The sequence below is a fragment of the Microcebus murinus genome, chromosome 9 (assembly GCF_040939455.1).
Source record: "Microcebus murinus isolate Inina chromosome 9, M.murinus_Inina_mat1.0, whole genome shotgun sequence".
In the NCBI taxonomy this organism is placed as follows: domain Eukaryota; kingdom Metazoa; phylum Chordata; class Mammalia; order Primates; family Cheirogaleidae; genus Microcebus; species Microcebus murinus.
The window spans coordinates 25,933,087-26,004,169 of NC_134112.1; the positions used below are offsets into that span (position 1 = coordinate 25,933,087).

A 71,083-nucleotide genomic window follows, 5' to 3' on the forward strand; every position below is an offset into this window, starting at 1 on the left:
ACTTTAGCCTCATGAGACTGACTTTGCACTTCTGACCTCCAGAACTGGTAGGAAAATAAATTTGTGTTAAGTCATTAAATTTGTGGTAGTTTGTTACAGCATCAACAGGAAATTAATGTAACACCTGAGAGATAACAAAAGTAATATACGGACAACACTGCTTCCAGAAATACCCTTACTAAATTTAATATAGGACAATCAACTGCTGACTGATATAAAGTTCTGTATCATCTGTGAACCCACTGTTGAGCAGTGGTAGGTCCATAACGGGATACTTAATAAAGAGCACAGGTTATCATTTCCCTTTTGCTGTATGGATTACAGAAATCAGTAGAAATGTTTCTATCAATAGAATCTGCCCTACCAGAATACCTAATTTTACTTAATTGAGGTAAATTTCTCCTAGGGATCAAATGAAACTAATTTTTATCTCCCCACTAGAAATATTCCTGTGGCAATACATACTCTAAGTTTAAAATTCATAGGCTAAAAGGATCTAGGCTATTTACTCTAATGCCTTACTGGTATCATCCAATTTATAAATAAGAAGATAATTCAATAAAGTGCATATGTGGGGGCATTCCTAGGCCTACCATAAAGGCAATCGGATAAAGAAAAAAGTCTAATCGCATAAAGGAATATAAAACTATTTATTGACCACTGTTCACCAGTATTTACAATAAAGTAAACAATATACAGTTGGATAACATTCTGATTACTACAAGGCTGTTTTCCTGGCTTCTGCAGAACCAGTAACCCAAATACTGAAAAGATTGAGCCTACATGTAAGAAATGAGTTGGGGTAAGGAAAAAACATGCAGTCAATAGATTACAAAAAGTTTGTTTACCCATTACGTCAGCACATCTGAAACTGCCAACATTTCTAACCATCTGATTAAGTTTCCATGAGCCAAGCCTCAGATATTCCATTAATCATGAACTTTTATTCAATGCAGCATAGGGATTTCAAGTTCTTGTAAAACAATTGCTCACTAGGGGAATCTTTAATGTGCATTTAACTAAAGTCTTGTTTACAGTATTAGAACACACCAGAATTTATCTAGTTTCCTCATCTGGGTGGGGAGATTGTTGGTAGCGATAAAGCTTTTCCTTTTAGGAATTCTGCAAACACAATGTTGCATTTATATGAATAAACATGCAGCTATGTCTTCAGATATGGCTGCCTTTAAATTATCCAATTAATTACGAACCGACTATTCAGTTTGAAATGTTATGGCTTCAGGAAAATTTTCAATTCTTAGGTTGCTCAAAATGATAGCATCGCAGACACATGGGCTTACCCGTGATTTTTGTTTTGGTGAATGTTTAAAAACAATCATTTACATATGCATTTTACGTATACACACACAAAAACAAATTAAAAAAACCCAGAATGGTCCTTAGGCATGAGTTAAACACAAGCTCTGATTGAATAATGGGTATGGAAATTTCCCCTAGCATTTAGAAAAGCTGTTCCCTAGCGCAGAGGAAGTAATATACCATGGTATCATATGTTCTTTTCTGATAAAGGAAGCAACTACAGAAAGCTTTTATTTGTTCAAAGTAACCAGTGCTATTGATGCAACCCCCCCCCAACAACTCTCTCAATACTACTTTCAAAACAAATGTATCAAACTTGATTTATTAGATGTAGTTATTTCTTCACACTAGTAAATCAAAAACCAAGACCCAGATTTTATATATATATATAAATATATATAAAAAGCAATGCAAACAATTATTGAGCTTCATCTTCTGGACAAGAATGCCAAGTTAGTCTCTCTTCATAAAAAGCAATTACAATTTGAGGACACTTCATATTTGCCTCTTTTGCCAGCACCAAATCTGCCTCATCTGAATCTTTCCTGTTGTGAGGGGAAAAAAATCCAGTTAAAAATCTAAATTGCTATGTCAACGGACGACAAGCATTCATTTAAGAATAATCCAATCATAAGGTATTTAAATGTTTTTGGGGGTTTTATGTTAGTTGTAGCTATGTTTCAATAAACTTAATTTTCCAAAGCAGGCCATAATTTGTGAACACTTGTGTCATAAACTAAAGTAACCAGAATCATCCTTTCAGCAGATAACTACTTTCTACTTAATGATGGAAACTACTTATAAAACCTTTCCTAGATAAATTTATAAATATGTCTAATCTTTAAAATATAACACCTGCATACTTACCATTTCATAAGAAACATTAATTCTCCACTGCTATCTGTGGCACCAATTATTCTTTCAGGATCAAGACCTCTGGCAAAGCCTCTTGGTTTGTCAGCCTATTTAGGAGAGCTTGAGTGATTATTTACATACATGTTTCCATACAGCAAACTAAGAATATTAACTTCAAATTTAGTTTCATGATATAGAGCTTTTAAACAAACAGCTTCCAAAAGTGAAACAAATGAGTAGAGCCAAGAGCCCATATTTGGTATTAAAATACATAGTAATTTCTATTAACTTTAAAAGCAGAAAAAACAAATCTGGGTATCTGATACCCAATGTAGAATACTTAAAAACATTCTGAATCAAAAGTCAAGAAAACAGACAAATACTTTATCTAAAAGACATTAAGGGTGGACTGAGTGGGCATACAAGAAAAAATAAATTCCTTTATTTCTGGTATTGGTAACTAATAATTATAAACTCTTGAAAGTTAGTATTTCAAATATATTCTGGGAATTAGTCTAAATTATCTACCTATTTTAAAAGCATAAACAAAATACAAATAGTAAAAATTGTAAAACTCAGACTAACTAGTATTGCAATGGTATGAATTACAACAAACCTTATAAAGTACTTAGTATAAACCAGTGGTTCTCAAAGTGAAGTGTAAGAACACCTGGGCGTCCCTGAGACCTTTTTGGGAGGGGGTTCTGCAAGGTTCCCTCTTTTTATGTATTCATGACTTGGATGGTCTTCATATACCTCCACCAAAACCACATACTACAACAATCAAATGTGTAAAGTAGAGCTGTCTTTTGTTAAGCCGGACCTTGAAGATGTCTGTAAAGATATAAAATGCCACTCATCTCAACTTTCCTCTTGCCTCAGCCTCCCAAGTAGCTAAGACTACAGGCACATGCCACCACACTTGGCTAATTTTTAAATTTTTTGTGGAGATGAAGGTCTTGCTATCAATATAGACCAGACTGGTCTCAAACTCCGGGCCTCAAGCAATCCTCCCACCTTCACGTCCCAAAGTGTTAGGATTACAGGTATGAGCTACTGTACTTGGCCTAAAATTTGTTTATAAATATAAAGGAATAGAATAATGGCTCTATCCCCCTTTATAGACAGTGTGGTTTTGAGTAAGTTAACCTCTTTGCAGTTCGGGTTCATTTACAATAAAACAAAAATAATTTATAGTCTCTATCTCATAGATATTTCATAGTATATAAAATATAAATTACTTAGAATACTGGTTGGCACATGGTTAGGATTCAATCAATACATGTGCTAGGTATTGTCATTAAAGTTGTGCTTCTGTTGGGCATGTCATTTCATTTCAGAACCAAATTAGCAGCCAACTCTTGTTTTCTCACCTGTAAAACAGGATCATACCCATTACCTTAACAGAGTTGCCACAAAGATTTCAGACTACCTGCAAAGTTCCTGACATCTGATTCAAATGATCAAATTTCAAATCCAAAGTTCTTACCAATTAATCTGCCTCGTATGCTTAGTGCCTGAGCCTAGAAACCGATTCAGCACTAAGGCCTTTCCTAAAATTGCTATACTAGGCTACTAGCAGGGCAAATATAATTACACCTAAGGATGGAAGAAGTTACCCGACTTGCCCGAAGCTACAGAAACATTAGTGAAGCAAAGACTGGACCAAAGTACATGTGCAATGAATGAATCAAATGGCTCAATTCATGTCAATAAAACATACAGCACTAAGAAAAAAAATTAGCCAGGTGGAACGATGCACACCTGTAGCCCCAACTACTTGGGACGCTGAGGCAGGAGGACTGCCTGAGCCCAGGAATTCAAGGTTATAGTGAGCTACAATTGGGCCACTGTACCCTAGCCTAGGCAACAGTGTAAAACCCTGTTTCAACAAAAACCAAATCAAAAAATGTGTAACAATTTTTATTATTAAAGATTATATATTATTTCAAAATCAAAGTACTATTTGCCAATACAGAGATCGCAAGCAAAACTACTTTCTGGTGGTCAATGCCATTAATGAACTACAATCAGATGTACCATTTGGACTATTTTCACTGTAAAGTCTTTCAACAATCCAATCAGTACTGTTTGTACTTAAGATTGTTAGCCTTGGATCATAGGTAATTGGTTTGATTAGGGATCAAATCCAAAAAACTATTAATAACAACACTAGCACATTTTAAGTGGTATAAGCACAGTGTAGGCTAAATCATATACATCCTTTTTGTCCTACACATTAAGCATTTATAAAAGGTTTCTTCATGGCATTTTAAAAATATTTGAGTTTTAAAAAATATCTTAAAAGGACTTAAAAATCAGCCCAGGTGTGGTGGCTCACCCCTTTAATCCTAGCACCCTGGGAGGCTGAGGTGGGAGGATTGCTCAAGGTCGAGTTAGAAACCAGCCTGAGCAAGACCTTTGCTCCTTGATACTGGGAAAGGTGTCTCTACTAAAAATAGAAAGAAAATTAATTGGCCAACTAAAATACATAGAAAAAAAATTAGCTAGGCATGGCACATGCCTGTAGTCCCAGCTACTAGGAAGGCTGAGGGAGAAGGATCCCTTGAGCTCAGGAGTTTGAGGTTGCTGTGAGTTAGGCTGATACCACACCACTCTAGCCCAGGCAACAGATCTGTCTCCAAAAAAAAAACAAAACAACAACAACAACAAAAAACTTAAAAATCAAACCATCAACCTTTTACAAAAAGATATTCTGGTGCACAATGTTTTATACTTACAGCATCTCTTTTCTTCTTTGATTTGCTATCATCAGATTCACTGTCAGATAAAGACTTTCTTTTTGTACCATCTTTTTCTTTACCAGCTTTTTGAGAATTAAGAAATGCTTCAATTAACTCTGGACAATCCAAATTTTCTTCAGGTTCCCAAGTATTGTCAGCACTGTGTCCAGGAACAAAAAAAAAAGAAAAATTGATTCAATTAAACACAGTTCATCACCATCATCTGGATCCATTTAACAGATATCTGAAAAAAATGTCCTCTCTACTGCAGATACTAATCATTTCTTCCATTTCCTCTATATTGTTTTGAGAATCTGTCTAGATTTCCTGCTTTCACAGCCCCAACTAAGCGGGCAATCTGCTATTTTTACCTCCAAATTAAATGAGCCTCACTCCAACACTGTAATTGAAGCTAATATTTCTCCAAGTCTCACAATTACTTCAGAATTTTCTCAAAGAGCTTTTAAAAAAATGCAGATTCCTAATTCCCAACTTGAAGTACTATATCATATCATGGCTAGGGTTGGGACCTCCACTACGGTATTTTAAAACAATGATTGAGGCATTCTTTTTTTTTTTTTTTTTTTTTGAGACAGAGTCTCGCTTAGTTGTCCAGGCTAGAATGAGTGCCGTGGCGTCAGCCTAGCTCATAGCAACCTCAAACTCCTGGGCTCGAGCGATCCTTCTGCCTCAGCCTCCCGAGTAGTTGGGACTACAGGCATGCGCCACCATGCCCAGCTAATTTTTTCTATATATATTAGTTGGCCAATTAATTTCTTTCTATTTATAGTAGAGACAGGGTCTCGCTCTTGCTCAGGCTGGTTTTGAACTCCTGACCTTGAGCAATCCGCCTGCCTCGGCCTCCCAGAGAGCTAGGATTACAGGCGTGAGCCACCGCGCCCGGCCCAGAGGCATTCTTAAATGTTAGATGATTTTAGTTTTTGCTGGGTGCTCAAACTGGGAAATGATATAAAGCAGGAGTTGGCAAAGCAGAAGCCAAATACAGCATTTTTATGGCCTACAAACTAAAAATGTTTTCTTTCGTTTTTAAATGATTAGAAAAATATTTCAAAATAAAATTAGAATTTCAGAGCCCACACAACATTACTGGAACACATTCATGCTCATTTAACATATTATCTATTTCTGCTTTTGCACTTCATATGCAGAGATGTTGTAGAGACACAGACCTATAGCCCACAAAGCCTAAATAGTTACTCTATGGCACTTTGGGGAAAAAAGATTTCTGACTCCTGATATAAGGCTGAGATGACCATTTCCATGTACTTTTCAGAAAGGCTGTAAAGAAAATTAGTATCAATCAACAAATGTGAAAGTAAGATCATCCTACACAGCAACTGTCTTGCTAATTTTTTGTGCTCTGGTCCAAAGAGACTTTATAGAACTAGATGAAATGAAATTAATCATTTTAGAGATACTGGGAAAGGTGCTATTAACCTCTGTTACTTACTTAACAACTTCGTTGGCCGGTGTGGTGGCTCATGCCTGTAATCCTAGCACTCTGGGAGGCCAAGGTGGTGGCTGGATCGCTCAAGGTCAGGAGTTCAAAACCAGCCTGAGCAAGAGCGAGATCCCATCTCTACTAAAAAAAATAGCAAGAAATTGGCCAACTAAAAAATATATATATATATATATAAAAATTAGCCAGGCATGGTGGTGCATGCCTGTAGTCCCAGCTACTCAGGAGGCTGAGGCAGGAGGATTGCTTGAGCCCAGGAGTTAGTTAGAGGTTGCTGTGAACTAGGCTGATGCCATGGCACTCTAGCCCAGACGACACAGCAAGACTCTGTCTCAAAAAAACAAACAAACAAAAAAAAACACCAAAAAACAACTTGGTCTGCTGATATCCTGAGATTCCAAAATTGGCAAACCTAAATTATTGGGTGGAGGATGACTTAAGAGTCTCTATCCTGTATTATATTCGTTAGTCTTCTACATTACCTAATACATTATACTGCACAGAGCAAGTTCTCAATCATACTAGCGGCCTTAAGTTTTGGAAGAAGAGTCTATTTTCTAATGTTTTGATGGGGAGAACATAAAAGGCAAATAGGGATTTTTTTTAACAAGTTAACCATTTGAAGGTAATTAACTCTGGCAAACTAGTTAAATCTAATTCTAAAATAGTCCATAGACTTATTTTGCTTCATTCTGCTATCTGCCGGAAATTTTTTAGTGCTAAATTATGCACTTATTATATATACTTAGGCTTAACTACCAATACTGAAGGATAAAATAGGTAAAAATAAATCTTCCATTGAATTCGTAATCCCCAAATTGTTATGAAGGTGGCTTTATTTGTGAACAGTGGAGGAAGCTGTAGATAGACATTTGAAGCCTCATCCCTGGACTACCATATGGCCCATGCTCAGGAGACTATTGATGTCAACCTATCCATTTTTAATTGTCACTGCCCATGGAGCTTTGGCTTTCTGTTTTTGTGGTGTCAGGTAGAAGGATCCAAGTAGATTTGCACAATAAACACAGATGTTAAGAGTACATAATTTCTCTCTGTTTAAGTCATTCAAAACACAGCTAACATAAAGAGTAATTATGAAAGCAATTTGTAAAGAGGAACACAAGGAACCAGTGAGCCTGAAAAATGCCCAGGCTTTATTTTTTAGAGATTAGGATACAATAAACCTAATATAAGACCTAGATTACGATGAGTATTTCTTTTTAAGACCCACTAGTCTATATCGTACAGCTTCAATGTTGTCCAGCATCCTCTGTATGGAGTGAAACAATGTCGACTAGAAATTCCAGTATAGTATCCAACTACGTTAAAATGTCTCATATAGTAAACTACAACTGACAATTTTACAAATTTGACTCCCCAGGGTAATAAATTGGCCTCTGATTTGCTTGGTTTCAACTGTAGACAAAAGATTTGGCTCTTCTGAAACTGACTTCAAATAAGATATCTTAAAATTAAAAATGTTTTTAAAGAGATCTCTGGGAAAAAGAGGCTAAAAACAAATTTTTAAGCCACTTCACTGCAGCTAAACATATGATAAACAAGCACTGAGGTTTCTTACTCTGTAAATCCCTTCCACTTCAGGAAATACTCCACTTTCCCATTTACTACACGTCGATCCAGTACTTTTTCCACCACAAATTCTTCAGGCTCTGCCTCTTCAACCTTTTTACTCTTCCCATTCTGTTTCTTTCCCATTTTTTGCTAAAATAAAACAAAAAGGAACTTAAGAAACACATTCCTATTGAATTTTGAGCACATTTTAAAGACTAAATTGCTTATATTGCTATATTTGACACAAATTTTTACTTCTGTATCCCAGGACAGACATCTTCTGAAAAGATAAAAAGCCCATGGACAATAAAGGAATGTGCTTTATTCCGTTGACTTAATTCAAACTTATGACCCACCACTCTTCACCAAAATGATATAATCAAAAACATTAACTGGAAAATAATTATCTTTTCTGAGTCCCATCTCTAAGTAATCTATAAGACTAAGTTTACTAGAGCTTTCACTATTTCAACCACAACACAGCAACAAACGACTACATATAAAGTGTCAGAGGACAATATAGAAAAGAATAAGTAGTATTTACAGACTTGTTGAAACTGTACCCAGATAGTAAGATCCTCTCTCAATTCAAACATTAATGTTAAAAGCCTCAATGCTATAGAAAAAAGTTAAGTATAGAATGAAAACATGGTTTAGGATTCTGATATCAATTGCAGGGTCAATCATGGAGATCATGAGGAGGTTAAAAAGGACAAAATTATTTTTTCATAATCCTAATAATGCTATCACTTAAAGAGGCCAAAATGTCAGATGTATTTTAATTCCTTAATGTATAAAAAAAATCCTTCTTTCCTGCTTTCTCAAGAGAAAGAGTCTAAGTTGGTAACCAATATAATTCATTTCAAAGGTGTTTGCTCTTTCACTGTGTTGTCAGGGCTAGAGTGCCGTAGCATCAGCCTAGCTCACAGCAACCTCCAACTCCTGGGCTCAAGCGATCCTCCTGCCTCAGCCTCCCAAGTAGCTGGGACTACAGGCATGCGTCACCATGCCAGGCTAATTTTTTTTCTATTTTTAGTTGTTTGGCTAATTTCTATTTATAGTAGAGATGGGGTCTTGCTCTTGCTCAGGCTGGTCTCCAACTCCTGAGCTCAAGCAATCCTCCCACCTTGTCCTCCCAGAGTGCTAGGATTACAGGTGTGAGCCACAGCACCTCGTCTAGTATAATGCTATTTAAGAGAAGCAGGAGACCAACCTCAACCAGCTATTTCTAGTAGCTCAAACAGATTCATTCCAGGAGGGCTGAAAATAGGTAAATTTTTAAAAACCTGAAATGGCTAATTAAAAGGTATTAAGAGTGGAAAAATCCCTAATGTAATGTGCACTTTAAAATACTTTTATCTTAAAACACTGCTGTTAAAAAATAAAACTCAATTGCCTAGTCATGAAAGCTACTCCACAGCATGCAAGCAGAAGAAATAACAGCAACATCAAGACTGCAAAAGGATATTTCAAACCATGAAAGCACATAGATGTACATACACACATGAGAAATAAAAATTCCCTGGAATTTTAAAAAATGCAGCAAACATTTGATTTTGTTGGATACCATTTCCAAGTTAGGCCTTACTATTCTAAGTCAAAATACTTTAGTACTAAGCCTAGTCAAATAGGTTTTTCTGCCTCTTGAAGGTAAGAATGACAGTGAGAAGAACAAAGAGAAATTAGAATAGACAAAATTTATTAGATACAAATCCTAAATAAAAAAACAGCTAGTGTCCACAAAGGAAGGAGGCTAACAAAATAAACAGGATGTCAAAAATGAAAAGGATACACACTAAGATAAACCTTTGAAGTGGTTAATCTGTGATCCTTTTCAATACAAGAAAATACAAATACCAATAAATAACAGACACCAAAGACTGCCAATTCGCCTGAAAAAAGCCAGTTTAATTTTAATGGGAGCATTTGTTTGCCTTCTGTATCTATATTCATCCTCAAAGCCTCATGGACAGCTAATTCCTCTCCCATCTAACACTTGGAGGAGGATACGGGTAACTGTAAAGTCAACTATCTACATTTTGGTTTAATGATTATGGAATCCGAAGGTCAGCTCAATCCTGAGACATAAAAGACACTTTTGTTTTCCCATTGATGGCTTTGACCTATACATACAGTATACGGGAATCATCTGTACCACAGACTCACCAGACAGGCTTTACATTTCATATCACAATCATTTTCCAAGGCACTCGACTTAATGTAAATCTAATGATGGCTCAAATTAAAAATCATCAACTTGCCCCTTTTCAATGTGAAACCTAAAGGGAGAATATACAGACCCAAACCAAATACTCTGCTTTACTTAGATGTTAACACTCACCTTTATGTGCTTAAGATTAACACAATGTGTTAGAATTAAATATTGTGGGAACCATACTGCAAATCCTGTATTTTTATATGAATATTCCATTGTTCTTTAGGTTTATAACTTGATATGGCTGAATATACATGTCTTTACACATTTGTATAACTTGTTAGGAAGCCTAAGAATGCAAACTTTGGGTTTAAGAAACCACTGTAGAGAAAAAAATTAGTCACTCAAAAGATGCAGAAAAATCTAGCCTTCTCTCTTCCTGATATTTGTGATTTTGTTCACCTTGTGGTTAAAAAACAAAAGAACGATGTTTTAAATTTAAGATTCTTCTGTATTTGAGTAAGCAAGTTTAAAGCAGGACAAAGTGACCAAGTAATTTGAAAGATTCAATAACTTTTGCTCCACTCTAGTGTGTACAACGTACCTATTCTCTAAACTGGGCATTACTGAAAATATTTGACTTCACTAGAACTCAGTAGATTCAAGGAATATTATGCCAACCAACAAGGACTTTACAACTTTGTTTATGTAACATTCTTTTCCTGTTACATAAATTTGTGCATTTTTATTTGAAGATAAAAATACTCAGCAAAATCCAGACTGTGCTGTCCTAAGATTAGGTTTAAGACACTGTTAAGCCAAGTCGGTAAGTATCTCAATGTAACGTTTTCATTGTTGTCCTTAATTTTGCGCCCACATAATACAGGGAGAGCTAAAAAAAAAAAAAAAAAAAAGTACAGAAATTTTTCAACCACAGAGATGCAAAGTTATAATTTTTTGGGAAAAAAACTTGAGTTAAATCCTTATATATTTTAGGTTTTCATTAACTTACCAATGTAGTTTTATTGGAGGCCATTTTTTATTGCAGACTTGAAGAGCTATTACTAGAAAAATGCATGACAGTTAAAAAGAAGTTTGCATGACACAAAAAAGGTAGCTAAACACAAGTTTTGTTTGGATTCCAACCCCCAGGTAGATAGTGCACTTTCCAAACGTCTATATACTAATCTGGAAAAGCAAATGTGAGCTCCTGCCTAAACTATTACTGACAGGCTATGCCTAAGTACGTATAAGGGTGATTTTAACCAAGTGAGTCTAGAAAACCTCACTGGAGACCCTGGTACCTGAGACAGCTTTACATGGTTAAAAATACTGGACGAATATTTTTTTCCTGTCTAAATCTCACTTATAATAAATTCAATTTCTTTAAAAAGGACAAACTTTTTGATTCATAATCACACACAATTACCCAAACAACTCACAACGGTAAACATGAATTTTTTTCTCTATTATCTCTGAACGTTCAAAGAGGCTCCTATAGGATCCTAACTAGATCTCTTTTCAGAAACCTTCTATCTTTCCAATCAGTAACTAAAGCAAAAAACACACCGAGATGCTCCAGCCCCATTTCGTGACCCTTAAAATGCATCATCTCTTATATACATCCGCTCTGCCTAAGCCCCAGGCCTGTCTTGCCTTAATCCTGCGGCCTAAGCGCCCGCCCCCCACCCGGGAGCGCGGGCCTCGTGGTCAGCGCATCCGCTGGGAGAAACAAAGGCCGCGGCGCGGGGGCTCAAGGGCACTGCGCCACACGGCCCGCGCCAAGCCCCGGCGGCGGCCACGTAACGGAGCGCCAGCCGCAGCCCGGGGACAGCGGGCCGCGCGCGCCGCCAGGCCTCGCGGCTGCGGGAATGCAGCGCCTTTCCCCGAGGCCCAACTCTCCGATCCACCACGCGTGGAGGATGGCCCCTCATCTTGCACGGGGATGGGGGAGGGGGGAGGGAAATGCGCTTTGTCTAGAAATAAAGCGGCTGTCGCCACGGCTCTCCACCCTCTCGAGGACAGAGCCGTCCGCCCAACTAGCTAAAGGCGCCGGCCCAGCGCCACGCCAGCCCCGGTGCCTCCATCCGACCCTCCGCTCCTGCCTGCAGCCCCCCGATGCGGGGTCCGGCGGAGCGGGGCAGAAGTGGGGAAAGGGGGGGCCCGGGGCGCATGTGGTATCTTAAGCACCACCACCGAATGAGAGCGAGAGATTAAAAAAGCCACCGACTTCACCGCCTCCTGAGCTGCTCCGGGTCGCGGGTCTACGGCGTCTCAGGCCCTGCGCGCTTCAAGCTCGAGCCTCATCGGAGGGGGAGGGGGAGGCGGCGGCGGCGGGGGAGCTGCGCACGGGGCCGCCGGGGGAGGGGGAGTGGCACCGCCCACGGTGGGCGGCCGCGAGGGGCGGGGCCGCGGGCGCGCGCCCGGCGGGGGGGGCGGAGAACCTGGGGCCCGAGGGGGGAAGGGCGGCGGCGACTGCGGCACTTACCGTTCGCGGCGTGGCGCCTGGTGGTCCTCCGAGGGGAGGGAGCGGGAAGGAGGGGCGAGGACGGTGAGCAGAGTCTTCTCGGCGGATGCTTTTCCGCTTCGCGGCGGCGGCGGCTGGCGCCAAAACCCGACTCCGCCCACCTCCTCGCCCCTGGGGTTGGGACCCTCCAAACGCGAGGGGAGGGAGGAATTGGGAGCTAAAACGAGTGCCCGTCTCGGGTCACTCGCAGGAAACACCTCTCTCGACCCCGAAGGGTCAGCCTCAAAGGCCAGGGTTAGGTCGGTTAAGCGTGGACAATAATTTGTTGACTAGAAGCCGCTTTGGGTGTTTCCGGAAGGGGCTGAGTTAGTCCTCTGCTGGGGAGGGAAAACGAAGGGGGAAGGCGACAAAGATTTTTATAGCGGGAGAACTAAGAGAACTGTTCAAGGCGTAGCTTCAGGGACCACCTCCCGGGTTGAGGGGGCTGGACCTCCGGGCTGCGGATTAAGCTCCTCCCGACAGCGTTATTTCAAACTGCGCGACCGTTTCTCACCTGCCCTGCGCTAAGGCGGGGGCTGGACCTAATTCAGAGAGGAAGTAACGCATAAGACTCGAGCCTTCCGCAATTCACTAATCCCATTTACGCAAGTGACGTCAAGCACTCTCACTGGCTACGAGTGGGGGAGGGGTACGTACTTGGCGTAAGGGAGGGTGCAGAGCGTTCCCGCCATTAGCGGCGGTTAGGGCGTTTACGCAACGGCCTGACGTAAGGAAGACGCGTTGGTCGGGGGGAAGGTTCTAGAAAAGCGGCGGCAGCGGCTCTAGCGGCAGTAGCAGCAGCGCCGGCTCCCGGGTGGAGGTGCTCCTAGCGGTGTTGTTTCTCGACCAGTGGCAGTTCTCACTACAGCGCCAGGACGAGTCCGGTTCGTGTTCGTCCGCGGAGATCTCTCTCATCTCGCTCGGCTGCGGGAAATCGGGCTGAAGCGACTGACTCCGCGATGGAGGTAACGGGTTTGAAATCAATGAGTTATTGGAAAGGGCATGGTGAGGCCGTTGGCGCCTCTGTGGAAGTCGGCCAGCTGCCTCCGTGGGAGAGCGGCAGGAAATCGGGCCGCCTCGGTAGCGGTTGGTCTGGAGATATTTGTAAGAGGGTCGATAGCGGAGGCCTGACTGTACAAACACCTTCCCCACCCTCAGCCTCCCGGCGCCATTTCCCTGTACTGGGGGTGGGGGAAGGGAACTTCCACATGGCGGACGCAGCCCCGCTTTAGTAAAAGTGGGGCGCGGAGGCGGGAATTCTTATTCCCTTTGTAAAGCACGCTGATTTGGGGGCCCCGGCGTCTCCGCGTTGAGCGTTTCGGCGGGCATCGGGTCCCCGTGAGCGAGTCTGCGGAGCTTCCCCTCCCCCCCTCTCCCGGGAACCGGATTTGGCGGCCGCCATTTTCATGTCTCTCCTTTCTCGCAGCGTTTTTCTTTTAACTCTCTGAATTCTGCTAGTTTAATTTCTTTACCAAAGCATAGACGTGGTTAACTATTTTTCTTTCTTCTCGGGCTGTTTTCATGCCGTTTCGAGGTGGATTTGGAGTGTTTGTGAGCTTGGATCTTTAGAGTCCTGCGCACCTCACTAAAGGCGCTCTGCCTTCCCCTCGATGAAATGGCGCCATTGCGCTCGGAAGCCACACCGAAGAGCGGGCGGGGGGGGGTCTCCAGGGCTTGCCGGCGCGGTTTAAGACAAGGTATTGCGGCCTAGGGCGTTGGGCCGCTGTTGACGCGAGCCAAATTGTAAAGGAACCATTTTATCTTCTCCGATTCTTTGGGTAACGGTTTTATCTGGGTCTGCAGTGATTAAAAGGGTAGTTGAATCGCAGGGAACTGGAAATAAAAAAACTTGGAGCCCTTAAATTAATAGCGACTGCGAGAGTGGCAGTGAGGAAGGGAGGCTATTTAGAGGGGAGGGATATTCTCAGAATCCTTTATTGCCGTGAAGGATTCCGTTTAAACTGTAGAAATTGATATCTTAACATTTTTATTGGGAAGTTTAATCTTTACTGGGTAAAACAAAACCATGGGTCTTTGCAGATAAAGTAGTTAGGAAGGTGAAAAAATGATTTTTATCGTTAGTTGTACTGTGGTTAAAACATGGCTCAGTCCTTTAATGCGTGTATATTTATGTACAAAATTGTTTTAGGCCTGGGCCACTATGTATTTGAAATTTGTCACTTGCTTTTCTCATTTATGCTTGCAATCATGGTTGGTCGTTACATTGATAAACATAAGGGCTCAAACGAAGGGGGTCTATCTGATTACTTTCTTTGACCCTAAGCACGTTTATAAAATAACTTTGTTTATAATCGATAGTGGACGTCGGGTAAGTTTGGAAAATGTGAGGTAAGTAATGAGTTTTTGCTTTTTGTTAGTGATTTGTAAGACTTGTAGATGTACTTTTATCTCTAATTTATTTGGGTTTAGAGAAACGTTATGTACAGATATTTAGAATAGATGAAATTAGCTGGAAAATTCAGATAGCTTGCTAAGTAACCATTTTAAAAGACTGTTACTTGAATATCATATAGGAGCTAGTTTGATAATTTCAGTTTTTCTTTTTAAATTTCCAGAATCCTGAAAACTCTGAACTATACAGGAAAAAAATCTGGCTGAATTGGTTCCTACCACTGTATATTTGAGCACTTGGGAGAATATGCATGGAGGGAGAACCTCCATAGAACTGGATTTAAAGCAGCAATACTGCTTGCTAGGAACAAAATTCTTGCATTAAAAATTACATTTGACGTTTTTAGTTTGCCTTGTGCATTATAGCAGTTGATTCTGGATGTCATGACCTATTCAGTGTTAACCGGATTTTTAATTTTTTAAGCTTAGTTACCTTACTAGGTAACTACCTAGTTAGTTTACCTAGTTGATTCATTCTTTTTTAACTTCCCAAAATAAAGCGCTGTTTAGTGCAGCATATTTGTTTACTGCTTTGTAGATGATAAAAAATTTCAGCACAGATTTTTTTCCTTTGTACAATTTGAGTCGCTTGTCTTGTGCAGTGTTTACGCCATATGGCCACTTAAGTTCAGTAAGAGTGAGCTTTCAATGTATTTAATGAATCGATTATCTTTAATTTACTCCAGGTGAATGTGTTGCACTGTATGTACAGTTAGCTGAATAGTAATTCAGATTTTTCTCTACTCCTAAATAATTATGAGTGCCCACCAAAAAATCAGTATCTTAAACTTTTTTTTTTAAGCTTTAGGTGCTGCTGGTCTTAAACATTAGTTTGTCTGGCTTAATAAGAGACTATTTTTAAGGTCATTTATGTATATCTTGAATATTTAGATTTTTTTCTTAGTCGGCAGTCCTTGTGGGGAGAAACTTAATCACATTTATTAGGGTTTTTTTGGGTTGAGAGAACTTAGTATCGCCACCAGAGGGGGCAGTTAAGGGGAAAGATATCTCTTCAGATAATGAATCCTGAAATAAATGGTAGACTTTGGGTCATAAAGGAACCTAGAGTTACTTTTTATATTTTAAAAAAAGTCTAAATTGGGTAAAACTAACTACTGTGTTTTTAGGCAATAGGGTTGAATGAAAATATTTATTAGAATTCTTTAGTAACCCTTTACAGGATAGATTTGTTCCTTTATCTTTAGGAAGTTCTTTTATTTTTTTTTTTTTTTTTTTTTTTTTTTTTTTTTTTTTTTATTTTTCACCCACTTGTGACTGTTGATATAGGAAGTTCTTTTAAAAATTAAGTGATAGTAAATGTGTTCAAGATAATTTAATGTTGTAGATTTAGATCAAGCATTAATGACTTTGAAACTTGTATAGTTCAGCTGAGGCAATTTTTTGGTGTAGCACAACTAATATGCAGTTTAACATATGGTTTAAATTTGATGTAAGTTTTTTTTTTCCCCCCCAGAAAACTTTAGAAACTGTTCCTTTGGAGAGGAAAAAGGTACTCTGCCAGCAGGTCACCTCATATTTAAGAATTTAATTTCCTGCATACGAAGAGAAAATGTAAATAAAAATTGAAATGGTGTTTTCCTTTGCAGAGAGAAAAGGAACAGTTCCGTAAACTCTTTATTGGTGGCTTAAGCTTTGAAACCACAGAGGAAAGTTTGAGGAACTACTACGAGCAATGGGGAAAACTTACAGACTGTGTGGTACGTGAGTTATGAAATTCAGAAGGCTGCAGAAAATAACTTAAAGCAGTGTTTCTAGTAAAACTGTAATTCATGTTGCAGTGTAATAACAAAAATAAGATAAAATGCTTAAGTTTACCCTTTGGTTTTCAAGGTAATGAGAGATCCTGCAAGCAAAAGATCAAGAGGATTTGGTTTTGTGACCTTTTCATCTATGGCTGAGGTTGATGCTGCCATGGCTGCAAGACCTCATTCGATTGATGGGAGAGTGGTTGAGCCAAAACGTGCTGTAGCAAGAGAGGTAAGCAAAACAACATGTTGAAGATCTGAGTGTGGTTTTTGAAATAATTAGTTTTTTTCCTTGTTAAAGCTGTATTGGGTTTCTGGATCTTTTCCTTCTTAAGCTAACTTATTTTTCAAAAGACTGGGCTGTCAAAAGCTTCCTTTGCCTGGTATTCTATAATAAGGTAGATAGAAGCTGTATGTGGTATGCTTTCAATCATGCTTGTGGTTTCTTGTGTCAAGATGACTTTTCTTCTGACCCCCACCATATTAGGAGTCTGGAAAACCAGGGGCTCATGTAACTGTGAAGAAGCTGTTTGTTGGTGGAATTAAGGAAGATACTGAGGAACATCACCTTAGAGATTACTTTGAGGAGTATGGAAAAATCGATACCATTGAGATAATTACTGATAGGCAGTCTGGAAAGAAAAGAGGCTTTGGCTTTGTTACTTTTGACGACCATGATCCTGTGGATAAAATTGTATGTAAGTGTCTATAGGTGCTATAGGTATATTTGGCTTTTAACATATTAAACTTTGGGTATGTTAACATCTAGAACTTAATTAAAAGGTGAACTTTCTGTGTTGGTTTACTATTGCAGTGTTGATTAATGGAGTCTGGGTTTGTTTGTTTTTTTTCATTCCAGTGCAGAAATACCATACCATCAATGGTCATAATGCAGAAGTAAGAAAGGCTTTGTCCAGACAAGAAATGCAGGAAGTTCAAAGTTCTAGGAGTGGAAGAGGAGGTAACTTCATTGATTCTCTTTTTTCTTTCTTTTTATTTGTGGAAGTGCTTGCTACTAACTAGGGCATTTATTGTAGGCAACTTTGGTTTTGGAGATTCTCGTGGTGGTGGTGGAAATTTTGGACCAGGACCAGGAAGTAACTTTAGAGGAGGATCTGGTAAGTTCAGGTTCTAAGTGTTTAAAGGCTGAATGTACATAATTAAAAATACTAGTATGAGTAAGTTTTAATTAGAATTAGGAAATCTAATCTAAATTAAAAGGTTTTTAAGAAAAAAAATACGTTGAATCCTGGTGAATCCCCAACTTACAGTTAAAAGGTGAAGAGGGGGTTAATACCAGGTGTATTTATCTGAATAGATAATGTAATGAAGTGCCAATAAGAAAAGCTTTGGACCCATCCATTGTTATTCCTATCTGTAAACAAATGGAATCTCTTAAATTGAGCTTGCTCAGATAAGATTTAATTATGTATTTTTATGATTTTTTTTTTTATGAATAAGCTAGTAAGCACTAGTGTATTCCATCATAAGGTTTTCATCTTGGGGGTTACTAATAGAATGTGGAGGGAATGACTTCTAAAAATTGAGTAGGGTGAACAGTTTATAATCATCTCTTTTCCTCACCAGATGGATATGGAAGTGGACGTGGATTTGGGGATGGCTATAATGGGTATGGAGGAGGACCTGGAGGTCAGTTTCTTTATTTTGATTTCTGTGACTTAAACTTAACTGGATTGTATATGTTTGTTTATCCATCAGCTTTTGAAGTCGTCTGTATTTTACCCTTTATAATGGGCTTTGGGTGATAGTGGTTCAGTTATTTGGCTTTTCATTTGTAATTTATTTGCATCTTAGCTATTTTATAGCTTAAGGAATATAGTGCAAAGTCATGGATGGTTTAAATGAGAATTTAAAGGTGCCATCATGCTATCCCATTATTTCTTAAGTAAACAAATTGGACTGAAATGTGATTTTTTTATATACCAGAAAGGTTAGAATACAGGAATTGATGACTGAGATCAATACATGAAGAAAAGGATATATAAGAGCAATTCTTGTCTTAGCCCTTAAATAGATAATGGGTTTCCCAGGAGAACATCTAAAAAGTAACCTAAGGAACTCTCAAAATATATATATATAAGTGTGCTCTTGGCTACAGATAGGGTTATGAGCCACTGTTGGACATCAAGTTACAGCTTTAAATGTATCAGTTTCATTGGAGTACAGGAAAAGGGGTTGATAACTTCCTAACTGGCTTCCTAATAAAAAAAGGGACATTTAAAAACTGAGCTAGCAGTAGATTTTATCTCTGGATTTGCTTCCCATTTATTAGGCATAACAAAGTTGTGTATCAAACCTTTCTAATGTTACTATAAAATTTTAATTTAAAATTACAGCTTGTAAATAATTTGAGACTTGGTGTACCAGTTTTGAGAAGTTTTTTTTCCCTCTTTAAGGGGCTAGATTGAACAAGTTAGTTTTGATTTATACAAACATTTACTAATTTCTGGTTCTCTCCCCATATTTACTTTGGAGAGGGTAGTGAACAATACCATTTAGTAAAGAGCAACCCTTTAGGAAAGAGACATAGTAATTCATTTCATAGGGAAACATGAATTGGGAGTTTAATATTTTGGACCAGTAGGAAAAAGTGGCTGTTCTACTTTCTCCTTAGCACATACTGTAATCTACTCCTCACAATCCTTACGCAAATTACACATGTATTTCAAGATACCTTCAAAGAGGGATCCTTAATATCTTCAGTTTTAGGGGAAAGCTGTGGTATTACAGGTATTTAGGTTTCGATAAATGGTTTATGCTGTGGTATTATAGATATAAGTCTCTCTCAGTGGGTTATCCAGTTGGCTATGGGTAGGCACCCCAGCCCCCAAAAGTTTGCCAAGGATAGGTGTTCAGCCCTTAAGTGATTTCGTGGAGGGAATATATTTATGAAAATATGTATTTTGGAAAGCTGGAAATGGGTGTGATAAGACAGTTCAAATGGAATTGAAAATATTAAGTAATTACTTAAAGGCTTATTTTATAATAGGTGGCAATTTTGGAGGTAGCCCTGGTTATGGAGGAGGAAGAGGAGGATATGGTGGTGGAGGACCTGGATATGGCAACCAGGGTGGGGGCTACGGAGGTGGTTATGACAACTATGGAGGAGGTAATAAATTCACCTGCAATTCTTGTGGGAATTTGGAGTGGAATTAATGGCTTTTAAACACTTAATTTTTCATTTCACTGTTGTCATTAGATGCCTTTAAAAACTGTAGATAGGTGTTTTGCATATATTGTGATATGTGGGATTTTCTTAGTACTCAGCATGTATTAGTGGTTAAATGTTTGTTTTATTTTGAGGTCCATTATGCTTGTATTCCAATTTTTTTGCAGGCAATTATGGAAGTGGAAATTACAATGATTTTGGGAATTATAACCAGCAACCTTCTAACTATGGTCCAATGAAGAGTGGAAACTTTGGTGGTAGCAGGAACATGGGGGGACCATATGGTGGAGGTAATTAATTAGTTGAGATTCTTCACATTTTTGCATGATTAAAAGATTAGTCTTTCATGTCTTAAACATACTAAGTATGTTTATGTTTGAGTAATTTTCCCATTATGTACAGTGTTACTGGATTAAACACATTTTGCAGAGATCTCTACAGAAGTACATCAACAAACAATAGTAACATCAAATTAGAGATTGGGTGGGTGGACAGTGGCTGAAGTATTTTGGACTGAGGAAGGTAGTTAAGATACTTCTGGTGGGTTTTTTTTCCTTTGTCCTTGTCTAATTAAGGAGAAAGTAAAAATTACTGAGCATATTGCAAGTGGTATAAATTGGTATGGTGAGCCTCTTTGAAAGTTAAATAGTTCTTCTATGCCTTTATTCAAGCCAGTTTAGCTTAATTTTCAAGAAAGTTTTTAGTAGGGCTAAAGATTTTATATGTATTCTTGACGATAGTTCTAAAATTTTTACTTTCTCCAAAATAATGCTGAGGAGGACCCTTTAAAAAATATAATCAGCAAAATGTATTATAAAGTTTAAAGATTTTAAGAACAGATGCCTGAACCTTGGGTAATTTATCTCCTAAGCAATTTGGCTAATTGGGCACGTTAGGTTATGATCTGCTTGTTTTAAAGGCTGAATTGGGTATAAAATAGTCAACTATCGTATTAGGCTGATCATTGGAAATCAAAGTAAGATTGCTTTCTCTTGCTGTTCCAACAATTCTAGGAAACTATGGTCCTGGAGGCAGTGGAGGAAGTGGGGGTTATGGTGGGAGGAGCCGATATTGAGCTTCTTCCAATTTGCCATGGGTAAGTAGCTTTTGAGTTTTACAATTATTATTGTCTTGGGAGACCTAGCTGCAGGAGTAAAAGCTTTTTAGGATCATGTTATCTTTCCTTAAAATCTGGTTAGATGGATAATTTCATAACCTATTTTTTTTTTACTCTTTACTTCTGTTGAAACAGGCTTCACTGTATAAATAGGAGAGGATGAGAGCCCAGAGGTAACAGAACAGCTTCAGGTTATCGAAATAACAATGTTAAGGAAACTCTTATCTCAGTCATGCATAAATATGCAGTGATATGGCAGAAGACACCAGAGCAGATGCAGAGAGCCATTTTGTGAATGGATTGGATTATTTAATAACATTACCTTACTGTGGAGGAAGGATTGTAAAAAAAAATGCCTTTGAGACAGTTTCTTAGCTTTTTAATTGTTGTTTCTTTCTAGTGGTCTTTGTAAGAGTGTAGAAGCATTCCTTCTTTGATAATGTTAAATTTGTAAGTTTCAGGTGACATGTGAAACCTTTTTTAAGATTTTTCTCAAAGTTTTGAAAAGCTATTAGCCAGGATCATGGTGTAATAAGACATAACGTTTTTCCTTTAAAAAATTTAAGTGCGTGTGTAGAGTTAAGAAGCTGTTGTACATTTATGATTTAATAAAATAATTCTAAAGGAAATTGTGTAATTATAGACTTTTTATTTTAAATAAGTTAAGGAGGGGGTAGTATAATTAAGGTCCGTTGCAAAGCTGTTGTATATTTGTATAAGATAAATGCTGGTCAGATGTAAGTGTGTTGTCTGCAATTCATCAGGATTAAATTATATAGTTAACTTAAGGGATATCTCTGCAAGGAGAAACACCTTTTTAGATCTTTTAGATGCTGCCTCTTCAATGCAAGGAAAGGAAATAACCCCAGCGAGGTACTCTTCAGGGACACAGGTCTAGTACAAGAGAACTCTTGACACGGCTACTAAGTTCAGCCAGTCTTAAAAAACTGCGCTGTTTCTACAAAGCTTTAAACTACAGTAGTTTATAAGGATGCCAACGAAAGCTGAGGGTGTAGAGCAAAATAGTTCTAAGCTTCAGTTAAACTTCTTTAGGTAAGATCTTATTTACTTTTCCTTTCTTAATTTTCCTCCCTAAAAGATAAACTAATACTCTTCAATGGTCTTTCAGTATAGTGGTTCTTATGTAGTTTAACATAGCTATAAATTGAGTTTAACAATTTATAAACTCAAGAAAAATTTTTAAACCCTGTTTTCCAATCTGTCATTTACTTAAATTATTTTGGTTGTTTTTCCCTTTTTTTCCTTCTTTCCCACCCCCTCCCCCCTCCATGAAGATTCAGGTGCTTAACATATCATTTTTTTCCCTGCTGGAATTTTAGCATTGATATGAGCCATGGACAAGTATATTCTGCTGCCACAAAGACTAAAGTGCTTCATTTCAACAGCTGAGGCAAGCCAAGTGATCATTAATAAAGCTTTTCTTGGTTCCTTCAGTGGTGTTGGTAGTAAAATGGTAGGTAAAAGTTAGGCTGCAAATTCAATAAATCATGAGATTTCCCATCGTTACATCCTTGTGTATTCACATTTCTTGGATCAAGCATTTCAAGTGAATTAGGGGATTTTATTAAAATAAAGACATTTGTTCTATTACTTTATGGTTCTAGCTTTACCTGCTTATCACAAGGCTGAAAGAGAAGGTAGGGGCAAAATGTTTGAATCTACTTTCAGATAATAGTTTATGAGTAAAGTTCTACATTATAAATCTTGTATGTATCCAGTACTAAATAGTTGGGTTTAAATGTAGTAATTCTTGCCCAGTGTCCTACCCTGAAGAAAGATGTAGGTTGGCTGCTGAAGTTCATTTCTTAAACTATAATATCAATGAAGTTTCATTGCCTGGCTTTATTGCCTTTTCAGGAATGTGATATTCAGGGCTTATTCCACTATATGCACCAGTGAGTCTTCTTTGATCCTAAGACCACCACTGAAGTTATTTAGGTTCTTTGGACAAACATGATAAACTTCTTCAGATACTTTTTTTTTCCTTTGGCAGGAAGGTGTCTTGCTGCAGGTAACTAATGAAGAAGTGGTCAACCACAGAGTCTTCAAGAAATAAGAAATTCTGTACCATCTGAAAGTAGTTCTTGTTGGTGCCTTCATTTAAAAAACACTCTTTAAAGATAAAAGGGAAATGTTTTCTGATAAAACAAATTTCATTTAGTTCAGGTTCTTGATATAAAACAATTACAAAATGAGTGTTGTTTGTAAAACAGTAACATCAAATCAGCTAGAGATGTATCATGTTTTAAGCTAGGTTTTGTGAGTAGATACATTAAAATTCTATTTTAAATATAAAGTTTATAAAATAAATACTTTTGTATCTAAATACTTGGTGTAATGTTTACACATAATGTGTCAATCTTGTTCTATGAACATACAGTTGTCTAAAAGATTGCTATCCCCTAAATTTTTAAAGCAATTCACAAAGCTATGCATATTTACATTCTTTCAATATTAACAGACAAATGAGAAGAAGAGCATTGTGGACATTATTGGCTGTCCCTAATAAAATGCTATTCTTTATGCACTGTATATTCAGCGTTTGAATACTACTGCAGTTTACTGACTTTACCCTGTATGTTTAACATTGCTGGTGATGTTTTGAAATCATGAATTTTAAGTTAACCAGCTAGAGTGGTCCAAAGTAACTGGCTATGCAAAGCACTAAAACTTAAAATTTCTCGTACTAGTTTGTCAAATGTCAATTAGTTTTTTTGCATTTTACACTTAGTAGATGGATATCAGTGGTCATCTTTCTAAAGGGTTAAACTTGGATAAAAATTTAAGTCTTTCCTGTTCAGCCATTTACCTGAAATCAAACCAGAAAAATATCAAGGGCAAAGTTAACTGACTTTTTTCAATTAGTTTATTTTGATAATAGATATCTCACAGGTAAGTCAAACTAATGGTTATGAGCCATATTTTCTGTTTGAAATAGTAGCTGCATCTGTCACTTGCATGAATGCTTCAAAGTTAATTTTGAAGGTTTAAAAATGGCACAAAAAAGTTGAACTCTCAAGAAGTAAATAAGCTGATAATGTACCACTTCAAATACCTAACTCAAACTAGCAAGGTCAAGGGAATGTTACAAATAATAGGGAAAGATTGGGTAATGCACAATACGCTGAAATGAACTGGTTTATGAAAATAAGGGTTTACTAACAATGCAGGTAATGTTGGATATTAGACATCTTCCTGTGTGTGTATTAATCTTTTTCATTAGAAATTGAATTTAAGGTATTTATAACCTAAGGCACTAAAAGAACAACACCTACTTGTGTGTATTATTGCTATCATTACTTCAATATAAAAGGCACTTCAGAGCAACACACTCTTCAGCATCTGGAACTTGCATGATTCTGGCTAAAAGCTCAAGGTTGCAGCCACAAAAAAACTTGGTTGGGGTTGGAAAGTAACATTCAAGATGATAAACTTAACAGGGGTGGCTGCTACTTCCCTCAGTGAATGATTCAAGAGACTAAGGAAAAATTGCCAAACATGACCACACTTTGGAAGTCACAGTGTCTTGTATTCTAATAATCACGCAATGCGGTAGGGTTATACTCATTGACATACTTGGTTTTCAAAGCTGGCAACCACACTCGAGTGCTGTTCTTAGATTTTTGTGCGTTTCTATGAAACTGGGTTTTTCACCTGTAAAGTTTTTTTTTTTCTTTTAGTACAAATGTGGTTGGTCTAAGAATCTAGTCTGGACCTACTAAATGTTTTAGGTATTGGGGGCTAATTTATGGAGGCTTTAAAAGAAGTCTGAGTTGATAACTAATAGTCGGAAGTTGAAAAGTATGGATTGGTTTCTCTTGTAGAAGGTAGAGACCATTAATCTCAGGATTCTTAAAGTATGTTCTCTGCTTAGTTTTATTCAGCCTCACAATCTTAAGGTTTGGAAGTGGTGTCTCCATGTGCTTGATGTGCCCCGTGCAATTTCAGTACTATTTAGTACTGCAACTAACAGTGGTTAGCTGCAGTTTTTTGTGGGCATGGGGTTAAGTCATACAAGGTATTGGGTTGCCAGAGAGCAAACTTTGAAGATGGTTAGGGATGGGGAAAAACTGATCCAGCTACTTAAAATATACGTATCAAAGGTATTGTGTTCTTGCATGGACCCATATGCTAACATTTTGTGTTCTGAAGGCCAGTGCTGAAATTGAACACACCTTTCAGAGGGACCTCAAGTATCCATATGGCTTTAAGTTACGTAGTGCTTGGAGCACACGTAATTGACTAATTTGGTTTCACCTGTGAAGATCAACTTGGCCATCTGTTCACTGCTACCAGAAGGAAATTTGAGGGTTTTAATAAATGCAATGTCCACATGGTGGGTTTTACCATATTTCACTTTAACTCCATTGTTCAATTGTAATTTCATGACATCAGTAGAATCACTTAATGAGTAGTGATTTTGTTTTTTACAGGTAAGGAAAGGATGTTTATATTGAGATCAGTCCAAATTGAGGTGGGAAGTTTGGGCCACCCGCTGAATTCAGGAGGGAAAAAGATGCATTCTAGAAAAGGTTTAAAAGGTCAAGTGCAGACTGGACTAAGACAAGGATAGACATGGATTTTACCTCTTTGCAATTCTTGAGGTTTTGCATCTAAGCCCTACGTCACATAATTTGAAAATGATTGGGGCACAGCACTGTTGTAGGCTGTTGACTGTTACCACTATTTAGCTAAGGTTCTGGCTAGCAATAAGTCAACTTTTAGGTTTCAGATTAATCTTTGAGTGTACACTAAAGCCCTGATGTGAGGTTTCTTCACTGTTAGAACTGCAGTATTGATAATCAGCTTCAGTTTGCATGCTTGAATCCAGTATGACCTATTTTGGTTAGCAAAACTAGTCTGGCTAGTTAGGTCTTGTGGAACCTTTGGTCACAGCACACCAGTTGCAGTCCCTTGGTATTTGTGGGCAGACTGGCTCTAGGATATCATGCAGGTAACAAAATCCACATATGCTCAAGTTCCTTATAACCGATGGTGCATTTGCACACAATCTATGCAACCCTCCTATACACTTCAAACCATCTCTAGATTATGATACCTAGTACAAGGGGTAAACTAGGGTAAACAGTTCCACTGTGTTCAGAGAAGAATAAAGCAAAAAGTGTTCATCACAGGTACAACCATCTTTTTTTTCCAAAAAAATATATTTGATCTGCAGTTAGTTGAATCCAGGGATACAGAGAGACAATAGTAAATAACCTTACAGACTTAAAATTTTATAGTTTGAATTTCAGTCATCATGAACTTATCTCAGTTTTCTCCTATATCTTTTTTCCTTGATAGTTTCAGGGGGTTGAAAAGAATACTGAGTCCAACAAGCAGGCACTCATGAATAGACATCAGTTTTGAAACTTAAAAGTAAATTGGTACTGTAGGATTTTACATTGTAGATTTAAAACAATTTTTGCTTTAATGTGCCCTGAATCAAGTTTAAGACATTTGGAAGAAAGCCTGCCAGTAGTGTAAGTGATCATTGAACAAAGCAGTGGTTGTGGAAGGGTAATGTTTCCATCTAGGAGTATTTGCTGGCAGAATCTAGGCCTTGGAAGAAATACATAAGCCCAACTTAAAATGGAAAAAGAACTTTTGTAGAAGTCCAGACTATATATATTGTGTACATATCTGTAACCCAAAGTAATACTTTTTATGACTTCTGATATTCTGCATTGTAAGTGATTCCTATGGCAGAAATATCTGAGGACCTTAATTCTGAAAATTTGGAAATTAAGCATTAGACTAATAGTGCATGTTAAAATCTTGGTGTTCCCCAAACTTGACAATCTGGGTGAGGTCATTGCTATCTTCAGGAAATTCACAATCTCCTGTTTATGTTCAAATAAACCGAAATGGTTTTCATCTTACATACCATTATTTCTAGGATTAACCACTAGTTGGTTTACTCTCAAATCCGTTTTTTGCCCTTCTTAGCCAACATTTTAAACATTTAAAAACCTTTCAGATGCTTCCACTATTTCTAGTTCTTTGGTTTTAAAATCTGTATGTTCATCTATTGACTTCCTCTTACTGTTGGGTTTTTTTTTTTGTAAAGCTTGTAAATGTTTTGGTGAGATCTCAGTATTCTAGAATGTGAGGCCATCCCTATGGGCTGGCCAAGGACCCTATGGGTTTAATATATACAAGGAATTCTGTTTCTCTATGGAGGCAGCTCCATTATCTCTGGTTACAGGGGACAGAGAGGCCTCTGTTCTAAACTGCTGGTGACTGTAGGTCTTTGCCCTCAGGCCTAATGTGCTCTAATATTTTAAAGTTTTCTTTCTTTTTGGCACCCTGGCTCAGAGCTTGGCCATTTTTAGTTTTGATTGCATGTAGTCTGTGTGTTGTCTGAGGGGGATTTGCCATATCAGTTTGGCATACTTTGCTGACATCAGTCTGGCTTGAAGTTTGTTTAAATTAAAACAAATTTTCACTACAACTACCCTATTTGCAAGATGTTCACTCATATTCCTTAATGTAGATATTTTATAGGGAAAATAAGGTAAATTTGCTTGGAATTTTTATATAAAAGGAAAAAAAATACATTCAAATATAAAATTTCCACAGAACAAAAAGTTTATAAGTTAAATACTCATAAAAATTAAAATAGCTTTTGAAAAGCCACTATAGTACTAACAGGTGGAAATAAGGCTACTTTACATTTTAAGTCATAAAAAACACATCTTAAAACAATTAGATCCCCTATCCTCTTTCTGAAGTGACCATCTTATTTTTTTTTAAAGTTGCCAAAGTGACTGGTAAGTCATACCAGGTTTTCATATGACCCTATTCTTTAAACATAACTATGAATCTTCTATACAATGCAATACAAGGATTTTGTGAAAAGTTGTAAAAATTCCCCGTAAGTTACAATCTTGAAGTTCAAAATATTTGTCTATAAACTTCAAAAAGTAGCCTTAACTGAGTGCTTCAGGTAGCAGTACTTAAAAGATGTAACACTTGAAGCAATGTCAGTGGTTTGTGATCCAGGTAAGTTTCTGAACATTACTTTGTCCACATAATGGAGTCCATCTTCAGTTTCTTCCCTCACTTTTTCTCTTTCCCTTTTGGGTTTCCTTTTTGTGGCCTGAGGTCACCAGTTCTTTGGGTACAATCAAAACGCTTCCATCATGACTGCGCTGAAGAGCATACTCATTTGGATTGACTGGCCTACCTTGGTCATCTCTTAATCTACTAAAAACATCATGATAAAGGTCATGCAGTTTCTGTTTCATTAAGTTAATCGCTTTGTTACATTGGGCTCGCTCTCTCTTAAGGGTTTCCTTCTTTGCTTGCAAGTTACATACATCATCTTCTAGATTCAAAATTATGTCTAATTTGCGCTTACGACAGTTCTGAGCAGCTACTTTGTTTTTCCCTCTTCGTCGGATATCACGGATGAGTGAGACTTGTAAGTCTGTCAGATAGTACCTACTTAACATGCTGTTGAAAGAATCAACAGGCATACGTACAATTTCATCTACAGAAAAAGGGATATGCAGAGCTTTAGCACGCCGTTCATCACGGCTCAAGTTTCTATCTGTGTCATCAAGGTACCTACTCCTTATTTTCTGTGACTTCCCAGGCCATGAAAAGGATTCAGAAGTGGATTCTGGTGCACTTGGCTGTAAGTGGTAAGTGTGGTTATGAAATACGTGTTGAAATGTAAGATCCCCATGGAAACCAGAATCACTCCTGTGATCCATGTGACAAAGCTTACTGGGTTCTGCATAGTAGCCTCCTACAGCCCCTTCTAAGTCATGATGGGAAAGAGATTCAAGGTCACTACTATAACCTATAGCACCTCCTTCATCATACATAGAATGAGAAGAATTAGACTTGGTGACACAGATGCTATTGTGACTTGAATTTAAAGAAAGGCCAGAATCAGAATCTGGTTCTTCAAAAAGCTGAGGAACTTCCATTGGATTAAAATCTTCTGTGGTCAATGACATTAAGTTTATCTCATCAAATATATTTACATCAAGGTCATATAGTAGGTCTTGGCTTGTTAGATTCCGTGTCTGATTATCAACAGGTGGGGGAAATCCTGTCAAATTAGTTCCAGTAAGGGTTTGCTCAGGATTGACGGTATGAGAAGTTAACTGCAGAAATGGTTCTTGTGCCTGTGAAGTCCTTGTTACTGGATCTCTTCTAAATGTACTGTTGGGACACAGCAACATGGCTTCATGAAGATTCACATCGTGACTTATAGCCTGGCTAAAATTTACATTGTAATGTGCTGAAGAATTCATGACATCATTGATACTGCCTAGAAGAGGAGAAATATCTCCCAGTGAGATGCCCTGAAAAAGGAAGAGATAAAAGCACTTTAGATATGCATAACCCTATTTCAAAATTAGTTCTATAACCTAATACAACTTTCCTCACTTTTGTCAATTCCTCTCCACAAAACAGGGATATGCTTGCTGTTGGCTATATGACTCTCTGCTTAAAATACTAGCAACATAATACGTGATGTGAGTCTCCAAATCAGAATGTGTTATACTTGGGGAAAAGAATTTCTTTGAATAACCTAGAAATTTAGAAAGCTTGGCTAGGTTAGTATAAAAACTCATCTCTCCGGGCGTGGTGGCTCACGCCTGTAATCCTAACTCTCTGGGAGGCCGAGGCGGGCGGATCGCTCAAGGTCAGGAGTTCGAAACCAGCCTGAGCAAGAGTGAGACCCCGTCTCTACTATAAATAGAAAGAAATTAATTGGCCAACTAATATATATACAAAAAATTAGCCGGGCATGGTGGTGAATGCCTGTAGTCCCAGCTACTTGGGAGGCTGAGGCAGGAGGATTGCTTGAGCCAGGAGTTTGAGGTTGCTGTGAGCTAGGCTGACGCCACGGCACTCACTCTAGCCTGGGCAACAAAGCGAGACTCTGTCTCAAAAAAAAAAAAAAAAAAAACTGATCTCATTTTTATAATCTTGTTGTAATTTAATACTTTATAACAAGATGCAAGTCTCATCCTAGCTGTTGGGTCAGAGATAATAAGCTATAGTGAAATAGTTTGTGGAGGGGAGAGATTGTTTAAAAGACTCCATATCACCAGCAAATTGGTATTAACGGATCAACACCTAAGTGGACATATAGGTAGGAATAACATTTATCAGGTGTCGGGCGGGTGGGGGAGGGAGGAGGGGCTGGGTATATACAAACATAACGAGTGAGATGTGCAACGTTTGGGGGATGGTCACGGTTGAAGCTCTGACTCGAGGGGTGAGGGAGGGCATGGGCAATATACGTAACCTTAACATTTGTACCCCATAATATGCTGAAATAAAAATAAAAGCCTGAAAAAAATAAAACAAAATTTTAAAAAGACTCCACAAACACAATAAACTGTAAGACATAAATGCTACCAGAAAAAGCTATGCCTTAGTTTGTCAGATGTTTACCATTTTGCTTCAATTTGAATAGTCTCAATTTTTTATTGATATATAACTACATATTTATGGGGTACATGTGATATTTTGATACATACATATGATGTACACATATGATGTGTAATGATCAAATGAGGGCATTTAAGATATCCATCATCTCAAGACTTATTTCACTTATTATATTGGGAACATTTCAAATCTGGCTATTTTGAAAGTATACTCTCTTGTGCTATTGAACACTAGAACTTATTCCTTCCAACTATATGTATGTATATGTGTATCTAACTTACTGCACATAACATAATGACCTCCAGTTGCATCCATGTTGCTGTATTTTTTTTTTTAGAGATGGGGTCTCACTCTTGCTCAGGCTGGTCTTTTTTTTTTTTTTGAGTCGGAGTCTCACTCTGTTACCCCGGCTAGAGTGCTGTGGCATCAGCCTAGCTCACAGCAACCTCAATCTCCTGGGCTCAAGGGATCCTACTGCCTCAGCCTCCTGAGGAGCTGGGACTACAGGCATGCGCCACCATGCCCGGCTAAGTTTTTCTATATATTTTTAGTTGGCCAATTAATTTGTTTCTATTTTTAGTAGAGACCAGGTCTCATTCTTGCTCAGGCTGGTTTTGAATTCCTGACCTTGTGCGATCCTCCCGCCTCGGCTTCCCAGAGTGCTAGGATTACAGGAGTGAGCCACCCCACCCAGCCTAGGCTGGTCTTAAACTCCTGAGCTCAAGCAATCTTGCTGCCTCGGCCTCCCAGAGTGCTAGTATTATAAGTGTGAGCCATCATGCCCAGCTCACATTGCTGCAAATGACCAGATTTCATTCTTTTTTTATGGCTAAATAGTATTCCATTGTGTATACATACCAGATTTTCTATATCCATTCATTTGGTGAGGAACACTTAGGTTAATTCCATATCTTATCTATTGTGAATAGTACTACAATAAATAAGGGGGTGCAGGTAGCTCTTTGATATACTTATTTTCTTTCATTTAAATAAAAACCCAGCAGTGGTAGTAGGATTGCTGGATCATATGGTATTTATTTATTTATTTATTTATTTTTGACAGGGTCTCACTCTGTCACCCAGGCTAGAGTGCAGTGGTGTCAAAGCTCACTGTAACCTCAAACTTCTGGGCTCAAGTGATCCTCCTGCCTCAGCCTCCTAAGTAGCCGGGACTACAGGTGCATGCTACCACACCCAGCTAATTTTTCTATGTTTTGTAGAAACAGGGTCTCACTCTTGCTTAGGCTGCTCTCAAACTCCTGGCCTCAAGCAATCCTCCCACCGTGGCCTCCCAAAATGCTAGGATTATAGGTATGAGCCACTGCACTTGATCCTATTTTGAGAAACCTCCATACTATTTTCCATGAATGGTCTAAATCAGATTATACCTTTGGGATTATTTGGAAGGAGGAATGGGATATATGTTTGGTAAATTCTCCAAAGTCGAAGTGTTTCTATAAAAAGTAAACAAGTCTGTTTACTTAAATTATATACACATGATACATATTAATAAGTATTACTTTAAACTGCTGTATTATCCAACTAAAAAGGTTATATTTATTTACAAAGAGGTAAGTGCAGATATGTTAATGCAAAGATAAAAAGTCAAGGCTCCAATTACCTCCAGTGAATTTTCAGGCTGTGATGAAAGCAACTGGAATAAGTCTTCCAGAGAGAAAGATGTATCTGTCCCATTTAGATGTCTCTGTAGAAAAACATAAAAGATACATCATATTTCACATAAATTAAAAGAATGAAGTGGTTAACTGGGGCTTAGGCTTAATTTTTAAAGGATACTCAGGTCCTAACTCCATGCTGGATTTTTATAGTTCCTTACAATTGGAAGTTTTACATCCTAGTAACTAACACGCTATAGAAATGATCCCTAAAAGTATAGTCTTCGAAATTTTACATTCTAATCCTCTTCTTTTAGTGTCTTAATATTTTAACATGCACACTTGTTTTTCCCCCAAAAGACAAGGTCTTACTCTGTTGCCCAGGCTGGATTGCAGTGGATAGCTCACTGCAGCCTCTAACTGAGCTCAAGCAGTCCTCCCACCTCAGCCTCCTGACTAGCTAGGACTACAAGTGCTTGCCATCATCCCTTGCTAAGTTTTTAAATTTTTATAGAGATGGGTCTGGCTATGTTGCCCAGAATGGTCTCAAATTCCTGGCCTCAAGCAATCTTCCTGCCAGGGCCTTCCAAAGCTGTAGAGTTACAGGCGTGAGCCACCACTCCTGGTCGACATGCACACTTAAAGTTCATCAGATCATGTGGAGAAAAGAAGGGAAAAAAGTTAATCAGGATATCTCTTCCTGCCCTGTTCATCTTCCATATAATTTCTGGCTAGTATTTTTACTTTCACCTTAGTTGGTCCTCCACAGCCAGCCCCTCCAAATTGGTTACAAAATTATGTAATTTTTACAATCAATACTTATTTATATTCACCCAAATGTTTTACCAACTTACTCATCATTACATCTCACTCCTGCATTCATGGTTGAGCTTTATTGTTGAAAGAACTCCTTTGAGAGTTGTTTTTAGAGTGGCTCTGAGTAGTAAAGTCCCTTTGTTTTTATTATCCAGACTTATTATTTTACCTTCATGCTTAAATGATAGGTTAACAGGTAAAAAAAAAAAAAAAAAGCAGGTTTAATGTTTTCTCTCAGAACTTTGTCTTATAGAATTTATTACTATTGGTAAGTTTGTACTTAGTGTTATTTATAGTGAATCTTTTCTTAGGTAACTTAAGATTTTTTTTTTAGTTTTTGACATTCTGCAATTTCACTTTGATATATCTGGGATCTAATTTGTTTTTATTTACTCTGCTTGGGACTCTGTGTGCTCCTTTAATCTGAGGACTAATTTAATTCTGGAAATATTTTGCTATAAACTCATTTTAAATATTGCTTTTCTTCCAAGTTTTCTAGTCTCCTTCTGGGTCACTTATTAGACATAACTTAGATTTCCTGATTCTATCATTGTCTCAGTTTTTATTTCATATTTTACAGCCTTCTCAGGTACATCCTGAGTCACACTTCGTTAGCTATGTCTTCCAATTACTCTTTTCTTTAGTCATGTCTAATCTGCTATTCACCTCTTCCATTCTTTTTAACTAAAATGACTACATTTTTCAAATCCAGAATTTCATGTGGGCTCTTCTACATCTACTTTCCCTTTTCTCATGATAATCTGTTCGTGCCTTATAGATTCTGTTCCTTTACTTTGAACAAGTTAAACACCTTAATTTTAGAGTCTTTTCCAGAGAATTTGTGAATATTGACCTTTTTTTTTTGCGTATACTGACTCATGGCTATTTATTTGTCGTTTTTAAAAGGTGAGCTTTGTTAGGAGCTGTTTCTGTAGGAATCCCCAACACCAAGAGTTATCAACTGTAAGACAGTTTGATACTTTTCTCTACAAGGACCAGTGTTTTTTATCATTTTCTAGACCTTCCTTTCTTGGCTCAAGATTCCTGTTGGTGATGGTAATGTGGATTCAGACCCTATATCTAGTTTTAGGGTTGATTTCTATTGGATGGATAGAATTATCTCAGTCCCCATTTCCTAGATATTCTTCCAGAGTTGTCAACTGAAAGAATGGAAATGCCAGTGATTCACTGAGCCAACAACTCAAGTTTTTTTTAAATTTCAACTGTTAAAGCACCTACTAAGTAGTATCTTGATAAAAGAGCGGATGATGACTGTACTGTCAGAGCTACCATAAGAAATGTGTGGCTTGCAGTACACAAAGATGTGAATGCAGACTAATCATGTGGTGCAGCTGGAACACAGAGGCGCACGGGAAAAAGCAAGCCTGGTTAAGAGCTGAGGCACAGACGCTGCTCTGTGTGACTGATATGTTTCCAAAGTTTTATCCAAACTGATGTTCGTCTTACATCACATCTAGTTTAAATTCTCTCCGAGGAAGTTTCCTACTTCATCTATCTCCTCATTAATATTTAATGAGTGCCTCTTATGTGTCTAGCAGTGAAGCAGTTACTACAGGTCATTTAAAGAAGTAGAGAAATCAGTTCCTGCTTTTCTGGGAAGCCCACTGAGGGAGCAAAAGGCAAAGACATACCCAGGAGGAAAACTAACCAACTGTGTAAGGCAGTAGACAACCAAGCATTAAAGATGTGGTAAAACATCTTTTTCCCCAAAGCAGTTAACTGTGGAAAGTGGGCTGAAATGCTGTCTCTTTCAAAGTAAATATGGTTCTTTCACTATTTAAATATAAAAGTCCATAGGCATTGATTTGACAATATTGGTGGGGAGGAGTGGGGGGGTAAAGCCACACCAAGGAGACATGAATTATGAGGAAATACGAAGCCTAGGTAAGTGACAGGAGCTGGGGAGGATGCCAGCTGGAAAAAAGCACAGCCAGCCTCTTCTGCATTTGAAAGTGAAATGCTAGGCTGCAACTGAGAATTAGGAAAAGGTTGAATCTGCAGAGGTTGGGAGTGAAAATGGGAGGGGTGAGCTCCTGGCCTCTTCCTCTCACCTGAAGAATGGCAAGAAGGGCCTCAAGGAGATGACTTAGAATCTGGTGTGTGCTCCCTAAAGTCTGGGGACAGAGCTAAGCTTACTGTCCCACTCTTGTCTGAGAAATATAGAGGGTAAGAAGAGGCCAGACAAGGGCTGTGGTTAGGGAAGTTACTGAACTGGTACAGGTGTGAAGGGCGTGTTTCCAGGGCCAGATAGACAGCCAGCAAGTGGTTGACAGGGCCACCTGCCACAGAATGTTCAGGAAGGAGTCCTACAGGAACAGCTGAAGGGGGGAGATGGGTTTGTCCTTGTCAAGAGAAAGGCGGGTGAAGGACTCCCCAGCTGTGGGGGCAGGGGTCTGTAAAGAACCTACTAAATGAAAGTGCCCATCTGACAAAGAGTTTTATTTAAATGTATCCCACAGTCAATGGAAATAATGTCACACTGGTGCCAGTCAAGTAGCACTTTTCCTGAGTTCTCAGAACCCCACACTCCCAACTCCAGAGAAAGCAGCCTAACCTGAGGAATTGGGGGAATAGAGGAGTAGGCCACACATACCCTTCCTCAGGCAGGCCTTGAAGCTGTAGAAGACAAGATGGGAGAAGGGAGGAAGCTGAATTTTACTTAAGAGTTTTTGAGAATTACACTGGATTATTCTTACCAATTGCTGCACTGGGGTGACCAGAAAAATTTTTATCTGAGTATCTAGAAGTCATGAGGCCTGCCCTAGATTTCACCCAAAGGGTAGGGAAGAACTAGTTCCTCTAGAACAGGTTAGAACAGGCTGGAGGGGACAGGGGAGTGGTGGGTAGGCAAAGAGAACAAAGCTGTTTTCTGATTTCATGCCATAAAATCAAGTAATGTTTGATGTGATATTATATGGTCAAGGCTACCATGATGATGAGTTATCTGAGAAGGGGCCAGGATATGGCACTCTCTATCTCCTAAGGGTGTTCAAGGCACGGGCCCCAAACTCCACCTCCTGGGAGGGGACATGTGGTTAAAGGTCTGTGGGAACTGCAGGCCAGTCTCTGGAGCACCTGTCTGCCAGGCTTGTGCCAGGGACCTCAGCAGCAGGGCTCAGTGGAAACCAGAGTATGCCCCCAGTCGAAGAAGAGGGGGAAGCACAGGCTGCAGGAAGAATCCATTCCGTCAGCCTGGCTCCTGGAGTTCATCTTTCTATAACTTCTGACAGATAACAAGTGTGGTTAGACAATGAGAAGCCAAGGAGGTGGTCCCACTAGGCCTGGCCCTTAGTCTAGGCCAGAGGTACCAAATGGGCTCCTGGGTGCCCAGTGGTTCAGCTTGGCCTGCTGGGAGACTGAACAAAGATTTGAGCCCAAACCTTAGCTGGAATCATGGGTGATCTGCCTGGAGAGTTGGTCCTCTGGCTTGCTCTCCTGGACCTGGCCAGCCTGGCTGCCTATGCTGGCTGAAGATTAGTAGGTTCAGCATGCCCACCATCTCTTTATCCCTTGCTTTGGCAAACACAACTAGCAAAACCTGCCATCAAGTTTCTGGAGGGATGTGTGTATATACCCACACAAAATCTTGAGTTTAGCCAGAGAAAACACTTCTATGGGCTGATGTGCTTGTAAATCAAATTACTACTCCCACAATTTAAAGAAACACATATTTTCATATATGAGACTTGTTAATACTAGAGCACAATTATATGCTCATTCTCAATGCCACAAAACCTACATTAAAGCCAAAATGGCATCGCTGGACTATTTGGGTTTTTTTGAGACACAGTCTCACTTTGTTGCCCAGGCTAGGGTGAGTGCCGTAGCATCAGCCTAGCTCACAGCAACCTCAAACTCCTGGGCTCAAGCAATCCTGCTGCCTCAGCCTCCCAAGTAGCGGGGACTACAGGCATGCGCCACCATGCATGACTTTATATATATATATATATATATATTAGTTGGCCAACTAATTTCTTTCTACTGATAGTAGAAAGGGAGTCTCACTCTTGCTCAGGCTGGTTTCGAACTCCTGACCTCAAGCAATCCGCCCACCTCGGCCTCCCAGAGTGCTAGGATTACAGGTGTGAGCCACCGTGCCCGGCCTGGCTGGACTATTTGGACATGCTTACCTCATTTCTAGACTCAGTGGTCTTTTCTGCCTCCCACTCAGGTTTATCTGCTATTTTATTTTCATCTTCATTATTCTGCTGTAGTGATTTCTCCTTCTGGGCTGACACCCTTTCTTCATTTTCCTCCTGCTGGGAACTGTGATCCACAGCTTCACATTTCTCTCTTAGTACTTCATTCTCCTATAAAAGTACCAAAAAATGTGCTCAGTAGAAATCTGTATTTCCTCAAATAAGCAAACAGTCTTTAAAACTGCAAAGTACTTACTGTTCAGTGATCATGAGAACCCACAAGTCAAAAGCTAACAGTGACATTTCATTATTGTATCAAAGGAACATTTAATTCTGAAACAAAGGTCTGTTTTATTATGCCCCGTCCTTCTTAAGTACTCACTCTGAGACAGGCTGTTCTAATCTGCAGAATTTAAATTATATGCATTTTTATAAAGCCCCTGAATTGAAAATACTTGCAAGTTAGATTAGATTTGGAAATCACTGTTGCCAGCAGGCAGTTTTTATTTAGTTCTCTGTTGAAAACAGATCAAACAGCTAAGTTGGAAGCAAATACTGATCAAATATACACAGAAGAATCTGAAAAGTATTATTACAAACTATTATAATTGTGGTTCTCTCTGTAAGGTAGAATGGGTTGGAGATAAAGTGAGAAAGAGTTGACTTCACTTCATAAACCTCTGTAACTCTTTGAACATTTTACAATAAACACGTATTCCTTTTACAATCAGAAAAATATATTTTTATTTTCAGAAATAAATCTATTTCCACAGATCTATGCTTATTTATCCAGATGAGTCCTTCCACCTTTTAATTTACTTTATAACTAAGAAGGCTTAAATAATTAAAAGGCTAGAGAATTCTTTTAAACATTCAAATATGGAAGTTACCATTTAGCATTAGTATATGCTAATACTTTCAATCATGAAGTTAAAAGCTCTTTGTGTATAATTTTTTTCCCCTCTAACATCAAGGCTTCCCAAACTCTTTCAAAGGATCTATTTTTAATTTATGACTTCCAGGAATATGACATACTGGACTAACTCAAGGACAGCACCTGCATCCCACCAAACCACAGAAATAAATAAACAAACACACACACACACACACACACACACACACACACACACACACACACACACACACACACACACACACATACATGCAGGCGAAAGAAATGGGAATCCACAGATTCCAGAAGGAGAGAAATCAAAACAAGAAAAGGAAGTGGAAGCGGATATCCCGGTGGCCCGCTGGTTTTACTTGCTTCTCTATCTGTCCAACTGTACCTAACTATACGACACACTCTGCCTTCCTTTCCAACACTGTGGATGACTGTCTTGGTCCTAGCTGAATCTCTGTGTTTGCATACTCCATCACAACCCTGCTCATGTGCTCAAGATGTTGCCTCTGCTACTCTAACTCTACTCTTCCTCTCTTTTGCGTAAATAGTATCTCCCGTCTGCTGGACAATTCCCACCAGCCTACTAACATACACTAATACCTCCCATTTAAAAAAAAAAAAAAACCCTCCCTTGGTCCCACACTACTCTTTAGATCCCATATCATTCTTCTGCTCCCCTTTAGAGCAAAATCTGCCAGAGTTATCTGGAGTCAGTGTGTTCCCTTTTGAACCTATTCCAATAAGGACTCTGTCCCCTGCTCAAAGAGCTCACCAGGGTCTCCCAAATCCAGCAATTCTCCATTCTCATCTCATTTGACCCATCAGCAGAATCTTAGTTACCACCTCCTCCTGGAAACAGCTTCTTCACTTGGCATCCAAGTACCTCTCTTTTTATTCTCCTGCCTCACTGGGCACTTCTGTTTTGTTGATTCCTCATCCCTCTGATCTTAAATGTAGCAATGCTCCAAGGCCCACCAAGCACTCTCCCACTTTGCGGCCCTTGTGTTCGCTGCTCTTTCTGCCTGTAAGGCTCTCTCTGCCTTCCACTTCCAGCCTTCAAGTCTCTCTTCAAATATTTACCATCTTTCTTGACCTCTCTATATTAAAAAGTACCTCTCTCATCAATATCCATCTCCTTTATCTTGCTTTCTTCCCATAGCATTTAGCACCAGCTGGTATTAATATATTACCTTATATATGTATTATTTTGCTGTCTGCCCCACTAGAATGCAATTTTTTTTTTTTTTTTTTTGAGGCTGGTCAAGTGAAGCAGTGGAAATGGAGAAGGAACAAAGGAACCTGGAACTGGTTGTGATCAATTAGTTATAAACACCACTGCCAAAGAATGCTAGTTTCTTGAGGGCAGGGACTCTGTCTGCTTGGTTTCTGCTGTATACCCCACTGCCTATCCCAGAGCTTGGCACATAATAGACCCTTATTAGAAATTTGTTAAATAGCTGAACTCTTAGACATAATATCCTAACACTTTGGTAGGGATTCTACTGCTGATGGATTGTTTTTTCCTGCAATTACAGTACCGATTCCTATTTAAACTGGGGGAAGGAAGGAAAAAGTGACTGATCACCACTCTTTTTACCTCTCATCTTCTGCCAAGGCAAAGTTTCTTTTGCTAAACCTTAAGGTAATCAAATTCAAAATTCTGGAGTCCTGAGGCAGCTAACAAATTTGTTCACAAATGTGCTGTTAGTAGACAGAGGAACTTCTAATCTCTAAATCACATGATCTATTTTAGAACCATGAAGGAAGGTCCCCTTAGTTAATCCGTAATGTGTGTTAATAGTAATCTGTAATGTGTGTTAATAATCTGTAATGTGTGCAGGAACACATAGTCAGTCCACGCGCAACGAATTTCTCTGCTACAAACACAAAGGCATGAAACCATTTCTTGGGCTTAGGGAACTGTGAAGAGTTCAAAATGATTGGAGAAGAGGATGCAGAGAAGCAGTGTCAAAAGATGAGTTAGGAAAGGCAGGGAGGAGAAGATGAAATCTTGTGTGCTGTACTACTTTATGTGCAGACCAGAGCATAGACAGACATAGACAGACAGACATAGACACACATATGAACATGCAGACATAGACAGACATAGACACACATATGAACATGCAAACACAAGAATATATTACTTATAATATTACCTGAATGTACAATAACAGAAGGAAACAAGTGGCCAAACAGGACTAGATCAAGCTCATAAGAAAATCAACCAAGTAAACTTTAGTCTGGGAAGGCCTTTTCTGTGGGAAAACTTTAACTTTTAGAGTGCAATGAATTGGCAACACAAGTAGGTAAGATAACCTGCCTATAAACTTGGAGATAAGAATTAAAGCTACAGAAATGCTACAGGACCAAAACGCATGCTGCGAGAAGCCAAACAAACACAGGTTAAAAATCCTATCATATAATAATGGATCATAATTCACTGAATAAAATGAGTTAAATAAAAGAATCAATGAATCCACTCAAACATATGATCAAATAAATGAGGAAAGAAGGAAATCCCTTCTTTACAGTAGAATACAACTAATAAATACAGAAGGAGAATGACGGAGCTAGAAAATCATTAATAGATGCTTAAACTAGGGAATGAAAGTTTGATGAGAAATAAGATATTTAAATAGTCTCAAAGGATCACTCTGCAGATTACTTATTAATTATAAAGAGAAAAATAACAGTACTACAGGAGAAATGTGGCAGATGCCATCTTAACCAAATCGTCAAATCTATTACCAAAATATGGAGATAAACCAACATCATCTTGCCTCTTGATATGAAGGACAACATTTCTGTAATTTTCTCACCAAAAATTCATAATCTCAATCTAATCATGAAGAAATACCAGATACAAAATGGGGTGGGCATTTTTATAAAGTAACTGATACTTTTAAAAAATCTGATGGTCAAGAAATATCAAGACTGTGGAACTTTTTCCAGACTAAAGGTGACCAGAGACTTGGCAACTAAATGCAACAAATGATCCTGGATTAGATGCTGATCTAGGAGAAAAAGTAGCTATGAAGCACATTATTGGGGCAACAGGCATATTCTGAAAATACATAGTAGATTAGATAATAGTCTTAGATTCATATTAAATTTCCCAACTTTGATAACTGGTTATAGAAAGGAAAATCTTTATTCTTCGGGAATATACACTAAAGTGTCTGGCTATTGAGGGATACAATAATTTCAACTCACTTGAAGTTTCAGAACAAAAAATTACATTTGTGTATGGAGAGACACAGTTATTAATACAGATAAATGGGGCAAAATGTAAACTAGGTAAATCTGGGTAAAGGATGTATGTACTATATCTGCAGACTTTTTAATGCTTGAAATCATATTAAACTAAAAAGTTAACCTACAAATCCCTACATAGCAAAATTACTTTGGTCAATGCAACAGCAAAGGATTGGCCCAGAACAATTCTTACATTTAATTTTCTGTTAATCCATATTTTTCCCCCAAAGTGTATAGACATATAAATTACTTTAATAATTATTTTCAACTCTTCCTTTCCAACATTTGAATTTCATATTTCATTTTCTTGTCTAATTGCTTTGGTTATGCTTCTGGAATATGTTAAATTATTATGGTGAAACCTGACATTCTTGCTCATAAAATTAATGGGAATGTTTTTAATGTTTCACAAATAAGGATGACATGCGGACTTTTATGTGAGATAGAGTCAGTCACTTTTAAACTGAATGCCAAATACTACACTAAATCCTGGGGATACAGTAGTGAAAAAGTACAATCAGACCTTTCGGATCTTTCATTCTAAAGGGAGAGGGAACCATGAACACAAGTGAACTAAAAAATAACTACAAGTTATGGTCAGTGAAAGAAAAAGAGCTAACTATGTGAGAGTAGATCATAGTCTAGGAAAAGGTAGTGGTAACGGATACAGAGAGAAGTGGAGGAAGTCATGATATATTTTAGAAAAAGAGCAGTCAAGACTTGTTGATAAGCAAGAAATGGGGGAATAAAGGAAAGGGAAGAATTAAGAATGAACTACTAGATTTCTGACTTTAATAACCTGATGGACAGCTGTAGGGAGAATGGTTTAAAAGGGAAACAGAGTTTTTCTATTTTCTATTTCTATGTTAAATTTGAGATGTTGAAAAGTCAAGTAGAAGTATCAATTATAATGGTGAGATAAGAATCTGGAATTTCAAGTAAAGGTCTGAACCAGAGGTGTAGACTAGAAATGCATTTATATATCTAAAATCATAGGAACTAATGAGATGCCCAGCAAGAGTATATAGAGCAAGAAGGGGGCTTAGCAATGAGCCCTGAGGGACTGCAACATGAAGTCAGGCAGAGAAGCCAGCAAAGCAGACTGAGAACAGGTGGTGAGATACGGGGGAAACCAGGAGACAGCAGTGTCTTGGAATCGTTTCCAGAAAGGAGTTGGTTGGTTGTGTTGAAATGCTGCTTGAAGCTTACACAAGGAAAGGACAGAAAAGTATCCATTGGATTTGGCAATAAGAAAGCTGTTGGTGGCCTTCAAAAAAATCAACTTAGGGTAGAAGCCAAATGATACTATGTTGAAGAGTAAATGGGAGTTGGCAAATCAGAATCTGTGTACAGACAATTCTTCCAAGAATTGTCATGAAAGTGAGAGGAAAAAAGGATCAGTGATTCTTTTGTTTTGTTTTGTCTTGAAGATGAAAAATACTAGGACATGTTTGTAAGGAAATAATTGAGGACAAAATAACTGCAAAGCATAGTCCTTCAGAAAGCAAAAGAGGACGGCTCCAAAGTACAAGTGGCAGGGACTGATTTTGAAAGAAGGAAAAATAAAGCCCTTATATCAAGATAAGGAGTGGACAGGTAGATAGAAGGTGGATACAATAATATATTTGAGGATTTGGTAGTAGGAAGATCCATCTATTCTTATTTTTGAAGAGCATCTTTAAAAAGTAAGGATACTGAACACTAAGTGGGTTTTAAAATGCCACAAATTATATGATGCTTTTTTCTTCAAGCAGTAAAGCTAATTCCCTCTTCTTTTTTTTTTTTTTTTTTTTTTGAGACAGAGTCTCACTTTGTTGCCTAGGCTAGAGTGAGTGCCATGGTGTCAGCCTAGCTCACAGCAACCTCAAACTCCTGGGCTCAAGTGATCCTTCTGTCTCAGCCTCCCAAGTAGCTGGGACTACAGGCATGAGCCACCATGCCCGGCTAATTTTTTCCATATAGATTAGTTGGCCAATTAGTTTCTTTCTATTTTTAGTAGAGACGGGGTCTCACTCTTGCTCAGACTGGTTTCGAACTCCCGACCTCGAGCAATCCACCCGCCTCGGCCTCCCAGAGAGCTAGGATTACAGGCGTTAGCCACCGCGCCCGGCCTAATTCCCTCTTCTTGAGTGGAGGCTGGACTTAGTGAATTGCTTCTAACAGAATCTGGTGAAAGTGATAGCACGGCATTGTGGCTTCCTCCTTCCTCTCTGGTCACTTGTTCTGGTAAGGGCCAGCTCCCATGTTGTAAGGACATTCAAGCAGCCCTGTGGAGAGGGCACATGGCCAGGAGCTAAAGCCTCTTGCCAAGAGCCCTATGACTGACCCATCTTGGAAGTGAATCCTCTAGCCCCAATCAAGCCTTCAGATGACTGCAACCCAACCAACATCTTGATTACAATCTCATGAGACCGTGAACAAGAACCACCCAGCTAAGCTGTTCCAGAACTTCTCACCCACAGATACTATGGGATAATAAATGTTTGTATGGAGCCATTAAGTTTTGGGACAATTTGTTATGCAGCAATGGATAACTAAAAAAAAAAATGCTCTTGGCATCTATATTCTTTGTATGCCTTCCTATTAGATTTAATATTGTGCACGGATGAATATGAATATTTCTAAGAGTGATGTGTGGTTTTCTTTGATGCTTTCTCTTTTTTTTTTTTTTTTTAGATCTTGGTATCACTGTCATGTTGGTTTTGATTGGAAAGCTTTCACATCATAACTACTTATTCTTATAAAGTTTGAAAGCATTCCCCTTGAATTCTGTCTGGATCAGCTGTTTGTTTTTTTAAAGAAACTATTCTAACGTTTTCAACTTCATGGGATCATGAAACCAACAGCCCTCCAAAAAGTCTGTTCCAACTTATATTGCAATATTTGGGCATACCCATTTCCTCACGCCCCACCTACCCTTGGTTTGCTTCTTTTTTGGGGGGTGGGGGGACAGAGTCTCACTCTGTTGTCCAGGCTAGAATGCTGTGGCATCAGCCTAGCTCACAGCAACCTCAAACTCCTGGGCTCAAGCAATCCTCCTGCCTCAGCCTCCCAAGTAGCTGGGACTACAGGCATGCATCACCATGCCTGGCTAATTTTTTCTATATATTTTTTTAGTTGTCTAGCTAATTTCTTTCTATTTTAGGTAGAGACAGGGTCTCAAACTCCTGAGCTCAAACAATCCACCCTCCTCGGCCTCCCAGAGTGCTAGGATTTACAGATGTGGGCCACCGTGCCCGGCCTATTTCTTTCTTAATATTTGCTAATTAAAAGGTTTAAAAGGCAACTAGCTCATCAGCAGCCATAAACTCACAGATGAGAGATTATGTATTACAACGTACATATGAAGCAAGTGGTGAGTGTGACGTAGTCGGGGTAGAGCTCTGGACTGAGGGGGGAGACCCTTACTGTGAGCGGGTGCCTGAGTGCACTTAAAGATGAGGAGCTGAGGGAGCCCAGGGGAGGAAAGGGTGCCCAGAGCAGGCGCTCCTCTTGCTCTTCCACCAGGCAGAGAGGGGCAGGAGAGGCAGGTGGCGAGCCTGGGCTCAGTCACTTCAGGGTTGAAAACCTGGTTTCCTGAGAGGGCCCTTTCCAGCTCTGACACGCCAGGGTCTATGAGTAAGTGGCCAAATCATTTATCACCAAACCGGTAGACTTCTGAGACGGTAAGAGGGTGATATTAAAAAGAAAGCTGGGCAACAAGCACAGACCCGGACTGTCCTGTATGGTCACCCTATGGCTGAGGCCACTGTGGCGAGAGGGTACTGCGTAACGCTCCAGAATCTTGATGGCAGATGGACAGGTGCTGCCTGACTTCCACGGACCCAGGTAAGAGAAATACTGTACCTTGCTCAACCTTATGTATTTAATAATTATCCTCTTAGACAGTCCTTCACGTATTCATTCAACTCTCCTTTACTGCGAGCCTGTTAGGAATAAAGCTAACAGGAACACATGGTATCGGAAGGGCTGAACGAGGGGAAGACTCTCCCCAGGTTAGCACGATGCATGTGGACATGTGCAGCCTGGATCCCCTCCAAAGGACTTGTGGCAACTCCTGGGGATACGTGGGCAGTCAGCCTCACCTAAGGTCACGCCCTTCCCAGGCCACCCACACTGCGTGACTGGCCAGGCAAGACTCGAGCAGCCAGGCCATCTTGGCGCAAGGTGGGGCCATCCTGACACACGTCAGCCCCAGAGCGCCTGGCTTTGTTAGCCTGCGACTTCACTTCCTCCGTCTGATCCTGTTCTTGTCCTCCCTTCCAGCTTTTGATCCCAAAGGCTCTTCCTAATGAACCTGCTGCACGCTAAACACAGTCTCAGAGTCCGCTTCCCAGCGAACTCAACTTCTGACAATTGTTCTATCTTGACAGGGAGAGAGGAGAGACCAGAGTGTCAAGGCAGGGAGGGGTGGAGGATTCACTATTATAACATTTATATTTACAAAGTGAGAAAGGACTATGGCACCTGAAATATAATTTGCCCGGTCTGCAAAAGCCCAGAATAGCCAGCGGCCAGAAGGGCTCAGGTTCAAAACAGCCCAGTAGAAAGGCCTATCCTACCCCAGCAACTGTGTGACCTTGAGCCAGATGCCTAATCTCTCTGACCTTCAGTTTCCCCATCTGTGAAATGAGAAGATAATATTTAATATTAACTAATTCATATTTTAAGGAATTAGTTAGAAAAAAAAGCCCCTTCATACATTCCAACATGCTATATAAACATTAATTACTACTTTCTACTGCTTTTTGATTCTGAAGAGTAACAAATAATGATTAACTACTGACAACTCAATTTGAATTTCAAGAGAAAGCGATCCCAGCCAGCCCTGGTAGCCAGTAATTACTATCTCTGCTCTTTTTCTTTTTTTGCTGTTTTTCTCAACTCAATGACATGGAGCTGAGATCCGTGTTTTACAAGTACATTGTATATACTGGAGAGGTTTATGGCTCATCCTCTTAATTTAAAGAACAGGTAAGTCAAACCCATCATTAAGCCACTTTTTATTTGCGTGCAAATGATTTTTACCCTTGTGGAGCTGGGATCCAATTTAAAAAAAAACAGTTTCCATGCTTGCCACAGGAAGCCATCGTAAACTTGTAAGCTGCGGCCCTTAATCACAGCTAAACACCCCATGACTTGTACAGAACTGGCACCTGCTGGAAACTGACCCATCCACCCTTTGCAAGGATCCAGAACCTTCTCAGTTTGGGCCTTTTAGCCAAAACTGGGTTCTCTTGTCTCTAAAATCTCATGGTTTCTAGGTTTTCTCTTAAGGCACTTCTTCTATTCTATATAAAATAACATGTATTTGGGTCTTTTCTTTCCTAATGGGCTGTTATCTTAGGATGCCTGCCCTCCTGCCATTCACCTCTGCCACCCACGCAGAGGCAGAGTAGAGTTTTGCATGAAGGTTTGCTCAATCAGTAAAAGTAGTGGGAAGGGGAAAAGGAGCAAGCTTGGCTTTTTCTCTTTTCTTTGCCTAGTCTCAGAAGTCCCTGTCAAGCGGCAATGTGTACTGCTCATACTGTATTGGGATCTGAATAATGAGATGGAAGAATCTGCCCTTGAAAACACCCTTTGTGAACAGTCCCAGCTGGCATTGATGAGCCTTTCATTTATTCATCTGGAGGAGGAGAGACTGGGACCTGCTTTGACCTCAGGGTTGGATGAACCTTCAAAGACAAAGAACAGTGTGGTGCCTTCAGGAAAGATGACATCAGAGGGACAGTGGGGAGGAATTCTGTGGCCTGTCTCTAGGCTGGAGGCAAGCTGGAGTCATCAGGGCTAGAGAAACAAGGAGCCAGAGAAAGAGAGACTGTGTCCTGTTTGGCCTGGGTGGTTTTTGATAGTAGTTCATAATTATTCTAGCTCGCATTTACTGGGCACTCGCTGTGGGCTAGCCACCATGTACGTTACCTCATTTTAAGTTGCTCAGCATCCTTGTATAAGGTAGGTACTGTTGTTATCTCCCCTTACAGAGGAGGAACCCGAGGCAAAGAGAGGTCAAGCAACTTGCCTTAAGTCACACAGCTAGTAAGTGACAGAACCAGGATTTGTAATACAAACCGCAAGCATTTGTATTACATAGCCAGCACTTAGCCACTGTACTGGTCCTTGTTTGCCCTTCCAGATCCACGTGTGGCCCCCCAGAAGAAGACCCCTGCAAACTCCAGTACTGGCTGGCATCCAGCTGGGATCACCAGTGAGGGGCTGGAGCCCACAGGGAGCGGGCAAAGGACAGGTCAAGGCATTTGACTCCAAGCTCCAGGGCCCCGAGAACCTTCCCACCCCTTCCTACTGGAGGTCTCCGGGCTCCTCGGTGTCCCTGTCTGCCCCTGTCCACATGGCTATACAAAGCCATTCTTTTCCATCTCTTCATGTGAGCCATGCAGGGTGAATTCCTGCTACTGACACTGGCTCCACGTTGTATCACACAGGTTACAACAGCAGGGTGGCAGCTGCCGACTCGTACAAATCAAATGAAGCTCCTGTCTGCTTGAATATTACTTTATCATGCAAAAACAGCGGGATGAAATAAATGTAAGGTTTAGATCCTGTTTGGATCCTGATTCAAAATCAACCGTGAAAAACTATTCATGGGGAAATTTGAACACTCCCTGGACATGAGACATTAAAGAATTCTTGTTAATCTCTTTTAGGTGTGTAATAGTATTGTGGTTATGTTTAGAAGAGTCCTTATGATTTGAGGCTATACAGTGAAATATTTACAGAAGGTTTTCTGAGTCAATGAAGGTGTGGGGAGAGTAAGAAAGGAACAATACTGGGCTTCTCTCTCCTCCTTGCTAAATCCCTGCAAAGAGCTGGCATAAGAATCACAAGAAATGGTATCTGGGACTTGTTTCAAAATAAGCAGAGGGTGGAGGCATCACAGATGACACACGACTGGCCAGGAGCTGGTAACTGCTGAAGCTACCTGATAGGGATGGGGGCGCATTACCCTACTCTCCAGTCTCTCCACCTGTAATGTGTGCGTGGCATTTTCCATGACAAAATGTGATGTAGGCTAAACTCATTCTGAAGGCCCCTGGAGGAGGCAGGGACACAGCTAAAAAAACAAATTGTGGTATATGTATACCATGGAGTACTATTCAGCTCTAAGAAACAATGGTGATATAGCACATCTTATATTTTCCTGGTTAGAGCTGGAACCCATACTACTAAGTGAAGTATCCCAAGAATGGAAAAACAAGCACCAGATATATTCTCCAGCAAACTGGTATTAACTGAGTAGCACCTAAGTGGACACATAGGTACTACAGTAATAGGGTATTGGGCAGGTGGGAGGGGGGAGGGGGGAGGGTATATACATACATAATGAGTGAGATGTGCACCATCTGGGGGATGGTCATGATGGAGACTCAGACTTTTGGGGGGAGGGGGGAAATGGGCATTTATTGAAACCTTAAAATCTGTACCCCCATAATATGCCGGAATAAAAAAAAAAAAAAAGATCACATAGCTAAAAAAAAAAAAAAAAAAAAAAATTGGCAGACATCCTCCCGGTGGCAGAAGCTAAGCTAAAAGAGGCCCATACTCAATGTGACTCCCCACCAGGAGGGGGCAGTATAAAAAGTAACAGTGTTTCCAAACAGAAGCCCCTCCACCTATGATACAGGACATAAGCTCCAGCCCACAGACTCTGGTTTCAAATGGAGCTGCTTCTCATGCAAGTGGCTGCTGGACAGCCTGAGGGCCTGGGAGGGGGAAAGGGGTCAGCAGTACAGATTCATCTACGATTCTTTCATTTAATGCTAGATGACCCCGGTGGGCACAATAGGCCAGCTAGTCCTCAAAAGACATGATTTTTTGGCATTTTCCTTACTATGAAAAATTTCAAATGTACTACAAACAGAACACTGAATAATACAGTGAACTCTCCAAGTACCCATCACCCAGTTTCAACAATGACCAACATTCTTATATCAATATCTCCACTCCTCCCCACTCATTTATTCTTTCACAGGTTTGAGGTAGGACTCACACACACAGAAATGCAGAAACCTTAGCTGTACAACTTGATAAATGGAGGCACCCACATAACTCAATCCCCAACCACGATATGGAACATTTCAGAAAGTTCTCTCCTGTCCTGGTATTTTTACCTGAGTTTTGTTTGCCAGTTCTAGAACTTAAGCATGAATTTTAAACCGCATTTACGTACAAACTAGTTCTGCATTATTAGTTTGTTTGTTTTTTTTGAAAGCTGGTTCCCCATCTCTTGACCTACCGGCCACCCCCATCCAGAGAGAGATGTTCTTTAGGATACGTGAGGAAATAATAAAAGGAGCTAGAGAAATCCGGGCTTCCACTTTAAAACACCTGGTAAACCAGCACTAGCCCTGGCCCTGCTACCCAAGCGCGTGACTTTGATCCAGTCCTCTAGATATTATGGGCCTTAAATTTACAGTAGGGCTTTCAGCCAGGCCTTCCCTCCATTGGGGTGCTGCTGGACACTGAGGAGCTGGTGCAGGGGGTGTTGGTGTGGGGACGAGGAATGCTAAGGCAGAGATCCTCAAGCTGGGCCAGCCATAAGAACCACCTGCGGGTCTGGAAAACTCCACAGGTATTGATTCAGCAAGTCTTGGGGGGGGGCAGCAATCTACCTTTTATATGCACCCCAGGGGACTCAGATGCAGTCACTGGACTAGCCTAGCCGAGGAGAAACTCCAAAGGAAGGCAAAAAGAAAATAACAAAAAAAAGAGCTAAGAAGGTCTTCCTGTAGCTGAGCTTCAGTTTGCCTTTGGTGATCTGCCTCCTTCACAGAATAGCCCTACAAATATTTGAAGTTAGTGATTATGTGCCTTCCTTAGTCTGATGTCTCAGCATGGAACAGCCTCAGTTCGTTCAACCATTTCCAATATTGTGAACTGAAAGAAAATCTTAAGGCTCCCCCCCAGCTGCCTGAATGGACCCCCCCTTTGGCCAAGGGGACCCCCCCAAAAAACCTTAAAGCTGAGTTGCCAGCCACGAGAAGAAGGGAGGTCAGACACACCTGGTTATGCCCTGTCTTTTGGAGTTATTCTTTGTAACAATAAGATACAAAATCATTAACAAGCCTAAGGCCATCTAAACACAAAAGTTAAACCACACCTGCAGGTCATCAATTCACTTAACAGATCACTTGAGTTTGGGTATATGTCCAGTGCCGCAGTCTGTGTTTAGCAGAGACCTCCTTATCTCAAAACATTCTAAGACTTTAGACAAAGCTTCATTTCTTTAACCAACTGCAAATCAAAGAATCATTAAACCCACCTATAACCTGTAATCCCCTGCTTCCAGATGTCCTGTCTTTTCAGGCCAAGCCAATGTAGGCCTTCTATGTATTGATTTATGACTGTATGTGTTAATTCCTGTCTCCCTGAAATGTATAAAACTAAACAGCCAACCAGAGAGACCACTTGCTCAAGACTTCTTGAGCGTAGCTCTCTGGGCCATGGTAACACACGTTCAGCTCTGAATAAACCTCTTTAAATTATTCTACAGATTTGGGGTTCTTTTCTGTTGACAGTATGCTCTGCCCCCTTGGGGAGGGAAGTGTTCCTTTCATGTTGAAATGAATCTCAGTCTTCTGCCAATTTGGAAGCCAAGGTTCACAGAAGTTGCCCAGGAAGGGGAGTTGGACGGTGTGAGTTTCATATATCAAGGAACTAGGCGATAGTATGCAGTTATTCAGTTAAACATGAGCCTAGGTGTTGCTCTGAAAGTATTCTGTAGACGTGGTTAGCATTCGTAGTAAACCAGCTGTCTTTAAAGGAGATTATTTTCAATAATCTGGGTGGGCCTCGCCCAATCGGTGGAAGAGCTTTAAGAGCAAACCGGAGGATTCCCTGAAAAAGAAGAAACTTTGCCTCAAGCCTGCAGCATCCCAAACTCCTGCTGAGTTTCCAGGGTTTCTAGGTGCCCCACAGAGTTTAGACTTGCCAACTTCCACAATCACATCAGCCACTTCCTTGAAATAAATCTGTCTATTAATTTATTCATATTCTACTCTTTCTGTTTTTCTGGAGAACCCTGACCGATAGAGATGGGAACCCAGTTCTGCTCAACTTCAAAAGGTCACATCTTGTCTCTGTGTCACGTCGTGCATACTTTGCAGACCGCCACCTGCATCTCGACCAAAAACAACCCAAGCACGTAGCTCGGCCTCAGCAAGCTTCAGCTGCCCAGAAATGTAGTTGAATATTTACGTAGATCCTTAACAACTAGATTTTGAGAATAAACTATTCCTACCACAAGGCTGCCGTGAATGGGAGAGGCTTCTGGTTTTACATATGAAGTTTTCAGTGGGCGGGAGGTGCGGTTTACTCGGTGCTTAAGAACAGTGACATGTTCTGTTCTATTCTGGGCAAGGTCACTAACTTACTGTATAACTTTAGGCAATCCCAAGTTTCACCGCCTGATTAATTACAATGCCAACCTGAAAGTCTGCTCTCCACTGCCCCCATCCACTCAAATAGCTGGCATCAAACAGTCAGATGGCCCCTCAGCATTTCAGATGTGACCTACTTTCTAGTTAGGCCTCTGGCCTTGAAGGACCCAAGACACACACACGCTCACGGTATCTGTGGAAGTTCTGCAAAGCCAATGCAGAGTAAGGAATAAGTCCTCAGCAAACAGACACTGGCTGAACTGACCCCTGCTCCTGACCCTGTCCCTAGGTGCTACTGCAAGTTAAATCTAAGACCCAGTTTCCACACTCAAGACACTGCATGCAGTTCAAAGCAGAAGATGCCAAGTCCTATAGAAGAAATGTCACAGAGTGCAACAGGGCTCAAAGGAGAGAAGAGGAAATGTTTTGGAGATGAGGTGATAGTTGAACTGAGTCTGAGAAACAGTACAAGACTTGGAAAGAACAAAAAGAAGACATTCCGGGCACAGGTAACAGAGGAAGAGGCAGGAAAGCACAGGGTTGTTTGGGGAAAAGGGAGAGAGAAAGTTTTTAGCTGGAAAGTAGGCCGCAGGCAGAGGATCAGTAGGCTGTGAGCTCAGCAGAGGCTGCTGGGGCTGGATCACACTGGCCACATGGGGGGCTATGAATGACAAAATACTGAATTGACAGGTAATGGGGAGCTAGTGGAGGTTCCCCACACAGAAGTGGAGAGATGAAGTAGGGTATGCTTTGGAAACCTGCACGTGGCAACAGAATGGACGGGAGTAACATGGGGAGGGAGCATTATAGAGCCCCACCAGAATTATTAACAGTAGCTAATGTTGTTGAGGGCTTGACATGTACCAACCCTGCTCAACTTAACTTGCATTATCTCACTTAATTCTCACAGCTCCCCAAGGCACCCTTACCACACCATTTCACAGATAAGGGAACTAAGGCCCAGTGAGGTTAAGAAGCAGGCCCCAGATCACACAACCAGACAGTGGTGGAGCTGGGATCTACCCTAGTGGGTCTGACTCCAGTGCTAGCACATGTGACCACCAGACCAGCCTGCCTCCAAGTAGGGGCCTGGACCCTGCACGCTGAAGTCCCACTGTCTGAGTGACACAAGAGACATCGATACAAGAGACAATGATACAAGAGACATTGCAAAGATGATTTCTCTGTAACCTACCAATTAAGGGGAAGGACTGACTGAAAAAAGATGGTTTGAGCTAAGATTCCTCAGAGTTGCATATCGAGCCAACAAAATCCCAGACTTCCTCATGAGCATATACCAAGTCCTGCTGCAAATGATCCTACACACAGACCAGCTGCTTCCAGAAACAGCTGACTTAGCTTTTAATGGTTGGCACCTATTTGCTAAGCAAGCTGAACACCCCAAGACTTCACAGAAGGGAGACGGTGACTATTATGGATTAAATTGTGTCCTCCCCCCCAAATTCATGTTGAAGTCCTAACCCCCAGTACCTTAGAATGTGATCTTATTTGGAAACTGGGTCATTGCAGATGTAATTAGGTAAGACAGTAGGGTGGACCCTTATCCAGTATGACTAATGCCCTCATAAAATGGGAAATTTGGATATAGACATGCCCACAGAGAACACCATGTGAAGATGAAGGCAGAGATCAGATGACGCAGAAGAAACCAAGGAATGCCAAAGACTACAGCAAACCACGGAGAGAGTTGTGGAACAGATTCTCCCTAACAGCCCTCAGGAGGAACCAATCCTTGCCAGCACCTTGATCTTGGACTTCTCACCTCTAGAACTGTGAGACTATTTAAGCCACCTGTTTAAGTCACCCAGGCTGTGGCATTTTGTTATGGCAGCCCTAACAAACTAATACAAAATAATGACCTAGGCTATCCTTTCCCATACAAAGACTATAAGTACAGCTTTACACGTCCTTCAGTAAGCAAAATGAAAACCCTACTGTGAAACTTTGTCTTACTGCAATGTATGTACTAATAAGACCATTTTTTTTTTTTTTTGAGACAGAGTCTCACTCTCTTGCCTGGGCTAGAGTGCCGTGGCACCAGCCTAGCTCACAGCAACCTCAAACTCCTGGGCTCAAGTGATCCTCCTGCCTCAGCCTCCCAAGGAGCTGGGCTACAGGCATGCGCCACCATGCCCGGCTAATTTTTTCTATTTTTAGTTGTTTGGCTAATTTCTTTCTATTTATCGTAGAGACAGAGTCTTGCTTTTGCTCAGGCTGGGCTCGAACTCCTGACCTCAAGCAATCCTCTCTCCTCCTCAACCTCCCAAAGTGCTAGGATTACAGGCATGAGCCACCGCGCCCGGTCTAATAAGACCATTTCTATATCAAACAGGTAGTGTCCGAAATTTCATCTCTGTGCGATTGCATTAGGGGCTATCTCTGATTTTGAAATGAAAAATAATTTTTACTTTAGCAATCAAGGATCTTCTTTCTTTTCCTTTTACTCTTAGAATTAAATATTGACTGTATCAGATTCTCTCTGTCACCTGAAGAAACAAGCCAAATGAGCAGTAACTCAGGAGGCCCTACTGGGCCCCTCACCCAGCAGAGAGAGCCGTCACAGAGCATGAAGCCGCATCAAGAGGACTATGGGCTTGCTCAGTTCCAAAATGGCCACAGCTCTCTAAATACTGAAGCTGACTGCAGGCAGCCACCACATCTTCAAATATGTGTGTACACATTCCATTCTACAAAAGCTGTCCATTTCTTTAACCCGCATACACAGTCGGTGTTACTTTGCAGAAAACAAGCTTCACTGGTTGTAAGTGAATGGCTGTGGTTACTAAGGGAAGCGTGCCCGCCCTGGGGAATTCCGGAGTTTAATGGGCCCCACTAAGAAGTGAAACCAAAGCCATACTTCTTTTGACACTTGGAAAATCCCCTACTCTAAAATTTTTTTTGCGCATGTACAAAAATATGGAAAATTATACTATAAAACTAGAATCTCCTATAACTCCCATGTAGGCTACTGGAATGCTCTATTAGAACAAACAAACAATCCCCCATCTACGAAAAAAAAACAACCTATGATGTTTCTGTGAGGCACAGCATTCCCTCTCTCTAAAATTAATAGTAACTAACATTTACTAAGCACTCGAGACATACTTTTCAATTCTCATATCGACCCTATAAGGTAGGCACCTTTAATATTCCCATGGTGCAGATGAGAAAAATGAAGCACAGGCCAAGCAACTTGTCCAAGGTCAAGGAGCTACAAGTGGCAGAGCCGGGGCTTCAAAACCAGGCAGTCTGGTTCCAACACACCTCACTCTCTTAACAACCAAAGCCAGACACACAAACAAGCAAAAGGACAAAGTGAGTGGGGGCAAGTGAAGGTGGGTGGGCTGAGGATGGAGCAGCTATAATCCAGGCACTGTGCTGGCCTCCCCCATTTAATTAGCACAGCTCCCCTCTGGGGCAAACATTACTCTCCCACCTGACAAATGAGACACTGAGGCTTGGAGTGAAGCCAGCAGCCAGTGGGAGGGCGCCTTAGCAAGTGATGCTCAGAAACCCAGGTCTGGTGTTGTTTTCCCAGCCCATTTCCTCCCACAGTGGTAACCAAAGTGTTGTCTCTGCATTATGAATGGGAAAATCTGCTTTTAAAAGTCAGTCTAGCATTGGAGAGTAGTTACCCTGGGGAGTTGGGGGTTGAGTCACCCCATCTCAGATGCACATGTGTCCAGAGAGCCTGTGTATAGTGTAGGTGTTTAATTAATGCGCCAGACTGGAAGTAAGGAGATTGAGGTTCTGGTCTCGCTTCTGGCATTAATTAACATGTGGCTTTAGCCAAGTGCCCTCACTTCGCCAGGCTTCTATTTTCCTTAAGCAAAATTGGATACAAGAATGCCTGGCCTGCGAACCGTACAAGGCTGATGTAAAAAGCATTACCAACAAAGGTGAATCAGCTGTGAGAACCGTAAGGCGCTTGACATGTGATCCTTGCCGGGTTGAACATAACCAGGTCATCCCAGCAGCTACCACGATCCAGCAGGTGCACACATGGCAGCCCAGCCGGAGAAGGCACAGCCAGGAGAATGGCCCTGTGTGAACTTCACTTTCTCCCCTCGGAAAGCTGAACTCAAGGCCTCCAAGATGATCCGGGTGGGCCTGGCTCCCAGAGCTGCCACCAAGGCAAGCCTGCCGGTCCAAACAGGTATTAACCAGGTGATGCTCACAGGGAAGTCCTTGAAGAGCAAACAGCCTCCCCTCTCCCTCCCCCCAGGTTGCCATACTCTCTGCAATCAGGCTGGCATCCAACTGTGAGGGGGGCAGGGTGCCACCTGGTACAGCATCCAGCACCGGTTTCAACCCTGTATGTTACAGAACCAGGAAAGGTGGGAGTGCAGCACGTACCCACTTATTAGAAGGCAAAAGATTCAGGTGAGACAGACCCCATAGGGTCCAGATCAGATGAGTAAGTGGGGATGAGCCTTTTACCCCAGCAAGGAGACAGTGAGAGACCCCCCCCAAGACTCTCTCACTAACCCCCACCCCATTAGTTGTGGTCCCCAGGAAGAGGACGGGATCAGATTAGCATAACAGTGAATCACCTAGCACTTCGACACAATGACCCCTCCTGGAGAGGGTGGAGAAGCTCGTCTGGCAACTGCCTACACAAACGGCAATTCTGAAGAGCAGCAAACAAACCAGTTTAGCCCCAATTCCCATTTTGCATAAGACTGCACTCCGAGAAAACAACATCCGGAGAACACTTGTTCACCACCAGTTGATAACACAATTTGGGCCAAGAAAGAATTTTAAACATGCCCTGGAAGGGGGTTTTGCAGAAACTGATGTTAAGCGTCCTTAGCTCTAAGGCACCACACAGCACCAGACACTTCAGTCAACAGACGCTGGAGAACTTTGTAACAAGAAATTAACCCAGAGGAGGGATTGCACCCATAAACCAAAGGGAACTTGTTAGTCACTAAGCGACTGTCAGGGTACCTGTTTTCTTTACGCTAATAAGGGGTTACACAAGCTCCAGGAGGGAGGGTTGTGAGGTGCGGGGGATGGTTAGGTCACAGAGGGACTGTCTGCCGGCTGGCCTTGAAGTGGACACTGCCCACAGCTCCTCAATCCCGGGAAGCAGCAAAAACGAATCGCGATTAGGTTAAAATCAGGGCGAGGGCCACTGCGTTAGGCGATGAGAGTAGGTCTTAAGAGAGACGTCCATCCTCCCAGCGGCCAAGGCCGCCTTCACATCCTCGAGGTCGGGCACAGGTTCCAGAGATAAACATCTCAGTGTGCTTTAGGTAAAGAACGAAGACAGTGAGCGAGAAAATTAACACCATCCCTTTTCCCCTCTCCACTCCCAAACTGCTCTTGCCAGCAATCAAACACAAGAAAAGGTGTTCTCTACAACCAAATGGATAATTTCACCCACTTCTTGTTCAAAAAACCTAAAAACCATCGCGACATCACCAACTGCCTTCATTTGGGTTCACAAAAAGGAGCAGCATCGTCTGTGAACCTACCACTACCCAGGAGCTAAGAGTGGAAGGACAGGGCGGTGTGCCCTCTGCCCAGGTCCGTCACAAGCCCGGAGGGCTTCCTGGCCGGTGTAGACGCTGCACCTCGCTCGCGTCCCGCTCTGCGGTTACCTCGCTCGCGCCTCCGCCGGCGTCCGGCACCTGAGCCGTCGGTTCCGCGGGTGCCTTCTCCTCCTCCTCCTCGGCGACCAAGGGGCTACTCTGAGTTGCTCGCGGGTCCCCGCCGCCCCCCTGCGCAGCCTGGCTGCCGCCGTCCAAGCTGGCGCCGACTCCTCCGGCCGACGAGGCAGCGGCGCCGAGCAGCCCGTGGGCCGCGTCCGCGTCCCCCGCCGCCACGCTGTGCACCAGCCACGCATCCACCCGGGTGCGGGGGATGAACGGGACCCCTAGCGCGCGCACCTCCCGGAGCAGCTGGCCCTCGGGCGCCGCTGCGGGGTCGGGCTCCCGGCCCTTGGGGTGCAGCCAGCCGGCGCGCCCCCACCCTCCCGAGGCCGGGAAGGGGCTGAGCGCGTGGGCGGAGCTGGCCGGGCCGCCCGGGAGCAGCAGCTCATCCCGGAGCAGGGTGGGCGGCGGCAGCAGCAGGTAGAGGTCCAGGTCCACGTGGAGCCCCGCCAAGCTCAGCAGGACGGTGAGGTGCAGGAGGTCGCCGCCGGCCGACCACCACGGCTTCAGGTGCTTCATTGCCCGCTGCGCGCCCGCGGACGCCCCTCCCGGCTCCCGGGGTCCCGGCGCTCCAGCCGCCGCGGTGGCACGTGAGGACACCGCGCGCCTGCGGCACCTGCCTGGAACAGACTGAGAAGCGAAACAATGGACCCTGGCGCGCAGTGGCCGTCGCGGGCGCCCGGAGCCGGGCACAAAGGCGCTCCCTCGGAAGCCGGCACGGTGCCTGGCGCGCCGGGGATCGGGAGGAGCGGGGGAGGAGCCACCTGCGCGCGGAGCCCGCCCGCCCCGGCGCCCCGCAGCCCCGCGCCTCGGACAAGCCCCGCCCCCGGACAAGCCCCGCCCCGGACAAGCCCCGCCCCGGACAAGCCCCGCCCCGGCGGCCCGCAGGCACCGCGCCCCACAGCCCCGCGCCTCGGACAAGCCCCGCCCCCGGACAAGCCCCGCCCCCGGACAAGCCCCGCCCCGGCGGTCCGCAGCCCCGGCGCCCCGTAGCCCCGCGCCTCGGACAAGCCCCGCCCCCGGCCGCGGGCGCAGCTGCCGGGAACACGCCCACGGCGCCCGGAGCCCGTGCCCGTGGGAGGGGCCGCGCGGGGCGGGGCTCCGGAGCTCAAAGCCTCTTTATGCCGCGGGAACGCGAAGCTTTCTGGGAGTAGAAGTTGTTGGGGCACTGAGACGCCCCTTGCAACCCTGTGGCCCGGAGCTTGGCCATCCTAGCTGAAAGCTTGGGGTGGGAGTGGGGGGGGCGGGAGGTAGTTGGGTGGGAAGGGACAGGACGTGTAGACTGGGGGTAAAGTAACTGGGCAGCCGCGGGGCACCTGGCAGCTTGCAAAGGGCTTCCACCCACGTGAGGACAGTTGGCTGGCGCGGTGGGTAAGAGTAGGCTGGGGAGTTTGACCCTGGATTCAGATCCCAGGCCCACCACCCGCCGCTTTGATGTGTTACTGACCTCTGTCTCAGTTGCCTTATCTGTAAAATGGGAATGATAGCACCTGTCAAATAGAGATGTGGTGTGGTCAGATGAGATATTACATGGAATGTCTGGAGTTTGACATATAAACACCACAGTTGCCATTGGGATCAAACCGTATTCACCCTCCACCCTCCACTCTCCACCCCTCGCTGTCAGTATTCCCCTCGTGCTCTGCACATTGCAAGGCCTTGTCTATTGTATCCTTTGCTATTTAACTGAGGGCCAAGAGCTCCAGCTCTCCTGTTAACCCCATGTGAGTTCACATCCCCCCTTCACCACTTACCAGCTTGGACCTTGAACAAATCTGCCACTTTCTCTGTGCCTCAGTTTCCTCACTGTAAAATGAGACTAACAATAGAACTTCCCCAGCAGCGTTTTGTGAGCCCCAAATGAGATAATGTGTGTAGACCACTAACCACAGGACTGGATGGGTGGGAAGTGCTCTCTGTTACCCACTGTTTGTGTTACCCATCCTCCAAGGCTTCGCTCCAAAGCTACATCCTCTGAATTTTCACCAGTCGGGTTTAATCTCTCCTGCATCTGTTCTCCCACAGTTCTTTCTCCATATGCCAACATCACAACACTTGGCCCATTCAACTTTGTTCTGTAGTTAAGGATTGGTCTCATTTGCCCATTATGAGTTCTTGAGGGCAAGGAACCTGTTTGGTTCACCTTTGTGCCTGCACAGTACACAGTACGGGCCTTGCAAATGTAGGTTTTACTAACCCTAACTCCCTTCACTGGGGGGATGCCCAGTTGAGGGCTGGCAATTGTGTAAGAAGTTGAGCAAGAGTTGTTTTTAAAAGCCCCTTCTTCCACCTGGTTTTCTCTTCTCTCTCCTGGGGCTGGTGTGGTAAGAGATTTCAGTTTGCCCATTGGGGCCAGGGCACATTATTAAGTTTGACCACCATACATTTACGTATCTAAGAAGCAGATTTCCTAAAGTTGCTTTTGCTTTAGGCCTTGGAGGATGCGATAGGGGTAAAGATGGTAAAGAGGATGAAGAGAGGTGACTGCCAGGTAGGCAAGGTCTGGGACAGAAGCCCTGTTCACAGCACTTAGTCTCTGAACAGGGGATTCGGGATCTTGGCTCAGTAAATGCCTGCTGCATTCAGGTTTTTACTGAGGATCTACTAACTGCTTCATGCTGTGCTGGAGGCTTGAAGTATATGAAACGGAGTACTTTTGTTCAGTACGTTTAGAGTTTCCTTAGGGAAAGTATCAAAGGTGAAACGCTTTGATACGAGAGAGAGAATATACTCAAATTCCAAAACATTGAGATGGATCTGATCTTGGAAGCTAAGCAGGGTCGGGCCTGGTTAGTACTTGGATGGAAGACTGACTGGGCATACCAGATGTTATAGGCTTAAAAAAAAAACCCAAATATTGAGATGCAAATTACTTTGAGGTTTATATAGGAACTACTATAAACCAGTTGAGAGCAGAGGTGGCACCTTCTTCAAGGTGGTACCTTCCAGAATCTTGCACGCAGATGATGCTCAAAAAATGTTTTTTTGGCTGGGTGCCATGGCTCACACCTGTAATCTTAGCACTCTGGGAGGCCGAGGTGGGAGGATCACTCAAGGTCAGGAGTTCGAAGCCAGCCTGAGCAAGAGCGAGACCCTGTCTCTACTAAAAAATAGAAGGAAATTAATTGGCCAACTAAAAATATATAGAAAAAATTAGCGGGGCATGGTGGCACATGCCTGTGGTCCCAGCTACTCAGGAGGCTGAGGCAGAAGGAAAGCTTGAGCCCAGGAGTTTGAGGTTGCTATGAGCTAGGCTGACGCCAAGGTACTCTAGCCCAGGCAACAGAGTGAGACTCTGTCTCAAAAAAATGTGTGGTTTTTTTTTCAGTTAAATTGAGGAAATCACATTTGAGATGTGTTTTGAGGGGTCTCAATAGACTAGGAATAGGAAGAGCATTCAAACTGTTTTTGCAACATGAGTTGGGAGTGGGCTGACCCCTCACCATTTTATGAATGTGAACTATAACTATATAGTATCCGTCATACTGCACACTTCAAAAGTGTGGCTTTAACTCTGTAGCTTCCAGACTGGTGGAAAGGAGGCCACACAGGAGACTCATAATCAACCCTACATACCTTGACATAATCACAGCAAAAGGTCCCCTTTTAGAAAGAGAGAACAGAGTGAGATTAGAGGAAAGACTTCTATTATATTTAGTTTTATGTCTAGAATCCCTCCATCCAGGAATAGGCAAGTGAAAAGTCCAAACCATTGTCTTGTAAGAACCTACAATTAGAAATCCTTACATCTGTGCTACTTGAAGAATGGTCTGAAACTGGTGCCAGCATGTGAACTATTTGTTTTTGATCCAAATGAGGTAATAGAATTGAGAGTGTTTAGAAATTTTTATAGCAATTTGACGTCATTGCAACATCCAACACATCATCTGTGGGCTTGTTTTTTTTTTTTTTTTTAAGCCTTTGTAATTTTATTTTATTTTTCTAGACATGAATTTCTATTTTATTTTACAGAAGTACTAACCTGCAACAAAATGAAAATTAAAAAAAAAAAGAAAAGTTGGTCCTGCATGGGAGTTAGCTGGAGAAGCACTACCTTTTATGGTATCCTTGTTAGGTAGGCCGCTTGTACGATGACTTCCAGTGGTTCCTTTCCCTTGAGTGTAGGCCGGATCTGGTGGCTTGCTTCTAACAAATAGAATATGGCAAAAATGATGGGGATGTCATTTTTGAGATTAGATTACAAAAAGATAGAGTGGCTTTTGTCTTGCTTACCTCTCTCTCCGTCTTTCCTACCCTTCCTCTTGGAGCTCGCTCTGGGGGAAGGAAGCTGCCATGTTCTGAGTAATCCTACATAGATGGCCACGTGGCAAGGCACCGGTGTCTCTGGCCTGCCAACAGCCACTTGAGCGAACTTAGAAGCAGATCCTTCCCTGGGTGAGGCTTGAGATGACTGGAGCCCTAGCTGACTCCGGATTGCAGCTTGGGAAAGACCCTGAGCCAGAGGATGTATCTTCACTGACCCAGAAATGAATCTGAGATAATAAATGTTATTTCAAGTCACTACATTTTGGGGTAATTTATTAGATAACTAGATAACTAATATACCCTGGGCTAATATAACTAATATACCCTGTGTTAGAGGTGGACATCAGACAAGTTGAAGGAAAAGCTAAAAATGCAACTGCAGTCGTGCAATGAATAATTTATAACTATAAAATGATATTACAGTAGTACATTCTGGTCCCTAGATGCAATTATCTGGCTTAAATGTAACATTATATGCACATTTAATGTACATTATAATGTACATTTAAATGTAGTATTATAACTTGCCATGAACCACAGTTACCACAAAAACATAGTTAACCCTAACTGGTGTAAGGTGAGCACACCATGGCAATTTCTTGTAAACATGTAAATCGGAAAAACTTTTTTTGTGTTGCTGGGCTGGAGTGCAGTGGCATGACCATAGCTCACTGCAGCCTCAAACTCCTAGGCTCAAGCAATCCTTCTGCCTCAGCCTCCCAAGTAGCTGGGACTATAGCCCTCACCACCATTCTCAACTAATTTTTCTTTTCTTTTCTTTTTTGTTTTTTTGAGACAGAGTCTCGCTTTGTTGCCCTGGCTAGAATGCCGTGGCATCAGCCTAGCTCACAGCAACCTCAGACTCCTGGGCTCAAACAATCCTCCTGCCTGAACTTCCGGAGTAGCTGGGACTATAGGTTCACACCGCCATGCCCACTAATTTTTTCTATTTTTAGTGCCCTGCAATTTGTTCTATTTTTAGTAGAGATGGAGTCTCAATATGCTCAGGCTGGTCTCAAATTCCTGAGGTCAAGCGATTCTCCTGCCTCAACATCCCAGAGTGCTAGGATTATAGGCCCTCACTGCCACGCCCAGCCTAAATTGTCAAATTTATTTTGTAAAGACTCGCTATATTGCTCAGGCTGGTCTCGAACTCCTGGCCTCCCAAAGTGCTGGGATGACAGGCGTGTGCCACTGTGCCTGGCCAAAATAGGAAAACTTTTTCTCTTCTCTGTGTTCTCACACAACACTTCTGACAACCAATGTGTGGGTTTTCCACACCAAGCAATTCTCCGGTTCTCCGTGGCCACCAACCGGGTGCCCATCAAGTTAACTCAATTCTGACTCTATCTAGCTAAAGTTAGCAGACCCCACAGGTTGAGGCTCACTCAGTCTCACAAGACTCCTCCATCTCAGGTCTGTGGCTCCTGAACATTTGACTGATGGGTTATAAATTGGGGGTTCTCATGACCCCCTCCTCAGGTTTGATTATTTGCTAGAATGGCATACAAAACTCAGGGAAACATTTACTCATGTTTCTCTATTATAAAGGATACACTAAATAGAAAAGATGCACAGGGCGAGGTGTGGAAGAGGGACACGGAGCTTCCCTGCCCTCCCCAGTACCACCCTCCCAGCACCTCCACCTGTTCAGCAGCCCAGAAGCTCTGCAAACCTTGTCCTTTTGTTTTTTTACAAAGGCCTCATTATGTAGGCATGATGGATTACATCACTAGCCTCCCCTCTCCAGCGATTGGGGGTGGGTGTAGGGGACAGTGTGGAGCCAAAAGTTCCAACTCTCTAATCACATAGTTGGTTCTCCTGGCAACCAGCACCCCCATCCTTAGGGGCAGTCCAAAGGTCACCTCATTAACATAATTAAGTTCTGATGTGGTTGACAGGGGCTTGTCATGAATAACAAAAGATGCTCCTTGCACCTGTATTGCTCCAGAGCTATTTCAGGAGGGGAGCCAGTGACATAAACAAAATATTATAATAAAAGATGCTCCTGTCATTCTTATTACTTAGGAAGCTATAAAGATTTTAGAAGCTCTGTCCAGGAGCTAGGGATGAACGCCAATTATATGCATTTCTTATTATATCACAATATCATAGCCTCTATCCAAAATCAGCAAGAAAGAAAACAGGCCAAGATCTTGGCATCCATCCTAGAGTGATGGAGACAGGTGACCTTTCAGACAATTCAAAATAGCTGTCCTGAAGCAGCTCAATGAACTTCATGACAACACAGAAAAAGAATTCAGAAACCTATCAGAGAAATTTAACAGAGATTGAAATTTTTAAAAAATCAAGCAGAAATCTTAGAGCTTAAGAATTCAGTTGACAAACTGAGAAATGCATCAGAGTCTCTCAACAGCAGAATTGACCAAGCAGAAGAGAGAATTAGTGATCTTGAAGACAGGCCATTTGAAAATACACAGAAGATAAAATCAAAAAGAACAAATAAGAATGAAGCATGCCTACAAAATCTAGAAAATAGCTTCAAAAGAGCAAATATCAGAGTTATTGGCATTAGAGAGGAGGTAGAGAGAGAGATTGGGGTAGAAAGTTTGTTCGAAGATCTTGACATCCTTCTTTTAGAAAGTTTCTGTTGATCTTAGCCCTAGGAAATTTAAATCTGTGCTATAAATCCTAGGATTAAGCAAAATAGCCTAGTAAAGTTCAAGACATAAATTAAGATATAAGTTGTATTATCTAGGAGGAAGAATTAAATATAGCTAGTTCAAAACAGGCATAGTCATTACAATTTAAAAGAGTCTGGAATCATTAAGACATTTTGCCAAAAGCTTCCACAAAAGAGAATAGGCTTATGAACGGCCTAATTTGTTGTCTAGTACTGATTCAGTGATGATGAATCAATAGATACCTAATAAAGAGGAAAGGTTTATACTTTTTTCTTCTTAGTCTGTGATCTTCTGCAAACTTGACTTTAAAGTTGCTTTGGACGTTATGGTGATGATGATCCCCATCCGTCTACTCACACACAGTGTTCGCGATAGCAGTCCAGTGAGCCAAAGCCTGCTCTGTGCTTGGCCCTTTTTCCTGCATTTACTCCTCACAGCCAGTCTATGAAGTAGGTATTACCTCCATTTTATACTGTCTAGAGGAGGACACTGAGGATCAGGGACATGCCACCCTCTGCCCAAAAACATGCCCTTCAGTAGATGGCAGAGTCAGAATTCAAACCCACAATCTGTCAATTTCCACTGCCCTCCACCTCTCCTCCGCACTGCTTTGCTTTCATTACTGTTCTGTTGCATTACTCAGCCTCCTCCTCCTGCAAGAGGGAATGCCCTTCTTCAATCAATACATCTTCCCCCAGCTTTTGAAAGTGTAAAACCAGCTAAAATATTCTTTTCTTTCCTGCAAAATTTCAGAAGAATTGGAGTATTGGTTTTGTCCTTCTGTACGATGCCTCTCTTTCTTGATCTTTTAGAAACGAAAAAGAACCAACCCTGTATTTAAGAGCACTTTATCTTATTGCTTGACTCTGGTGACTCCTGCACGATTTTGAGGCCTATTGATCCATGCCAACTTCATTTACCATTAATGACATATATTAAGTACCCATTGGTGACAGTCACTGGGATACAAAGACAGTCAAGGCAAGAGCTTGCAGTCCTATTAGGGAAGCGGGATGTGTACAGGTTGCAATGCTCACCACTGATTTAGGAGACTGAGACTGCTCATGCAAGAAATATGTTTGTTTAAGGGGAGGCCTATACCAGAGAAATCACAGGCTAAACAGGCATGCTGCCTCCCACCTAGTCTCTGTGGTGTGAATTGGAATTCTTACATTCGGGTTCAGGGTCCAGAGTCAGTAGTTGCCATGCATGTGTGTATGTGTGTGTGTGTGTGTGTGTGTTTGTGTGTGTGTGTGTTTTTGTGTGTAAGGGGATTGCAGAGGACAGAAAAGGAATTAGAAAGAGGAGTGTTTAGGGCACATTGGAGTAAGGCTGATCAGTGGGGAATACAAAGTACCCCATAATATGTGTGTACCTTGGGTTAGCTAAACAAATTGTTACCAATAAATGTTTAGTTATCAAAGTTTTGCTATTTATAAACAACTCTGTGATAAATTTCGCTTATACATATTTTTGGGTACATATCTGATTTTCATACAATGTAAACTTTCCAAAATTTCTGAGTCAAAGAATATAAACTTTCGGAGGAGGGTTAGATATATTCTGCTAATTGCTGCCCTGAACGAATAGTATATGGTGACTCTCGGTACTTTTTAAAAACGGTATATCCTAATTTTGAATTGCAGTCAATATTCCCTGATTATCTGAATGAAATGAACATAACCTTGCTGTTACTAACACCTAAACTAGAAAGGATCTTTTAAAGAAAGTTTCGTATAGTAATTTGAATTTTTTTGGAGAGTATTTTTCTTCTGTTTTTCTCCTCTCTACCTTTCTATCCTGTCTCATTTCGGTCTGAAAGTGCTTTGTGATCACAGTGTCCCACTATTATTTACTACTTTGTGACTTTTATAAGCACCAATTGACTGTGAACATCATTCTCCATGATGTATGTCTTTTTATAATTCAGTGCTAAGTGCATTTCCCCAGTTCTATTGAACTATATCTCTTCAAACCTTTGGGATTGTCAAGATGAGTTAGGAAGAAGCAGGTTCTGGATCTGTTTCCTGCAAAAGTGTCAATATTTATTAAAACAAAGAGTACCTCCAATGGAGTGCCATCTGTCCTTGTCTTTGAGGGCCTGCCGGAAAATTTTTTCCCAGCCAAGAGACGAGATTATTTGGCATAACTAACACTGAAATTCAGTGCAGTGGTTTACAGATCAGAAACTGGCTTATGTAAACAGACGCCTTGCTATGTAAAAACTGGAAGTATAGAAACGTGCTTCATTTTTGAAACCATAAATGAAGAATTGTTTACTTTACCAAAGTATTTCCCCATAAGAATCCTTTAATCAGCAGGGTTACCTAGTTGATTTAAACATTCAGATCATTCACAAATTACTTTGTTGTACAGCTTTTTAAGAAGTGAGCAGTGGATAAGGTGAGACATGAGTCCCCTCTCACAGTTTTATTACTTCAACCATGCTGCCTCGAAGCAAGTAAGCTCACTGCTTTCTCCTATTACATACGGAGACTCAGTTCTGTTGCAGTTTTCAGGCTGAAATGTAGCATGCAAAGTCCAGTGCATTAAGAGTTGTAGTCCCCAGACTATGATGGTACCTCATCCCTATCACCATTAGCCCTTGTTTTAGGAGGCAAGTATATCCAACATGCTTCTGAGTATGGTCACTTACCTGGTCTGAGTTCTGAAGGAGAGTCTTAGCTACCTGGTTTCCTTTGGAGAAAACTCAAGATTCCTTCCAACAGCAACCTGAAGGGTAATGCAAGATGTCATCTTGGGTAAGAGCTGTAAAAGCTGATCATACAAATTGGATCATTTTTGTCATACCCAACTAAAACAGAGTTGAGAGGCCAAAAGGAAAAAGCACTCAGTGTATATAACATTGCTCCAAGAATGTAAGTTCTGAGAGCCTGGCTGCTGAAACTGCCTGCTGTAACCTGAAACCAGTTTTATCTAATTGCTGCTGAAACAACCTGCTGCTACTCTAAGACTAGTTTTACTCATTGCCATCACCTACCAATCAAAACTTGCCAGCTCCCCAAAACCTTACTCATGCCAATAAACTTTCTCAAAAAGCACTACAAAATATTTCTCTCCCTTTTTTAGATAAAATCTCTAACCTTCTCTTCGCTCTTCAGACAACCCAACCAAGATCACCCAGTCTGCACACATGCCCCAAATTGCAATTCTTTCTCCCTAAATAAAATGTTTTAATTTCAGAGATTCATCTCTATATTTTATTTGACTTCAACAGAGTGAAATCCTTCAAAATATATGAGACAGCTTTCAGAGCCCATTTCTCCTCCTACAGTGTATTGCTTAGTGGGATGTTAGCCACTCAGAATTTCTATCCATCTGTGTCTCATCCAGCTCTCCCTGAAAATGAATCAATCTGGGATCCTCAAACCATCTGTAGAGTCTGACTCAACAACACTCTTACAACCCCGAAACACTCCATCCAGCTCTGTCATTCCTTCCAAGTTTATTTCTAACGGATACTGCCACCCCTCACTTGGACCTTCATCTACTCTCCCTCTTCCCAAGAAAAGAACAGTCATCCCAGCCTCAATCAGGGCTGTAGGCCAGATCCTCCAGTTGTCCCTCCCTTGGGTTGGAATAGACCTTCTCTCACTGCAAGGCAATCAGCTGCCCTGCACACATCTTAGCCCAGTTTAACTAGATCCAGCTAATCCCTGAGGATCTTGGCCACCATGGAACCACATAATTCCAGCCTCCAAAGATGCATGGGCATGCTTACCAAATAGGCCTTTAGTGTGGGCTAAATTAATTAATCAATTCAATAAATATTTAATGAGCACCTGCTATGTGTCAGGCATTGCTCTGAGAACATTGTTCTGTGAATAAAACAAAGCCCCAGATCGAAAGAAGCTTGCAATCTACTTGGGAGAGGTAGATGATAAACAAATAATTTGTCAGGGGATAATAAGAGCTAAAAAGAAAAATAAAGCAGGGGACAAAGGATGAAGAGGAGGAGAGTGGTGGTATGTATATGGCACACCCATGTGTGTTACATAGGGAGGTGGGAGGTGGGCACTTTCCTTGACTCCAAAGGAGATTGCCATTCTGCTTTATAAGCATGGTATTTTTGAATGGCCTTATTCTCTGCCTTCCTCTTCTTCTTCTTTTTCTGTTTTGCCAAAGGCATAGATAAGAGCGATCATCTTTCTCTTCTTGTGTTGACGAGGCCCAGCTCCTGTCAGCGGCTGGATGGCTGTCCTTTTGAGATGGAACACCATGCCTTTAATTAAGTTGCAGAGTTCTGACCGAGAGATGTTTGAAGTTGATGTGGAAATTGCCAAACGCTCTGTGACTATCAAGACCATGTTGGAAGATTCAGGAATGGATGATGAAGGAGATGATGACCCAGTTCCTCTACCAGATGTTAATGCAGCAATATTTAAAATTTTTCATTCAGTGGCAGGCTCACCACAAGAATGACCCTTCTCCTCCCGAGGATGTTGAGAAAAAAGAAAAGTGAACAGACAGTATCTCTGTTTGGGATCAAGAATTCCTGACAGTTGACCAAGGAACGCTTTTCAAACTTATTCTGGCTGCAAACTACTTAGGCATCAAAGGTGTGCTTGATGCCACATGCAAAGCTGTTGCCAGTGTGGTCAAGGGGAAAACTCTTGACTGAAGAGGAGGAAGCCCAGGTAGGCAAAGAGACCCAGTGACGTGAAGAGAAGTGAAGTGCTGTGCCTGACACTGTAACACTATAAGGATTGTTCCAAATACTAGTAGCACTGCTCTGTTTATAATTGTTAATATTGGACAAACAGTAGACAAATGCAGCACTAAGTCGATTGTATTAGCAAAATTGTCCTCACTGTCTGTGTAGTTTGAGTACAGATGCTAAACCTGTGGCTGACTTTCTTCTAGTATGATCGGAAGTTTTTTTTTTTTTTCTTTGCTCTGAATAAAACCGAACTGTTCTCTATAGAAAGTGGCATTTTGGGCTTCCTCTCTTTTTTATAAAGCAATTTCTGCCTAGTTTATTGTTCAGTTAACTTGAGTGACCTTTCAAAAGTTGGCATTGTACATAAAACAACTTGCAAAAAGTTTTCTGAACGAGAATCAACAAATTCTAGTTCAGAAATACCATCTTTTTTTAAGTTTCAGAATATTATTGGGGGAGAAAATGTTTTGGTTATGTAAATTGCTTTTGTACTGTTTGAGTCAAAGTTAAGTGTGCCCATCCCCCAAATAGTGTGCATTGTACCCACTGGGTGTGAATTTACCCATTCCCTCCTCCCACCTCCCAGCTGCTTGATTTCCAATGAATGTTATTTCCATATGAGCAGAAATATTATCTTAATTTATGAGTTGGAAACTAGAGAAAGGCTGCTTAAAGCAGACATTCTAAGTGGGGTCATGGGAATGTCTTTCAGCCTCCTATAGTCAAGGGTATTGGTCAGGCTGTACATAGTAGAGCTCCCTCAATTGGATCTGAGGACTTGGTTTTTGGTTTTTTTTTTTAATTTTTAATTTTCTTCACTTTGAATATATAGCCTAGAGACCCAGTTCCTTCCTAGCTTGTGTTTTTTTTTTGGGGGGGGGAGGAGAAATATAACTGGATGATTTGTTAGTTTTTCTATTAAATAAAAGACACTTAATACCTGCCCCTCCCAAGAATGTTATTTTCTTTCCTAAAATATGGCAGAAAAGATGGAAAGCAAATATAAAAATCCTGATCTTATAATCTTTAAGTCCAATTTAACATCCTGTGTCTCAAAGAGGTTGGATTACTAGAAAATTAAGTCCCTGTGTCCAAGACTTTGGGTACTTCTCTACATTCTGCTATTCAGCAATATATTTTTTTATTTTTAATTTTTTTAAAAAATAAAAATTCCCTGCCTTTTAAAAATTTTTTGGCTTGCTAACTGGAGCAGGAGTATTTTTTTAATTCCTCATCATGAACATTTTCAAACTTAATACAAAATTAGAACGCCGAGCTCCAAGCAATTATGGATTCAAGGCTAATCTCATTTCTTCTATACCGCCATCCGTTTTCCTCCCCTTTTTTACACTGAATTATTTTAAGGCAAATCCTCTCATATCCTTTCATCCATGAATGCTTCAGTATGTATCTCTAAAAATAAAATCCTTTCATTTTTGCATTACCACAAGACCATTATCACACCTAAAAATTTAACAATAATTTCTTAAAATCATCCAGAGTCCAGTCAGTCATCATTTCCCTCATTGTCTCATTGACGCTTTTTAAAAAAATAATTGATTTGTTTAAATCAGGATCCAAATATTGCACTTGGTTGATAGATCTTATAAATATTTTTAAATCTGACTATTTGCCCTCCATCTTTTTTTCTCTCTCTCTCCATTTGTTGTCATTTAATTGTTGAAGAAATCCAGTCATCTGTTCTTTGGAGTTGTTGAATATGTTCCACTTCGCCCCTATTTCCTACAGACAGTAACTAGCTCTAGAGACATAATGAGGTGGGGATTTTTTGGTGACTACCTTATAGGAGGTGCAGAGGACTTCCCATTGCCTCCCAACCGGAGGCACCTCCTGCCCTGTTGCCTCTCTGTTTTGTGGTGTTAGGATTGATGGGTGGGTTCTGTTGGCGTCAGCCTGATCCATCCATGCTATAGTTCCCCGTTGGCCTTTTCATCGGGTGGTCCTATCTGGCATCAACAGTTACTGCCTATTCCAGTGGGGTTCCAACAGCATGCCTTTCATAGAGGTACGGTGCTTTGACCATTTTGCTTTTAGTTAACATAAATGCAGCACTGTTATGGGCAACAAAGTTCATGGGACTCTGAAG

At 41.3% G+C, this 71,083-nt stretch overlaps 3 protein-coding genes across 21 annotated transcripts; 1 reads left to right on the top strand and 2 right to left on the bottom strand.

Moving 5' to 3' along the window:
* Window positions 1-631: 631 nt before the first annotated feature.
* On the bottom strand, window positions 632-13,145 carry CBX3 (chromobox 3). 7 transcript variants are annotated; one of them, XM_012773345.3, is made up of 6 exons: window positions 12,615-13,145; window positions 11,139-11,190; window positions 7,979-8,121; window positions 4,917-5,079; window positions 2,188-2,282; window positions 632-1,865 (listed from the first exon to the last, which is right to left on the bottom strand). In XM_012773345.3, the coding sequence occupies exons 2-6, from the start codon at window positions 11,160-11,162 to the stop codon at window positions 1,739-1,741; spliced, it is 552 nt and encodes a 183-aa protein (XP_012628799.1). In that variant the 5' UTR covers window positions 11,163-11,190; window positions 12,615-13,145; the 3' UTR covers window positions 632-1,738. The 7 variants fall into 7 exon arrangements, with proteins under 7 accessions (XP_012628799.1, XP_012628798.1, XP_075862472.1 ...); XM_012773344.3 differs by lacking the exon at window positions 12,615-13,145 and adding an exon at window positions 12,357-12,498; XM_076006357.1 differs by lacking the exon at window positions 12,615-13,145 and adding an exon at window positions 12,353-12,482.
* A 226-nt stretch (window positions 13,146-13,371) lies between these two features.
* Window positions 13,372-23,670, top strand: HNRNPA2B1 (heterogeneous nuclear ribonucleoprotein A2/B1). 13 transcript variants are annotated; one of them, XR_001156181.3, is made up of 13 exons: window positions 13,373-13,597; window positions 16,519-16,554; window positions 16,652-16,762; window positions 16,896-17,042; window positions 17,298-17,508; window positions 17,670-17,771; window positions 17,848-17,928; window positions 18,398-18,460; window positions 19,821-19,940; window positions 20,168-20,290; window positions 21,014-21,096; window positions 22,458-22,591; window positions 23,132-23,670. XR_001156181.3 is itself a non-coding variant. In XM_076006349.1 (12 exons), the coding sequence occupies exons 1-11, from the start codon at window positions 13,592-13,594 to the stop codon at window positions 21,073-21,075; spliced, it is 1,062 nt and encodes a 353-aa protein (XP_075862464.1). In that variant the 5' UTR covers window positions 13,373-13,591; the 3' UTR covers window positions 21,076-21,096; window positions 22,458-23,670. The 13 variants fall into 13 exon arrangements, 11 of the variants coding, with proteins under 11 accessions (XP_075862468.1, XP_075862464.1, XP_012628795.1 ...); XR_001156182.3 differs by having other exon boundaries at window positions 22,458-22,528; XM_076006349.1 differs by having other exon boundaries at window positions 22,458-23,670.
* A 1,395-nt stretch (window positions 23,671-25,065) lies between these two features.
* Window positions 25,066-58,200, bottom strand: NFE2L3 (NFE2 like bZIP transcription factor 3). Its single transcript, XM_012773339.2, has 4 exons — window positions 57,334-58,200; window positions 37,142-37,321; window positions 32,180-32,263; window positions 25,066-29,459 (listed from the first exon to the last, which is right to left on the bottom strand). The coding sequence occupies exons 1-4, from the start codon at window positions 57,901-57,903 to the stop codon at window positions 28,188-28,190; spliced, it is 2,106 nt and encodes a 701-aa protein (XP_012628793.2). The 5' UTR covers window positions 57,904-58,200; the 3' UTR covers window positions 25,066-28,187.
* Between the last annotated feature and the right edge of the window lie 12,883 nt (window positions 58,201-71,083).

Bases quoted from the DNA above. Each gene is read 5' to 3' on its own strand.
- CBX3 (XM_012773343.3), bottom strand. From the start codon at position 10,402: ATGGAATATTCATATAAAAATACAGGATTTGCAGTATGGTTCCCACAA. The intron at 5,080-7,978 runs GTAAGAAACCTC...TCCTGGACACAG, and splicing joins AAGTGGAAGGGATTTACAGA to TGCTGACAATACTTGGGAAC. The intron at 1,866-2,187 runs GTAAGTATGCAG...CCCTCACAACAG, and splicing joins TTAATGTTTCTTATGAAATG to GAAAGATTCAGATGAGGCAG.
- HNRNPA2B1 (XM_076006349.1), top strand. The intron at 19,941-20,167 runs GTAATAAATTCA...ATTTTTTTGCAG, and splicing joins TTATGACAACTATGGAGGAG to GCAATTATGGAAGTGGAAAT. The intron at 20,291-21,013 runs GTAATTAATTAG...CAACAATTCTAG, and splicing joins GGGGGGACCATATGGTGGAG to GAAACTATGGTCCTGGAGGC.
- NFE2L3 (XM_012773339.2), bottom strand. From the start codon at position 57,903: ATGAAGCACCTGAAGCCGTGGTGGTCGGCCGGCGGCGACCTCCTGCAC. The intron at 37,322-57,333 runs GTAACCGCAGAG...GTACTTTTATAG, and splicing joins CCGGCGGAGGCGCGAGCGAG to GAGAATGAAGTACTAAGAGA. The intron at 32,264-37,141 runs GTAAGCATGTCC...GTTTTTCTACAG, and splicing joins CCACTGAGTCTAGAAATGAG to AGACATCTAAATGGGACAGA.